The sequence below is a fragment of the Thunnus thynnus genome, chromosome 16 (assembly GCF_963924715.1).
Source record: "Thunnus thynnus chromosome 16, fThuThy2.1, whole genome shotgun sequence".
Classification (NCBI taxonomy): domain Eukaryota; kingdom Metazoa; phylum Chordata; class Actinopteri; order Scombriformes; family Scombridae; genus Thunnus; species Thunnus thynnus.
The window spans coordinates 15,647,745-15,719,833 of record NC_089532.1 but is presented as its reverse complement, the minus strand read 5'-3'; the positions used below and the strand labels follow the sequence as shown (position 1 = coordinate 15,719,833).

At 40.1% G+C, this 72,089-nt stretch overlaps 1 long non-coding RNA gene across 1 annotated transcript; it reads right to left on the bottom strand.

Annotated features, from left to right (window-relative positions):
• Positions 1-57,054: 57,054 nt before the first annotated feature.
• On the bottom strand, positions 57,055-59,169 carry LOC137200225 (uncharacterized). The gene is made up of 3 exons (XR_010931930.1): positions 58,973-59,169; positions 58,524-58,542; positions 57,055-58,259 (listed from the first exon to the last, which is right to left on the bottom strand). It is a non-coding gene; the product is annotated as an uncharacterized lncRNA (long non-coding RNA).
• Between the last annotated feature and the right edge of the window lie 12,920 nt (positions 59,170-72,089).

The window sequence follows — 72,089 nt, the reverse complement described above, 5'->3', positions numbered from 1 at the left end:
GGTTGTTAAGAGGGAAAACCCAGACTCACAACCTATTCCTTTTGACCGCAATTCATTGTATGTTTGTCAGCGGGTGCCCTTGTGGTCAGTATTGTTTAGATGCACAGCTGAAATGTGAATCCAGAGGAGAGGACACAACAGGACAAGACAAGGCATGTATTTCAACCTAACTCTCAGAAATCACCCAAACAGTCTCCTTGGTTTCTTTGGGAGCAAAACACCATCCAGTGGAACATAAACAGCTTTAATATAAACGGACAAAACTTTAGAGAGACTTTAACTTTAGAGCCTGCCATCAGTTATCTGCTAACCTCTGACACACATGCTGTTACTGTACCTACACACATGCACAATCACTATTTGAGGAGTAAAAAAGCACTCTGCCCAGCAACTGACAGAGTGGAGGTTCCAATCCAGGGAGCACCAATTGCTTCCTCAGGCAAGCTGTCCCTCATGCTTTTTCTGTTTGCGACAGAGGTGCTGAAAGGTGTCCGAAGGGGACCTTTGTCATGTGGCTTGAGCGCTGTGTCAAATTCTTGCATCATACAAGTATGACAAGCTCATTGTCTGGGCGGTCGACTGGCCTTGTCCTTGGTGGGTCTGCTTTAGACTACAGAAAACAGGTGACAAAACAAATCCCATGGAGAGACGTTCAGGACACTTGGTGGTGATAACGTCCTTAATCCTGAGGGGTTCCAAATAAATGACTGATACACAACCACATTTTATCACATTCATTAACATGGTATAAGTGTTTGTTTGTGGCAAGGTAACATGAGCGTTGTAGTAACACCATGAAATTGTGACAGTGTATACATTTAAGTCAGGTGAAAAAACGTCTACTTTTCTAATCCATTGAATTAACTTTTTGTCCTCTTAGATAGGGGTCTATTTGATGGATATGAAGCAACTGTAAGCTCAGTCTTGGTGAGGCCTGGGTGTTTCAATCCCATAATTTGTATTACCTACTTTTTTTGTTGTGGGACCCTCACACTAGCCTCCTGTTTTTCTTTTTGATTCATTAATTGATTTTTGTTTTCTTTCCCAGATAAACCTTGGTACGTAGTGTGAAATATTTCCTTCTGTAAAGTTTTTTAATTGAATAGAAGTGTTCATCTCTAGTTTCCCCCCACAGAACTTCATACATGCACACACACACACACACACACACACACACACACACACTCATGCAGTTTCAGGTTGGACATGGTAGATAGAGAAACAAATCTTCATGCTCCCAACTGTGTCTCTCAGGCAGCCGTCGAGTAGATTGCCTCCAAGTTGCACCACACGAGTAACCCTCCCCTCCACATGTGACAACTACCTTAGGTCTAAAGAGAAAGCTACTGAGACAGACAGATAGATTGACATAGAGAGAGCGTAAAAAATCAAGAAAAAAAAAATCCTTTTCATGTTTATAGTCTGGTGTTGCAAGTCTTTGGCTCACTTCTCATGGGAATGGCTTTTTGTTGTAGGTAGAATCAGTGTATCAATCAAAACAAGGTCTAAATGAGACACAGAGGGATGCAAACATAGCTGTGTTGCTAATTGATCGATGGCTTGTTCAAGGAATTAAAAAGAGGAGGCTTGCTTCATTAGCACAAATGTTCTAAATCTAACTCTAGCTCCTTTCAGAGAATATCGCCAAAGGGCACAATTCCGAAAAATAAAAAGAAAGAAAAAAAAAGAGAAAAGAGAAGAAACCTCATGATTGAAACAGTCAAGGATTTAAAGTGAATTTATATTGATTCTTACTGTCATCCCTTTAAAACTGTGCAGAACTAAAATGGATTTGGTTCCATACATTTCTGAGCTGATACTGTTGTTCAAAGAGGATTCCCTCTTTTTCCTCTTTCTTTACAACCAAGCACACTTTCTAACACTAAAACTAAGTCTAAAAGTGATCCCTGTAATACCCTCTATATCATACAATTGGGCCACATAAAAATAAGACTTAACAACAGCACATGTCATAGTCTCCTCAGAGGGTGGCCATTAGTAGAATAGAAACTGGACTGGGTTTAACTTGTCAGGCGGCTTCAAAGAAGACTGTGTGGGCCTCTCGGAAGCCTCCCTGGCTGATGGAGAATTATTGATTGTGTGTTCAGATATCTTGAGGCGCTCGTGTATAACACTGGGGTTTAAATTCAGCCCTAATGCTCAGCCCATGCATAATTTATGTAGTTCCCATCAAAAGGTAGTAGCAATGCAAACTAAAGAGGTCTCAAGAAGCTTTTTGTTGAAAGTTTTCACACATCAACAAGCTCAAAGCCCAGTATGATTTTACAGCAATAGGTCAGAATCCATGAGAGAAAGAAAAAAAAAAAATTACCAACTGAGTGTAGGAGCACTTGAAAATTGGCACAGTCTTTTGATTTAGCTGTGAAACATACAGCAGTATTTATCGTCTTTATACGATTTACGTTGAGGAATAACACCATCCGCAGAGTCTTATCAACTTATTAATGGAGCATTTTAAATGCATGGCCTATTGCTTTTGTGGTTAATTTCACATACATGTATAATGAAAGTGGAGCAAGTAACGTAAAGTAAATTTGAAGTAAAGTAATGTCCATTTTTATGTTCCTTTGCTTTCTCTCTTGCATGTAAAACCAACATGCATTAGTTGAATAATGAAAGGACCATTCATATATTGATCTGTCTGTCTTTATTGACCAATGCAGCTCCAGGCCATGCTTTTCCACATGGTAAAGACATTTATTTAGATAGAGGGGCACATTTACTTGCAATTACGGAACACAACTGAAAAATGAGCATTGCTTATAGGAATATTAGAATCATAAAACCCTCCAGAATTGTCAGTGCTGTCTTCTGTTGCAAAAGTGAGTGGCTGTCATTTAAGTAGATGCTGCTCCCTGTTAGAGATGGCTGAGGTGGAGGCAGAGGTGGAGGTGTGTAATAAGGTAAGTGCTGTTTCTTTGCAATCTGCTTTCCGAAAACTATCCTCACCAAACTTGTCAGTGCAAGAGTTATGCAAGATGCTGGAAAACAAGAATGTTAACTAAAATGAAAATCCAATTCAACAAAGGCTGTACAAGTGTACCAGTTTACTATCCAGACAAATTATTCAAATTTATTATATCAGAATAAACAAGCAGTCCCAAAACATAAACTCACAAGAACAAGGCAACATTCCTGTCAGAACATTTGTTGAAAACTTTGTTTCAATGCTGTCTTGAGGTCATTGGAATATATCTGCTGACCTGCTCGTGACCTCCTACCATAAGGACATGTGCACCTCAGTCTTGAGGCTGATATCTCAGTTGGATCCAAACTTTCTGACTGAAATTCTTTCTGTAAAGTTGCTTATTATATTGTTCACTGTCTTGGGCTTAAGTACCTATAGTCTGAATAGTCATAGTATGGTGGATAAGATAAAAGGAAGAAAACAAACAAGTTCTCATACATTACCAGAGCTTCAACAAATACAAATTGATCTGATGTTCAGCAGTGACTGTGATTGTGTATTGTGCAGTCTTTTAACATGGTTTCAATATTGTCTGATAATAATCTACTACTACTCAAAGACAGGAAATCACATAAAACGGCTTAATTTTTCATCTTATAAAGCATTTTATCCGGTTAGCATAGCCAAGTGTGAGCTAACAAGTTAATGAATGTACTAAATGGAGTAAACTTGACAGAGTCTCTTTCAGGACTGTGTTGAAAATAATGCCAGTGCCTTTATTAAACTCATTCACAGGTAAGTGAAAAATAAATCTAGTTGGCAGAATTCTCTTCCTCGGCTGAATGGAAATGTACAGTCTGCTTGAAACAAAGAGACCGTTTATTTCCATGATCTTAAATGATTGCTTGACTCTAGAATGAAATAAGATAGCCGAACCTTTTAACATGCTCAGAAACAAAGTGATGAGTGAATTTTAAAAGTTAAAGCAAACCTTTTAAATTGGGATTATTAGCAAAGCAAAACATAATGTAAAACTATAAGACTGTCAGACACATAGTATTTTTAAATTGAACCAGTTAATACTGGTTTTTACTCACATTCTCTCTTTAAGTCCAAAGCTGATACAATTATCAGTCCTCTTAAGAGCTACAGGGTGAAGACAAATCAGGAGCAGACACTCTTTCTTCACAAATAATCACTAATCTGTCCCCTAACCAAAGTTATTTATCTGTCCACAACCCAGGGAGATTTCTCACTGCGGGAGAATGCAGTTATTACTCCAATCCATGAATCAAGGAATAAAGACATCTCTGCACAACTCAGTCACTCTCACATCTTTTGGCTTTAGGGAGCACTAATCCTGTTTCTTTTTGGAAAATTTGGGACTTAGTTGTTGACTCTACACTCTGATGTCAGGATACTGAAAAAAAAGAGTACCACAGGGGTCCTTTTTGAGTCTACTGAGGTTTATGTATGATTCACAAGTAACATTTAATTTGGCTAATTTCAGATATTTTAAAAGTTGACTTAAAAGGCAGCAAAAGTGTTAAGGAATGCAATTATTCTAATTCATATTATGTTCTGTTTTGCTAACTGGACACCGAAGTAATACGGTTTAGTCTGGTCCTTTAAACTGGGGAGATTTGGTGAAGTATGCAGATGCACTTTGTTTTTTAAAAATACTAATATTATAATAATGGGAAGACAATAGTGCCAACATGATATTTAACAGTACCCTGATCTGTTTAAGTTAATATGAAATTTGAATGCTACATGCAATGTGTATTGTCAAGCCTCCTAACATGTGTTTCTCTATGTTTTATGTGCATGTAGTTTGTAATATTTAATCTTGTCTGCTGCTGTAAAGTTTTCCTTGTTACATGTGCTGTCATTGTATGTGCCCTTCAATATGCCTATTTTCTGTGAGCTGTTTATGCATTAGTGTTATTTTTCTGCCCTCTGTCCAGTCTCTCTCTTTCTATTTCTTTGACATTTAACATCAACCTGCTACAATTTTCATCAGCTAGTGCTGATGAAAATTTGCCATTTGGCTAAATCTGGAACATTAATATTACCTTATCATACGCTGGGGTATATAGGAGGAGGATGTAAGACGTCAGACAGCACAGCCACATGCAGAAAAGCTAAGCTCATACCATAACAGGTGTTGGAACAAGGCAAGATTTTTTTCTTTTTTCCTTTATTTATATGCACTGCTCATTATGCCCTCATGTGTGTCTGGCACAGCGGGATGCTGGGTTTTGACAGTGCCCGTCCTCATTACTGGCAGGCGAGCACCTGAGAGATGAGATGCATCCTGACACCCAGGGCTGATTCTCACCTCCATTAACACCAGCAGGGGGTCGCCATGATCTGATTACAGGAGGGAATGAATAAGGAACGGAAATGTAGGGAAACAAGAGGGGAGGGAAGGGAGGAGGAAGAGAATGAAGGAGGGAGGAGAGGTGGGGGAAAGAGGACACAGGAATGGACATTGGTGATGAAGCGAAGGAGAGGGGGAGAACAGGAAAGGTGGGAGAGAAAAGCAGTAAGATGATGAAAAGGGGGTGGTCGGATATGCTGGGAGGGCTGATGACAGCAACACTTGTCTGGAGTGCATAAGCCAGCAGCCGTGGGGCCTAATGATGGAGGTCATTGGCACACAGCTCAGTAAGGGCGACTGGCTGTGATCAATACCACCTGATGAGGTGTCTGAGTTCTCTCTGATGTGCATCAAAATGGAATATGTTTTTCCTCCCCATTTAATCGATGGGAAGAGTGTGAAACTAATTGGGCAAAATTGCAGGGGCATTTATTGATTAATCAAGCAGAAAAACGAGGGGAGCATATCAGGAGCCAGGGCCTCGACATGTGAGGGCAACGACATGGTTTTTTGATTGGTGAAATGAATCGATATCTTGGAATCATTGGCTGGCGCATAAAAGTTGGAAGGGGCATGAAATATTTAAAGGCACCGTGGCAACAGCACCTGCAGATCCACAGAAAGCTGAATAAAAACAGACTGGCATCAATTTTGAATGCCAGACAGTCACATACTGGAGAGCGCTCCTGTGGATGATGGGATTTTTTCCCCTTAGAATGTTATCTTCCTTTTCCCATTCTTCTCATATATACAACATATTCAATATATAGTCAATGTGGCGTGCTTTAGTACGGAGCATGCCTTATAGATTTCTGTATCTTTTCTCCACCATCACAAAAATCTCATGGTACTGGTCCTGTTTTGCATTGTGGGAATGTGTTTGAGAATGGTTTGTGCATGGTGGAATGTCACAGTGGGGTCCGCTGAAGGACAAGAATTGTGAGTCTATAATCTCTCGTCTCTGTAGTCTCGAACCCCCAGGGAGAGTTGGATCAGGCCACTTGATTCAGTCTTTTAGTTCCACTATGGTGCACTATACCATACGCCAGTACAAAAGCCATCTCCCTCGATGAGGGAGATGGAAATAACATTGGTGGGGGTGGAGGTGGAGGGGTGATGCTGAGTCTACCACTAGTCCACCAATGTGTTCCACATCAGGAAGCATTCATATTTCTCTGCCCTCGGAACACATTTGTAGTGTTATGTAAAAAAAAAAAAAATCTAAAGGGAGCCATCGCCAAACCTCACCTTCATGATTCACATAGAGGAAGCATATATAGAAGAACAACAAGATAAGGATAAGGTCATTAATATTAGGGGGAGAATACTAGAGAGGAAATAGAGGTAAAGAAATGGGTAGGTTCAGGTGCAGGTGCTTTTCCCCAAAAATGAGATGGAAACAATATATAAACCATGATGAAATGAATAGCAAGTACAATCAACCATAATCTGATGGCAAGAAAGGAGGCAGGGGGAGAACGAAGGCAATGGAAAGAGAGACAGTGTGACTTGAAGACGGGGGAAGAGAGAAAATCAGCCATGCCTACTGAGGTCACCGGAGTGTCAGGGTGGAAGAACACTAGTGACTTGCACACACAATTTACTTAAGGAGATGTTAACGGCCTGGAGGCTACTGGGAGGTGGTTGATAAGTGTCTGGATCATGTTTTGACCTCTCAGTGGCCTCACAATGCTGTTGATTGCCGGCTGGAGTCAGCGGGGAGGCTAGTGGTCTGGCTCTCACAGCTCTTGGTCTCTGAATGTCTGTCAGAGGAAAGACTCAAGGCCATATTATTCTGAGTAGAAGTCCATCGGGTCTCGTTGTTTTGACCCACCACAGTCCTGTTTACATACTAATGAGAGTTACTCTTCACACAGCACAGGAGCTGAATAGTATTAACGTTTCTGTTCACTTGCCCAGGAGTTAGTCTGCACATACAGTAATCCATAAAAACACAACAATTTGAACATGGGCTGCATATCGTGAATCTGAAATTATCAACACTAGAACATGTTTATGGATGCAACAGGGTGAAGTTGAGTCAAATCAATAGATTTTAGCTGCTTGTTAGGAGTTAAGCTGCTGAGCCAGAAGGAACTGTCATACAGTACTTATGTTCAAAATCAATTGTCCAAGCTCATTTTCACTCAACATCTGTGAACTTTACAAATTTTCATATAAAACACTATAAAACTTATGACTGTTTGTTCCTTTTTTTCCAGTGTATTGTCACCTTGACAAGTGCATAAAATGCCAGATACTAGCCTGAGATTTGAAGCCAAGTTTGTCTACATTTACTGAATTGGTAAGGTTTTCACTGCCTCTCTAAATCTAAGGTGGGCTGTATTATTTTGACCACCTCCCATTTGGAGTAAAGTCCAGTGCATACGATTAGACTGCATGATTTAAATTGCTCTTCAAAATAGTAAATTATACATTATCATAATATTTGACACAGTACAGGTTACAGAAGCACCCAGAAGTTAATGGTGAAATTACTGCAGCATAGTTAATTATATTCTTTCAGAAATTATTTAGCACCTGAAACATGAGCTACTGTAATTTTTACCTGCACTTGTCCCTCTACTTGTTGAATTTCCTTAATGGTGTAGTGTGGTTTGTACAGATCCCATCTGACTCTGATATAGCTTAGTATCCCAAGGAAAAATGTTCACATTAGATGATAATGCATGTCATGATTTATGACAAATGACAACATTCAGTGCCAAAGCAGAAAGTAATGTGCTCTTTATATAGCAAGGCAGAAAGTAAGGGTATGGATGTTGGGGGGATGGGCGGTCATGAAGCATATCTAATTTTTCATGCAGGAGACTGGAATTAGTGTCTTGTCACAGATATGCTATTAATATTAAGGTTGGTTAAGGTTAGGGTATGATTATTGTTATGCAATTACAACACTTTTTAAGGTTAGGGCAAGATCATGGTTACAGTTTGCCAAGGTATGGTTTGGGTTAATAATAATAATACTTTATAGTCATAGAGTGCTTTTCAGACACTTTACACAACAGGTTAAAAAAAGATACTGGAAAACTAAAGACACACTAAAAGTACAAGTTAGCACAGGGCATTAAGTCAAGCATTAAAAGCAATTCTATAAAGCTGAGATTTGCGCAACTTCTTGAACTTAGACAGACAGAGATGGCCCTGTCACCCCAGGTTTGGTGCTTGATCCTGGATGGTGGGGACAGGAGGTTGGCATCAGAGGAATGGAAGCTGCAGTATGGCGGTGGAGAAGGTGGGTGAGGTTGGATGGGTCGTATGGATGGCTCTGTGAGTGAAGAGAAAGACTTTGAAATGAATCCATTGTGGGACAAGGAGTCAGTGGAGGTTCTTTTGGACAGCAGTGATGTGGTCACATGAATGGGAATGAGTGAGCAGGCAAGCAGCAGAGTTCTGGATGCACTGGAGTTTATTAAAGGAAAATTCTGGTTAATTTCAACCTGACATATTTCCCTTAAATGTGGCCATTGTGACTCGATGGATCATCTTTGTGCTCACTAGCAAAGTTATAGAGATTTAGGGAAATGAAGACACAATATGACCAGTCAGTTCGAATGATTTCGACATGAGTCATTTCAAAGGCTGAAAGTAAACAGAAACTAGATGCCTGTAGCAGCCATTATGGCAAATTGCATAGGGATATACATCCAAGGACACTTGCTGGCTAATGTAACCACCCTGCATATCCGTCTGCACACACCAGTTTATTTACATGCATGAGGCTGACTTTCTCTATAGTTACAGTATACTGTATTCTAAGGAAACCTTAAAACGTGCAATGACTGATTGTTCTGTGGACTATTACGAGTCATCTCACTTTGATGGCCACTTGTACTTATTTGAACTGGAGTACATAGATGAGGAGCTAAATCAAATGGAAGAGGAAAGTTTGAAAATGAAGGTAGAGGTAGAAAGGCAACAGGACCATCCCAAAAGACAATGGACAGTAACTCTGCTGCTCTCCTGCTGAGTGAGGAGGAACACTTTTGCCACAAAGAGTGGGGCCTGTTGCAGCCCGTTCTCATTCCCAGGGCGTCAAATACCGATGCTTTGTCACACCCCTTGGTGTCTGATACTGACACATGAGGCACCCTTTAGCATCTGTATGAGATGCACCGGGCTTTCAACTAACTCCAATGAAAACCCATCTGCATCATTATTAGATGCTCAGAAAAACTGCTCCAGCCTTCCATTCATTTCAATATTAACTTAACGGCGGTGCTATAAGATGCTGTCAGTGTTGGTCAGTGAGTGGACTGGAGGAAATATTTCCTTACTGTCACCATATCAATGTTTTCTTTGATGATATCTTTAACATTTCTCAACACAAAAATAACTCAATAACTCAACAATATGATAGGTTAATGTTAGGGCCATCAGTTTGAATTATTTCTCCTTCAATTCTGAGAAAGTTTTTTTTGTCAGTAGTGGATAGTGGGAGGCTCTACACTACCCCTAATCATCAGCCACTGTTGCTATGGAGACAAAGACAGTCCGGGATGCGAATAGATCCAGAGAATCTTTTTTTGTTTTGTTTTGTTTTACAAAACCCTGCACTGTAATCACATAATCTATTCCAAAATGATTCAGTATCTGAAAGTGAACTAATTTAAAGTGCTGAAAACTTTGTTCTTGGATGTATTTTTAATATATTAATACATCCATGCCCCACTCGCGTCAATACTGGATGCTATGAGCGTCACATCCCTCAGGGTCTGATACCGACCACCCAATTTACTATGAATCCTCCATTCAATGGAAAGAAATTGCATAAAAATTGTACATTCTTATGGACTGAGTTGTAGAATCCTCTAACCCAGGTTGTAGAAGTAGCAAAACAAGCCCATACAGTGGAGCACATCTGCAGGCACTGTTATTCCACCTGATCTACTATGCACCTGAATTTGAAATCCAGAATTTGTTTTGTGATTGGCTGATCGGAGGACCCGCTCAGAAGTATTTTCCTGACTGCCACTGTGTTAAGGTTTCTAATGTTTTAAGGCGCCATTTGTCAACACAAAAACACGAAAGTGTTCTTGATAACTCAACAATATGGTAGGTTAATGTCAGGGGTGGGTAGTAACTTGTTACAAGTAACACAAATGAGTAAAAAAGTAGTTTTTTTTGGAATGGTAACTTTTCACATTCCTTTTTAAAACTGTACTTTTACTTTTTACATCAGTATTTTTTGGGGCCAGTAATCTACTTTTAATTTCACTACATTTGCCATTTATACCTTTGTTACAATAGGCTGTTATCCACTATGCATTTTACTACATTACCTGAAATGAGCTGTCATCCAAGCTGTGTGCGCGGTTACACAGGAGAGCTTTAACTGGTCTCTCTTGCGGTCTATCTTTTCAGTTTAAGGTTTGGTTGATCTACTAATGTAACTCAAATCCTGTAACTGCACACTATGCCATTGGTGGCCGCGTTGGAAAGCAGCCTGCATTGCCCTTTCACAAGCCAGCAGAAATGCTTTCACTTTCCATTAATGGTGTATTGAAATTGAATTTAGTCTATGCAGAACAAATATAAGCTACACACTGTATAAACATCTAAGTCAAGTGATCACTAGATTGATTCTGATATATTAACAGAATCCTCTTGTTGCTCAGAGCATGGCTTTCATTTTGATGGAAATAAGCTTATTTCTTTTCTCTGATTCACATTGGTTGCTGTTTGTCTTATAGAAATGCCCAATGGTGAATTCATTAAATAGAATGTCGCCGGTGAAACTGATCTTGGCTTTCACTCAGTAGGCTACCAGTTGTTATTTATTCAGGAAACAATCATTTTTGAGAAGCATATGGAGAGAGCAAATATGGGTGGATAAAACAGCCTGTTGGGCTTTATGCATGACACACAGGTCTCCTCTCTATATAGGCTTACCCTACTTCATTCAACAATGGACTGCTTCTGTGATATTGCCACACAAATTCTTTACGCTGTAAAAATTATGTTCATAGATGCTTTACTAATATGTTCACAGATGCTTTAGGAATAATCATATTGTATTTGGTACCTGTGCAATTGGAGAGGGAAAGTCATGTGCAGTGCCCTTCATATCAAAGTAAATGGTTTGATTGGCTACATGTCCATATCAACAAAACAACAGATAGGCTACAGGCACAGTAGGCTGGGCAGCTAGCAAATATGATATTTAAAAGTGATCTTATGGATACATTAATTTAGATTTAAAAAAAAAGTAAAATAATTGTATTAAACAGAAATAGCTAAATTAGAGATAATCAGCATGCAAAGCATTCCCTAGAAATAACCATGTTGATGCACAGCAGATGTAACAATTACTCCAAAAAGAGACTTGAGACTTGACTCAGACTCTCATTTGAAAGGTTTTAGGCCTGGAGAGTAACATATGTCAGTATGAAGATTCTACATGGCTCCTGCATTGAAATACTGACCTTTGAACCTTGACCTCGGTGCATGTTTGAAGGCTTATAATTCAGCAACAAAAGGGGCTACAGACATGGGAACAACTGTTATAGAGAGCTTTTGACCTCAGCTATCATATGTCATATTCAACAACTGGGGGTGCTGTCAAATTTTGGTAAAATATGATTAAAATTAATTTTCACCAATTTAACAATTAGATATTTAAAATTTGATTACACAAATGCGTTAACCGTCCCCTTAAACTCCTCAGTGTACTCTCAATTCATTATTTACAACTTCCAGTTCTAGGAAAAACACTAATATTTTTTAAAAACTACAATTCCCTAGAGTCATGACATGCAGCTTGATACAAATCAGCAACACAGTTGTAGTTCTTCCAGTAGGGTTGTAAATAGGGTCGTAAAAAGATATATCTGCGAATATATCAAATATCTAGTACAGCCAAACTAGCAATTACACTGCATCTTTATTATCTATGTTAAGAAAAAGTAAAGATAATGGTTTATTTAAGATATTTTAGCCAAAACAGGAGTTGAACGTGCCAAGTCCGCCCACAACACAATGCACTTCCCTAGCCTACTGCTATCAAAAACTGACAAAAAAACTTTATTTTTCAGAATCGAAGGAGAAATAATTAAAACTGATGGCCTTAACATTAACCTATCATATTGTTGAGTTATCAAGGACACTCTTGTGTTTTTGTGCTGAGAAATGGTAAAAATATCATTTAAAAAAAACCTTAACGCGGTGACAATGAGGAAAATACTTCTGGGTGGGTCCTCTGGTCAGCTATTCACAAAGCTTCAAATTCTGGATTTCAAATTTAGGTGCATAGTAGATTGGGTGGTGCCTGCAGATGTGCTTCATTGTATGGGCTTGTTTTGCAACTTCTACAACCTGGGTAAGAGGATTCTACAGCTCAATACATAAGATTCTACAATTTTTATGCAATTTCTTTCCATTGAATGGAGGATTCATAGTAGATGGGGTGGGAGTGGGGCATGGATGTATTAATATATTAATAATACATGTATGAAGAAACTAAGAAACCTAACAAAGCATTCAGCTTTTTAAATAACTTTCAGATACTGAACCAATTTGGAATAGATTATATGATTACAGTGCAGGTTTTTGTAGCACAAAACGCTACAAATGGATTTCTTTGCATCCTGGACTGACTTCATTTCCAAGCAACAGCTTCTGAGGATCATGGGTAGTGTAGAGCCTCCTGCTATCCAATACTGACAAAAATAAAAAAAAATGTATTTCTCAGAATCGAAGGAGAAATAATTCAAACTGATGGCCATACAATTAACCTAACTGAGGAAGTCACCAAAAGAGAATTAATGTATAAAAGCAAAGAATATGGTGGTTTGGGTGCTGTAGAGCTTGGTGACAGATTAAAAACTGCTTTTGTAAAAAAATGCCATCACCAGAAATGCTCTCTGGGCTGGATATCTTTCAAAGTGGAAAAAATAGAGGCAGGGCAAGACATGGCCCCTATTATGAATTATTATATGGGGATTTTATTACACAATACCAATATTTACAAATAGATAGGGTGGCCTACCCAGAAAAATGATTTATAATAAAGTAAATGATTTTAAATATGGGGGATTGTTTAATTATAAAAATTTAACTCATAATGAAAGCACATAAATGTGATAAAAAATCTAAAAAATAAGAATGTGTCAGAACATTAGGGATGTCTGATGTGGTGGCTGATATCTGTGGGAAAAATTCTTGTTAGAGCTGTTGTGTCTTGGAGTTGTTATGTCACAACAAAAGAATGTCCAATGATTTACTACAATGATGATGAGACACAGCAGCATCTTCTAATGGACTGTTACAGAGCTCAGGAAGTCTGGGATAAATTGAAAGCACTTGGTGTACATTTTGATTTATGTTATAAATCTGTGATGTATTGTATTATGGAAGATAAATTGCCATCGGAACATACGGAGCCGATACAGATAATTATTATTATTATTATTGCATGTTTAAAACTGTCGAAAACAAGATGTGCTATGATAATACAACAGACTAATCGGCAGCAACACCATAACCAAGATACTTGCTGACCTCCAGAGGAGGAGAATTCTGGATAAATCTCAACACCTCCCCTGGAACATACTGGACTTATGAACTGAGAGCACTTTATACAGTATCACCAAATTCTCTATGCACTTTATGGAGGTTTTGCACTTTGGCACTGGTTGCACTTTATGTCCTCCTTATGTATTTTTTAATCCATTCTGAAATTCAAGAAAGATCTTTTAATAAAAAAAATAGAAAAAAAAGAAAATACTTCCAAGCAGCCCATTGATGCTCACAGCATCTTATAGCGCCATGGTCAGGTTAATGTTGGAGTGAATGGATGGCTGGAGCAGTTGCTCTAAACGTCGAATTATTTTGGAGTTATTTGAAAGCCTGGTGTGTCTCATACAGACGCTAAAGGGTGCCTTGTGCGTCAGTATCAGATGCGAAGGGATGTGACAAAGCGCCTGTATTTGACACTCTGGGAATGACAATGGGTTTCCTGTTGATGGCAGACTTGGAAAAGATGATTCTAGATGTGTCCACGGATGAGAGTGATCCCATCTGTGTAACTACATCAAATGAATTTGCGGCTCTGATCAACATTCAGCCATACCATAAAGAATGCTATTGCAGTAGTCAAGTGTGGATGTGATGAAAGCATGGATCAAAGTTTCAGCAGCAGTAAAGGAGAATGATGATGATCATATCAGATTTATCACAGTTTAGTTTGAGAAAGTTGGCTTCCATACATGATTCAATTTTATCAGGGAGGAGTGAATTTCAGTGACGATGGATTTAATGGAGATGTAGAGCTGGACTTTCTTGGCGTAGCACTGTAAGTGGAGACAACAATGTCAGTCATTCCCAGAATTTCTTGGGAGACATCTGACAAATGATAAAAAAAACTTTCTCAGGTTTTTTAGCCATTATACACAGGATAAAGTGATGGAAATTCATGTCACTTAAGTTATGTGTGTTCACTTAACTTGACTGTGCATGATTAGTTGAAAGCACAGAGATTATGGTAGTGATAGTGTACATGAAAAATAAAAATCCAACAAAAATCCAGTTACCAATTTCATGCTTTGTGTATACTGCTCATGCATGTATTTTTAATAAAGAGCTGGTTGGGTGATACCAGGTATGAACATGGTGACTAGTCACGAGCCAAGGAAGAGCTTTGAACCTGAATGGTGTCTAACATTCTTGGACACTTTATTGGACAATCCCTGTGTTACAGTGACTAACCCTGCCTCATGTTTGACAGGTAAGCAGCCCTCAGAGCAGCCTCTAGCAAATCTCTGAACACTGGGAACTCAGGTTTTAGCAGGGCAATAGGGATGTAGACAGAGGGACTAGAAAGGCAGACCTGCATTTACAACCTGTTTGGGATTTGGCTATTGCACCGTGACTAACACCCCTGCTGTACCACATATGCTGCTGAATTTTAAGTCTGGCATACTGCAGGAGGTACAGGGTTAGTAAGGCCAGAGAACAAATGCCATCTGTTAAATAAACAAACACAAAATATCCCACCATCATTTTCCATGCAGGAGGAAAACTTTTCAATCCCTTAAATGAATGCACGCCATTACGCCTCAACTCCAGACGGCCAATTATGTTTTATTTTGGCACTTAAAGTTTGTGAAGGAGTGCAGGATATTGCCCATAATATATACACAAGCAGGCTGCCGCCACAGGACCACTGCTTAAACGGGCCCCTTGGGGGTCTTGAGGTGGGAAGGGAAGGTACCACGGAGCGGAGACAGCCACCTGCATATGTCTGCTCATACTGTATGTGTGCCAATTACTCACTGACAGACAGATAGAGGAGCCTGACAGGCCATCGCCGTTTGGCAGATGCCACGCACAAATGCTCCTCACCGGCTTGACGTCAACGGACTGGGCTAAGATGAGGCCTTGGTCTGACAGCTCAGTTGGACCAGGGCCAAGGAGGAAAATATAGGAGTCATGGCAGTGGTGAGAGGAGGGTGTTAGGGGAAGGCGGAGGAGGGGTAGTGGGAGGATTAATATTACATTCATCTGTCTAAAGAGTGTGACAGGAGTATGACAAGCAACATATGAAAATTGGGAAAAAGTTTGTAGGACTGTCTCAGTGTTTTCAATGTTAACTATTTATGAGTTAGACAGTATACGAAGGGGATTTAAGCATGTTTGCCCAAGGCTATGTGGTAGCTTAGTGTTTGAAATTTGGATTTTACGTAAAGCTGGCAGTTGTCATACAAGCTAAGAATAAATTGAGCAGCAAAATAATGAAGGACATCTTACCATCCCATCCCCCTACAGAAACTCTCTCTTTCTGTCCATCTGTTTTTTTTTCTCGCTCTGTTTTGACTACCCCCCTCTCTTTCCTTTTCTCTCCTCTGTATGTAGTATTGAATTCATGGTTAAAAACTGTCAGACATGGTCACAAATGCGCTCATTGAATCCTGCCATTGTTATGCAGATGAGGAGGAATTCTGAAGGCAGCGCTGAAATTTGAACTGTATCCTTTTAGTTACAGTATCACCCGCACTAAGAGACATGGTGCTGATAGTTTCATGGATGTAAAGACACTGAGGTTGTTTGATTCCAGCCAAAATATGGTTTCGATGGAACATTTTTTGTAGGAAAAATAACTAAAGGGATATTAAAGTTTACCTTAACTTTTTACTTTTTTCACAGCAACTCCAGGCCTATGGCTGTACTTTATATTCCTGTTATAAATTCATGCTCAGTAGTGGTAAGATTAAAGACAGTGATAGATGGGGGATTTGCTTTGTTCAAGGTTTAGTTATTAAGTATTGTCAGTGTCAGTCCCCAGATTCAAAAGAGTGACACAGACAGATTTTGTCTCTTGACCTCCAGAGTTAATCCAAAACACCATGTGCAGTAGTAAGACTGGCTGGAATAGAGGAGAGCGAATGGATAAAAAGGTACTTCTATATGCCAGTGTGCATGTGTGAACAGTGTTCGTCCCCTGTGACACTGGCCACCATTCATGTTTCATATATGACATGATTACAAACACACAAACAGGCGCACACCCACATGTAACAAAGAGCCTTGCCACTGCTTTGTGTGCATGTCAGTGGCGAATTCTCCCAGAAGCCTAGATGGGTTGCGTGACACTGTCACAGTATCCCAAGATCCCCACAGGCAGCCTTGGGACAAGAAGCTCATCCTCACTCCTCACACTCCCAGGTGAATGGCAGGGGGTCATGCAGTGATGAGGAGGAAGGGGTGGAGGAGAGGCAATAGACCCGAGGCCGATCGTGGAGATGGAGAAATATCCACATCTGCCACAGCGGCCACTCAGACAGGCAGAGTATAACACACACAAAAATGCATACACACGCACATGGCCGAGAAATCTACTCAGACAGGCAGCTCTGTCACCAGCGATTACCCTCCTGCCACTCTGACATGGAGAGATTGGGGCCATATGAACGCCTCTGTAGCCCTAAGCGATGTTTAGGGGCAGGAGTTAGAGAGATGCGCCAGTCGCTGCTTATGAGGGGTCATAATCAGATGTGAAAGCTGTCTTGTACGCTTACAGGCAGCATTGTGGCGAAAAGCACCGCTCGCTGTAATATTGATGCCGTTTTTCAGCGGGTTGCATTAAGAGGATGGGAGGAAATTGGAAACACATTAGCAACACCTGATAGCTTTGAATTTCAGGTTCAAGGATTCTGAACTCATCCCACTCATACAGAGGGGCTCAGAATGTTAATCATTCAGCAGGATTATCATCCCAGTGGGTGAATGATGGAAGAGAAGAATGGAAGAAACAAAATCATAGCAGTGATGACTGCATAAAGAGATTCAGTAAACATGTCCTGTGCTGTTGAACTGATAGTACGAAAGTAATACCCTTTAGTCTGCCTCCCTCCCCCCAACAAAACAAAATAAAAACAGATAAATAATAATAATAATTTTAAAAGAATCACGCAACATGGTATGCTCTCATCAGGTATGCAGCAAAAACTGTATTTTCTTTTTCCCTTGTGGTTTTGACATAAAAATCTAAATGCAGACTGTAGAACAGGATGAGATGTTTTGTTTTTCCTGCCTCTATCCCAGGAGTCATCACAGTGGAAACTATTTATTAACTAGATGCTGTGTTGGCTGGTCAGTTGGAGCTCTGTAATAGGTGGGGGGAAATGCTTGTGGAACCTTAGATTTATTTGATGCCACTCTCAGGTTTTCCAATCTAGTGCTTCTTGATGGTTCCAGCGCTCACATATAGAGGGGCTGAAAATAGCAGAGAGCACATCTCCGGATGAAAGGTGCCTCAAGGGTGGCTATCAGGACTGAGGAACACAAAGTAAGCACCTCACTCACATGCACACCCCAGCCCTTAGGGTCTTTGGGAGTGATGAGAACTGACAGTGGTTTGTATGCAATGACTAGCTACTTCTGTGTTTGTGATCCACAGCTACTAGGCAGCCTTCTTCTCAAACCTCCACCACTGACAACATGAGCCAAAAGATCTTTCTGAATCACAGAGCAAGTACTTTCTTTGTCTAAATCAAGACACAGGGGACAGTGTACTGTAAAAAACAAACACGCAAGTTTCCAAAACGTTGCATTGGCAAAGTGTCAGAGGTGTATGTAATGGAAAAGCAGTAATCAATCAATGATAGTAGCTAAAAATATGCTCTAAGAGATTTAAGGCTATAGCACGGTATGTACATCTTAACCAGCATGCATAATTAATATGTGCATTAGACACTAAACAATGGTTAATGATTTCAAAGTGCTGACCAGTAAAATTGCATGCATTTAAGGATGTCAGATAAGGGTCTATTTTGAATGGTTACACCCATGCACCTTCGCCACTCCTCCGTGAGTGTTTGAGATGCATTCATGTCAGAGTAATGGGTCACCATATACATAAATTATGAGATAGCTCTCCCTTTTACATGACATGCAAATCACTGTACAGTGTACAGTACAGTGTATGTGTAAGTTCTTAAAATGTTCACAATTTAAAACATTCTATGTTGCATGAATATAAAAATTATGTGAAACTTGCATGCAAATATTAGTTGACTGTTACATTGTTGAAATTTTCACCTCAACTCTTCATGTCTCATTAGGGCACACATGAGAATGTGGTTTGCACTGTAATGACTATGAAAAATCATATCAATTAATGACACATCACTGTCATTAATTCATATATGCAAATGCCACGTACAATACCCATCATTTCAAATAGCTTGAAATGATAAATTCATCCCTATAATTATGGTGATGATTCAAGTCAATGAGCAAACAAATTTCATTAATGGATTAAAAGCTAAAAATGGTCTGTTATCCAGCACTTAGAGGGAGGGGATTAGCGAGCAACCATATTAGACTTATCTTCATATGCAAATAAAAATGATTAGCAATCACTGGTTCCCCTGAAAGCAACAGCAGCAAATAAAGAAAGTTACTGAGGTCGAAACAATAATGTTAACTACTGGAGAGAAATTAGTTATGTTTTTAAACCTGCAGTGCGGAACTTTTACATATAAATGAACGTCCGTTACATTCAAGCCCTTGCCAAATGAGTTCACACAATGCTGATTAAGCCCATCACCACCAGGTAAATCTCTCTGCATACACAGAGTTTTTAAATCTGGTGTTGGTGACGACATTTCAGCGCTGCTCTATGGACAGACCATGCGCATCAGAGACTTCTGCCAGTCAAGCAGTTAGCTCTCTGCTAACTTGAACGGAGATGAGATAATTTCATTCTAAGGCTTTTCTAGACTTTCCAAATGTTATCGGACTGAATTGATCAAATTCTGATAGTGAAATGAGTCATTTTGCGGGAGTTGTGTGACCCTTAAAACAATTTATATTTATTATTTTACAAATGCAACAGTAGCAATGGAGTCGGCTACTGCGGAGCCTATGACGTAAGCACATATCAATAGTGTTTTTGTAATTACTCAAACTGCCAGAAGGGGGAAGCCAAAAGTCCTGCACTCCAGCTTTCACTACGAGGTACAGTCAATCATCTGTTAGGTGAATCGGAACAAAAGAAACACAGAACAAAACAGCTTAGCACAACACAGAACAACACAGCTGAAAAAATCACTTACTGTGAGTCCAACAGAAATAACTAAAGAGTGATAAACTATCTCTACAACAGGGACCCAGAGACAATGGGTATTTTTTTGGCACAGATGACTGCATCAGCGCCATGCATCTCTGGACCATTTTCTATTGGCATTCCACTTATATTGGCTCCAGAATGGCCTTTGATGCCTGCCTGAGCTCGTATTTAGGTCTCTCTGCTTGTCGGCAGCGGCTGCTGCTGCTCTTAGCATCAAAATGCAGCACTTCCTCTCAGTGGAGCCAGGCAGCTGATAGCCCTTATCTCATCTCCAGCAGCACAAGCTGTTGGACTGGGGGCACACTGTACCTTCCTGGTCCCTGCAGCTCTCTAACAACGCTTTCTCTCTGGGTGAATGGTCTCTGAGGGCTCAATTTAGACTGTGGATGGTCACCCCTGCCTCAGATTAATGTTGGAGCGCTGGGCCAATTCACAGGGATTTGCTCTGGCATGTTCAGTAGGCTGTGTTAAAGGTCTTGGAGAAACAAACTCTGACACGCATGTAATGGTTATACAACTGGATTCACTTGCATGAACAGCCTAGTGGTCACTTGCTTGACTGATACTTTCTCCCTCCCCCTCCCCCTCTGTCCTTCTGATAACACTTCAATATTGGACTCCAAGATACCCTCAGATGTATTTGGCCAGTTCAAAATCTCTCCTCCCTCAAATTGGTTGTGCAGACAGACCCTGTTGTTAATCTTGAATTCATGAAGGAAAGCTTGAACGAAACCCTAATCCCTTGCCTCGTTATAAAAACATCATGGCACGAATTATCTACAGTATTAGGGCATGGTGGAAGTTCTTTTTATCTCCAGGGGTCCAAAAAGTGCTATGACTGACTGAGCCTGAGTAGAAAAACACACACCCTGGGAGGACTCACATTGACTACTTGTCAAAGTTTCTTAGTGCAGCCAGCTCTAGTCCGGCTGATCTGATGCAAGCACCTCTGCAGTACCTTATCATCCACCTTCTGCTGTGAAGAACCAATACAGCATGGAGAAAACCTTTTCCTTCCACAGATGACTGAAAAGGATCAAGCAAAATGGGAAAAAGTCACATCAGAAATATAAAATCAAACAATTTTGACTCATCACTGTATGAAGGACTAATGGATATTCTCTGATTTGGTGGACTTGAATTTCCTCCCTTGGCATTATCAAGATTTTCACATGTGGATGCAATTTATTCTCTTTTTGTGGGATTTTTTTTTTTTTTTTTAACTTTTCCATAAGTAAGGCATACTAGGTTTCAGTCAATTAATGTGTAGAGAGATAATTATTCATTTAATGAAATGGAAGGAAATGGTGACTTGGGATGAACTTGATTGACACTACTTATAAGAATACAAACCCTTGTAGTCACTACCCATGTATTTACAGAATTTATGTACATCAAAGCTTGGGAAAGGGAGATATTAGTTAATCCAAACATGGTGTGTCTACATCTGATCTACTTTGTGAAACCGCCTTATGAAACCAAAACTCAAAAACCTCTGTGGATCTAAAATTCTTTTGTAGCGCTTTCACTGTTTAAAAAAGACATATCAGTATTTAAGTCAGAGTAAAAGTCATGAAACCACTTAAACATTACACATTAAATTTTTTCTTTCAACCATAACTAAGTGTAACATGCTCCAAAGCAGTGTTTGACAGATGAAACTAAAATTACTGATGCTCTCACATTCTAAAATCCTATTACTATGAAAGCCTCTTATAATTGAGTTAGAAATTTCACAGTCTATTACTAATCATGCACTGCGAACATGTTCAAAGTCAGTTTCCATGTCAGACACTGTCTAATCCCCCCTTTTAATGTATCCGATCCAACGGTCCCCTTCATTAGGGTGCCTATAGGTTCCTCTTCCTCTCTGTGCTATAATGAAAGGAGAGTGTATGAAATAGGGATGGAGAGAGTGTTTGCTCTGGAGAGAAACAGCAAAGTTTTTTCACTCTTTAGACTGTGTCCTTATTAGGGCTTTGCTTCCCAAAGCAAGGTCAGAGCGTCTACCTACTTTCAGCTTTATTAGCCTTGGGCTTGTCCTCAGGCACTAAGTGGCTCTCATGCAACACCATAGAATGCAACCTCTGATTGTGCCTTATGTCTCACTCTCTTTCTTTTCATGTTATACATTAGAGTTTTCTCACTCTCTACCTCATCCTCCTCTCTGTTGCTTTTTGTATTGAAGTTTTCCCGCAGCTTGCTTTTTGCCTCCACCCAAACAGCAGCAGCTTCTTTCTCCTCCAATCCTCCTCATTAGATTCTCCCTGGATAACCTGAGAAAAAGAGCTCCACTGTCTTCTTCTCCTCTCCATCATAGCCTCTGCCACCCCAACCACAGGATTCATCTGCTGGCGACGAGTGGCCTTTGACACCGGCGCCTCGCAGGCAGGATTACCATTGAGTCCAGCTCACGCTTTGTTCCTGGTAGCCGAGGGAGCAGAGAGGGTCTTTAATGAAATTCAAACTTTGGGCATGAGGAGCCATAGACATCTGAAGACCTTACTTCCCCTCACCTCAGTCGCGATGTGTGGAGATCAAAAAACCTTGAGCCAAGCTGCATAGAGGAATATTGCTCCACTCTGTGAATGTACAATGATGATGAGAAACAATGGGAGGTTTAGGTGAGAACCAAGGGTTTTTGAAGGACTCAAATATTCTTGCAAGTGCTGTCAATTACCGTTCCATTTTCTCTTTCTAAAGCCAGCCAGTAAGCTGAAAACTATGAACAGTTATTGCACGTAATATAAGTTAACATCTCTCATTTTCATTTAGTGTTTTGGAAAATGTACCAAACTGGCGGGGCCACTGGGTTTATCAGTCTGTCAGGCACATCTGTGAAGCCATCCATCTTCTCACTTGAGGTGCAGAGCCATAATAACTGTGGATTCCATATGTTTCCTCGCCTTTCCAGATTGTGTCAAGGAAGTTTAAGTGTTTTCATTTCCACACAGTTCATCTCTGTGTAACACTGCAGGTGCAGGCTTAACTCACACAAGGCACACGCAATAAGCAGCATAGTGTGTAGTGTAAAAGAAAATCATTCACCAAACTGGTGCAATTACCCCAATCAGATGTTAATATACACATATACTGTACATAGCCTGCAAATGTTTTTTTTTTTTTTTTTTTTTTTAGTATAATTGACAAGTAGAGATGCATAAAAAAACACCTGGCTTAGAAAAGTAAATCACATACAGAGTTAAGACACTCATTTTTATTACAGCAAATATATTTACGTCACAAGGTTAAGAGAGGCATGTGCTGTTAGTCACTGACATACAGCAATATATCAGCGAATGATTGCTTTTGATTGTAACATTTAATCATATTAAATTCATATTTCATCAGCATCAACAAGTAGGGTATACATTCAATCCCTACAGCTGGCCCAGGCTTGAACTGTAAGACCTGTGTGAAATGTGTGATAATATTTTTCTATTGGAATTGTGGTTGGAAACGGTACAGAAAAAAAAAACCTTGCCATGGTGACAGCTGTTGGGATTATGGTGTCTGCTGCACTGAGATCTGTCAAGGGTTCTCAGAGAGCTGGGCATCAGTAGACGTGAAATTCTGAAAAATTAGGGAGCTACGAATGTAAATCATCACATAACAGTCTTCCTCACATGATTACTGTACAAACTCTTACAAACATGCAACTACGCTCATTCCCTGATAAAATTAAAATGATAATATTAATAGTCACACTAATCATTGGACTAACCCAGAATGTTTCTGTCTCTATTGCAGGCATACTGTATAAGGGATTATTTTCCTGGAAACAAATACTGTAAATCCCTTTTTCAATCTTTCCAGTGCACCTGTCAGAAAGCAGTCTATTTAAAAGAGGACAAAAAAGCAAAGCTCTAAAAAGGATCTCCTATACAGTATATTGAGATGGGACTCCAAATTCTTAAATAAAGAAAGAAAAGAAAGGAAAAGAAACACAAAATCCTAGAGGCCTCATCCATCATCAGGGCGGGGGCTCCATAGCTTGAAGCCCTGCTCTGGTTTTGTCATTGACGAAAAATGGCTTTCCATAGAAAAATGAGCAAGATCACACGCACGCACACACCCCGGTCCTGTATTGATTTTTATGGCGGATGGTGGAGCTGGTGGGTAGTGGAGGCAATGCTCTCAGAGCAGATGTCTAATGGTGTTTAGAGACTCTCCACTTTATCAAGCCAGGCCAGCACTGACAGTTAGATGCTGGAGGGCAATTAAAATTAAAGCCTGCCTGATTAGAATATCATATTCATCTGGATGGTAATTACTATGTCTGGCTCCGTATAAATAATTAATTATGCAAAACCCATGCAGCTGCCACTGGCTAGAGTTAACTGACTTTCTGTCAACGTCTCACAGTTCTAGAAAGGATAAAGAGATTTGGGAAATAAGCTCTTTAGCTGCTATCTGGAAGCCCGCTGGGGTGTGCATGCAGCGCCCATTGAAACAGTGGCAGCCTGCCCTCTGTGTGCAGGTGGCTTCACCAAGACATTGTGGGGTTTCCTTTTGAAGATGTATAAGAAAACACTCTCTTTAAGGACATCCTCTTTCTTGTCCCTTCTGACTTCTGGGCTCACACTCTAGTCTTGTCTCATTTTGTGACTTGGTCTGTCTCTTTATTATTTATCTATTTAACAAATGAGTGCACATGTACTCTGCCAGACATGATTCTCTTTTCTTTTTTACTGTTACCACAACAGTAAGTGAAGACTCAGTAATTAGTCTGCATTTCCTGCCTCTTGTGAAAATTGTTTGATTGCATCATCTCTTTCTATGTTCACTGACATTTTTTCAGCTTGTTAAATTAACTTGGTTAATTGTACTTTGTTAGTATAGCAGCATCAGCATGCATGCAGAAACACTGAAAAAACTCTGTCATTAGCCTTGTGTGAATTTTAGAGGAGAGAATTTGTTAGCATTTTGGTTATAAAGAGGGCAAATATTGAATAAATATCTTCAACACATTGGAATTACAGTATAGAAACTCCTCGTTCTGGTCATGAAATTAAGTATCAACTGTGTTTGACTAATATGTGACATTTGACTAGGTGTCAACTATGACCATTTGTCTCTGAGAAATAGCTCTGAATTACATTCAGTTGCCATTTTATTAGGAAAATCGCCAAAACGAGCTGTCATGAAAGTTATAACGTTTAGTATTTGTTCAAGTTGTTTTAAAGGGTTGATACAACTTTATCTATCCTGACAAATGTCCATGTTCTGTAAAAAGCCAACTAAAAATAATAGATTTGTGCTGATTTTCCAAGATTACCTCAGCATAGATGTCTCGTGTTCAGGCCGTTAGCCAGACGATTAGCAGACAGCCACTGCAGAAAATATGGCTCTACCATCCAACCATCTCCTAAATATAACAAGGTGAAATTGCTAGAGTATCTTGTGTCAGAGGAGATAATTAGAAACACCAGTGGGAGGAAGAGGGGTGGGGTGGTCCACGGGAAGAAGAGACAACAGTCACAGGTAACCGCACATAATGTCCAGAGCATTCTTTTCTTATTAAAATTTCTAATCACGCAAATATAAACAATTAGCAAATGTTTAATAAGTGAAGCTGAAATCATGTTTCTGGTGTACACTTCATTACTGTGACCTTCTCCAAAGACATCCATAGCTCACAAATTAGCTTCATGCTGTTAAGGACGTTAATATGGTAATCAAATTCAGAAGGTTATATAAGCAGTGAAGGTTACACTATTTCATGTGGGAGAATGTGGAAAAGGAAATTGAAAACAGAGCAAAAAGACCTCAAGATCACTTAGTGTTTTTATCAACTCTTACATGTCTCCTCAGTTACTCTTTCACATTCAGCAGCATTTAACCAAAGCTAATTGTAACATTATGCAAAAGGGGCAATGCTGACTAGCTAGAAAAGTTAGAGATGGAGAAGCCTAAGCTGCATAAATCATGTTATAAACAGTGAGCACTTATGAACTCTATGCTCCAAACATTTCTCAAACCAAATTTTATTGGGTGGGAGTCTGTGCAGCATTACTTCTGAAACCACAATTGCAGCTTGGGGACCAAGTTTGCCTCCCTATCTGGAGAAAATCTCCTCAAATAAAGAAGCTGTGGATCCACATTACCAGTATCTGCAGCTTTCTTTTACAGCAACAATAACTTTTTTATATAATTTAAGAGATGATGCTAGAATCAAATAAAGTCTCACAAAACAAACCATAGTTCCATAAGCATGTCTTGAGACACTGCTGCTGTGTGTTGTCTGTTGTTTTACTAATGTTGCTATTGATTTTAAGGTTCCAGTGACCACTGGGATAAGGTAGCTAATTGTGTTCAGCAATGTTTTACTTGATGTATGCATGTTTTCCCTCTTAGCCTCGAGGACTCTGTGGTGAGAGATGACTTGCTACATGTGTTCTTTGATAATCTTTTCACAGTGGGAGGTTTGGTGATTATGGAGATCTCAAGGCTGAAGCTGTGGGATATAAGCTCCAAATGAGCATCATTCTGCCACTGTAGAATCGGCTTCCAGACAATGCCCCAGTGGCTTGTAAAAAAAAGTTCTGAATTTGATTTCTATGATGATGTCAAGTTTTTCATTTAATATTTTGGTTTGAAATTTGTAAAAGTTGATGTCAACTGGACAATAAAACAACAACACAAACTATAGGATGGATAATTGAATCAAAAATGGATTGGTGGAGGATGGATACACATAAAATGGCAGGAAGAATAACAGGAAGGAAATAAATCTGCTTTTGACATTTGAATATCAAAACAGAATGTCTAATATGCACACTTTATTATTTGAGCCAAAAGTATGTGCCAGAGGTATTATTGAGTCAACAGACGTCTACAGAAAATCTGCAAATCACTGAACCACCAACCAGAAAATCAGTCAATATTGTCTTTCCTGTGCTCTCAATTCTAATGTAAAACAACCCCAGGATGGCAGCCCACAGCTCCATCCTGGCCTCCACAAACACTTCTGGAGGGGCACCTGGCGTTGCTGGCACACTGGACCTCACCATGGGGAAGGAGGGTGAGGTTTTGGCACCGACTCTGAGCTTCTGTTTGCAAGGTCACAGCTGCCTCACTGGTGACTCCCATTGCCTCGTCTGGCACTGATGCAGTGTGTGTGTCCTCCGCTGCCATCCTGCAGGATGCAACGCATCCCCAATTCCTTGTGATGGCAGTTTAAGACAGCGTGTTAGCACATGTCATCAACCCAGCACACAGTCATACTGAGCGGGCTATTCTGTGCCAGTAGGGGGAAAGAATTACAAGCAAAGGTGAAGAATTGGACTTGCAGTATAGAGATGTATCCTACACATCAGCTAGACAGACACAGACACACAGGCACTGAGACCTTCAAACACTGTTTATTCAGTCAGTGTTTTTAATAGATTTTGAGACGACTACACCACTTTTAGATCTTTCAGACGTCCGCAGAAAAGAGAAATAGCTATCCACAAACACAGACACAACAGCTGCTGATAATAAGGTGCACTATCCAGCTTTGCCCAGAATAAGACGAATGACAGTTATGTGAGCAGAGTATAAATGAAGTTCCCAATACTTTTGCTTTTTCAATATCACTGCTATCTTTGGGCTTGGCTCGGCACCTGCTGTGGGCAGATATCGACTGGAGGAAAAGTAAAAGGGTAGGTTGGTGGTGGTGGTGGTGGGTTGGGGGTGTGGGGGGTGTGGTGTTAGGTGCTGGAGGACCGTGGCAACCGTCCACAGAGCACTTCCCCATTCCTTTGACTGAATGTTGAAAGGCGTGATTCCAGCCAGGAGGGGGTGTGTGTTGGGGGGGGGGGAAGTGCGTTGGGAGGTTGTTTGAAGACTTAGGAAGAAAAGCTCAGGGAAAATAAATCAAGACTGTTTCATGTAAGATATGAGATTTGCATTGAGGCTTTTCAAATGAGCCCCTTTATGTTTGAAAATGACTGACAGTCATAATAGCTTGTCGACTCACAGAAAGAGGAGAATGGAAACCGGCAGGGAGCCAAATCTAGTTTCCTCATGAAAAAACACAGCCTCCAAAATAAAGCAAAGAGCACCAGGCCAGCTGATTTCAGTTTAGCTCAGCTCATAATATGGAAAAAACTGGGAGCTCTTCCTGTCCATAATTGCTACATATCCAGAGTAAAAGAAAAAATGAAATATGTTTTGGTTGCCCTAAGTGAAATAGTTTGAAGTGCAGAACCCTCCTTACTAACAAGCCCGTAAATTAGCTACAAGGACAAGGAGATTGAGAGAGGGAGAGGGAGGGAGAATAACTAGTTCTTGTTGGAGGGAAGAAAAATAGTGGTGGACTAACACTGGGTACATGAAAAAACTGCTGCTGAATATCTAAGACTAATGCACATTTCTTTTATATGGCTACATTTTTAAAATTGTAGCTAAATTTTTCCTTGTGGTGTTAAATTTGGTTGCTAATGAATTAATGAACATGTATAGAAAAGCTATAGATGTTCTTATTAGTGTGTGTGTTTGTGTCTTTGTGTGTACACATACTGTATCTCACAAGCACATAATCAGTCCACAACAGAAACTTGGATGCACATCATATAGATTCACCAGACTGTGACCTTTTACCAAGGCAGAGCCCTAGTCGATATGGTGTTTAATTCACATGGTGCTGATTCCAATTACACCAGCACCAACATGTTTGAGATACACAGAAGAATCATGCATTTGCAACCAGCCTGTGTTGTAATTTGATGCCTCTGGAGTGGATGTGTTGTTGGTAACATCATCCTGTTGTAGTGTCAGATCTGTTTGAGGCAAAAGGAGCATTCAATTTCCAGCTGCAGAACAGGCAACATATAACCGCCACAATACATTGTGTTTCATCACCAAACTCTGTGAGGTGTTGCAGGAAAAATGAAACAGGAACAGGCTTGCTAATTGAAATGGTCATGCTTCCTGGTTTCCATTAGGGTAATTGGCATATCTATTTAGGACATACATATTTTGCAGAAACGTGCAACTGAGCCGTAAATGACGTATGAAAGCAATATAACGTGCCATAGTCAACAGTTACTAAGCTAAGCTCAAGAAATGCCTTTTTCAACATGCTGCCTGACTTATTTAACTGATTCAGCTGCAGCCTGACCAGGATTTAAGATAAAACTGAGGATATGGAGATGATCATGAATTTGGGTATTTTAGAAAACTTCAGTAAAAATATACACATGGTGCTTGGTCATGTGCACAAGAACAATTATTTTTAAAAAAGCTTGGCACAAAAAACCTTTTGAGTTAATAATGTAATGGGGTAGAATGTAATAACAAGTACTTGTCACTGTAATATCACTGTAGATTCTATGCAATTACAGAATAATACTGGGGATAATTATAAGTCAGGTTCAAATTTTGATGAAAACTGTGGTAATATTAGGTTTATGTCTGTAAAGATTCTTAGTCATCCAGGTCATGGTTATCCAAGGAGGGTTAAAGGGCAGCTGGACTTGGTTGTAGATACTTGAAGACGTTTTGCGTCTCATCCAAGGTGCTTTTTCAGTTCTAACTGACTGAAGCCACAGCTATAGCCCTGAGTGAACACGTACGTGGACAACTGTGGACACCACAGATGCGTAGTTGTCCTGTTTATATTACTTTCTGCAGTCTGCTTGGAGGATGCGTTCAACACATGCGCAGTAGATCGGCATCTACAGGAAGACAGCGTTGTGACCATGCAAACTGACACGGACAAGTCTGCGTGGTCACAACAAATTGCAGGTACATGGATGTTCACACAGAGCTTACACATACACCCTCTGATGATGAAATTTATGTCACGTGGACCTGAGTGGACCCTTGCAGACCCTTGCATACTCCAGGACGAGGAAGGTATCATTTCAGCTTGACAGGGAATCCCAGGTATGTTTTCCCAATGTTTACAGGGCAACACCGTTTTGTAATACGTTACCCAATGCAATTTTAACTTGTCCAACACAGGTGTAACTAATGACACTGGTTATGGCTGCATTACATTTAGGAATACCTGTGCCAGGGTCCTGCTATTGTGCATGCTGACTTGAACACCAGTGGAATGACGCCATCATTAATGTTATTACTTACACCTGTGCCTCTCCTGGTAGGACACATCCAAATATCCGCAGTGAAAAAGGTCTTTGCTGCCAAAATTCTACTTCATAAGCTATGATTTCTTACCTGTAATCACATGTGGTAGATTAGATATAAATCCATGAAACAGGTCTGAAAATTGCAAAACCACATGTTTCGTCTTAATCTTTATGGTTAGGCAGTAGACTAAGACTATGTTTCCTCTGTAGGACATTTTATCTGTCAAATTCGTCATCTCAAACTTGATATTTTACCCAATTATTTTTTTCAAATCTATACTATATTCCTGTTCTTTCCGATGTTGCTCAAGCTACTTTCTGAACACCTTTGCTGCCAGTTTCAGAGCGCTGGCACATACTGCAGTGTCTTGGCTCATTCTTGCATTCCTTGAGCCCTTGGTGGAGATTTCCCATCAGCAGCCACCTGATGTTGGTGGTCTAATAGTTGGGATGACCCTGTGGAAACGGGCGTGGTGCCACCCTGGATCTTTCCCATCTGCTGTGTACAGGGTGTAGAGCATTATCTAGTGATGCCCTTGAACAGAAATGGCATCAAACAAACTCTGTGACCAGGGATAGGGATAAACAAAGAGATTAAAAACCAATGAGCCAAGGACAACACATTTGAAAAGGTGGATGCAAGGTTTTAAATGAACATGGTTTATTAACGCTGAAATAAGCTAGTTTTGACCTATAGGGGTCAGAAACTCTAAAACAAACTCACAACAACAAGCCTTATCTGCTTATTAAGTTCATATGGCTAATGGTTTAGCAAATAGTTGTCCACTTAATCATCCAGCAGGAGCATTTCGTCTAGAACACTCTTTCATTAGGATTTCTAGGTGTGTGCTATTTGTCTGTTTTTAGATTTTGACTTAAACATTTTTAAATGAGATTTATGATTCATGATTTATGATGTACAATCAAGTCTGGTGTGCTTAAGTGCCGGCATTGTTGACTGCATTTTTATATTGGAGGATAGATGATAGCTGTTGGACCAAAACACACATTTGAAAGCATTCTGAAAAGCTACATCGAGCTGTTGTTTAGATTCACAACTAAAGATTCAAATACTCAATAGTACCAGGAACTACAGGGAGTCCTTTCATTCAGAGTCCTTTCATTTAAAAATCTATTGCTTAGGTGAACTTAAAAAGCAGCATTTAAACATATTTTTCACAAGCTGGGTGAAGAAAAGGTGAAAAGATAAAGATCAATGAATGGCCTTGGTTTGAACATCACTGTTGGTAATCCAATCGCCCCACACACTAAGTGCTGTAAACCTATGTCCTTTAATTTTCAGGATGACAGTTTCTTTTGAGAACTAAGCAGTCAGAAAAGGAAAAAAAAAGGAATATAGGACTTTGTGTTATAGTAGAAACCATTTATAGTAAATGCAATGTAGGTTAGAGGTGATCTGCATGAAATGACAGCTTGGTAGGCTACATGAACCAGTCAATCAAAAATAACATCACCCACACACAAAATATTCAAAATCAGGCCTTGTGCTTTAATTGTTTACATAATTTGGCAGAGTTCAGCCTTTTCTTTAAGCAACTGCACCATCACTGCCTAAGACTCTCATTGTGTTGGTCGGTATACTATTCTTTTCTTTTCCTTCCTCACATGTGGAGGCAGCTATCTGAAGCGTCCACGCCGCTGGATTATCCCACTAACCACCAATCCTTTCGCAACAGTTGAGAGGATGAGAGCGCCTGTTGGATCACCTCCAGGGCCTGCTGGTGCCTCTTCTTCTACTCCCCTTCCAGAGCAGCTCCAGGCTGGGGCCCGAATCCCCCATCTCATCATCCACTCTGTGCCATCTCTCGGTCCAGGCCACACCCCAGCAGCAACTGGCACAGGCAGTGTTCTGAAGCCTTCTGAAGGCTGAAGGGGACCAACTGCAGACCCAGATGGTTCTCCTTTATATTGGTCTGTTCTTCTGTCCGTCTGTCATCCGCCAAGCCTAACATCTATGCATCTGTTTTGTACTCTGAACATTAGCTTGCACCTGTCAGGACACTACAGGTGGGAGTAAAACCAGCTTTTACATACAGAGAGAAGCATGTATGCATGCCACAAGCAGTTAAGACACAGATGCACGACCACTACCACCACCATAACTGCATGTGCATATATGCAAATACAAACATATATGCATTTTAACCATAAAAAAACACCTGCTGCCAAGACATAGCAAAACACTCCCACACACATCTTGTAGATACACTGTACACACTTATTCTATCTGGTTTCTAACACACTCCCACCCACACAGCTATCCCCAACACTCACATCTGAGCTCTGTGAGACCCATCTCAATTCACTCGATTAGAAGTGGGCCCCGGAACGTTCCACACACATGCTAATGCCTAAAGACAACAAAGCCAATGATGAGGAGATGGTGCTCTCTTGAAGCCAGAATGCATCTGCAATCAGCCCTCGGGACTTTAGTTTAAACAATGCCTAATCAGCCAAAATAACCGAGAAGGACACAGGGAGAGATGAAGGGAGAGAAATGGATGGATTGGTGGATGGGGAGTGAACAGTTGCATGGAAGCCAAATGTAGAGCCCGCACTCGCAGGCAGCCAGTCTCAAAAGTCCACTTTTCACTGGCTGTCTTAACATAATGAGGTTAATAAGTGGACATGGGAGGCATCTCTGTGGATAAACTGCGTACAATCACACTTTTAAAAACTCAGTACTGTGTTAGTGCTGGCATAACACTATTAAGACAACCGGCTGTTAAATCAATTCTAGGAAATAAGCTTGCACATAGAGGACAGAAACAGGAAGAGAATAAAGAGAAAGGTTTGAATAGTTTAGTAAAATGTAATTTTAGGCAGGTTTACAAGATATTGCTGGTATATATTTTCTAAAACAAACTCATTTAAAGCTGATTTATATGCAGTTTTTTAGCCGAGACCTTAATGCCTCCACCAGTCACAGTGGGAATGGACAGATTGGCTTCTAATGGTTATCCGATACTATGCAGCAGTATACCTATGTGTTGTTTAATAAGGTGAACTGACCTTTCATCATGGTTATAAATCAATGACATTCTCCCACATTAAAGCACTGCATGCAAATGCATAATATTATCTTCCCACATTTGCACAACCACACACACACACCAACATCAACATGTTCACAGGAAGTCAAATCTAAAGATTAATACATTTCAAGGCCCCATGTCTGTACATGTGCACCTCGCCTTTCATACACACACAGTCTCACAAACAACCCAGTGTTCAGTGATGAAATAAAATAAATGTATCTCCTGTTGCTACTGTACAGTTTTGGATAAAAAGGCCTCTGAAATTACCTTGGTAAGTGGAGAGGTGAAGCAGAAATAGATGAAGTAAGATTGTGTTTGATTGCAGGTAAATGGTAGATGTTTGTGTTCAGGGCCTTTGATGTCGCTTTTGAAAGGACCTGCTGGCCTTTCATTCTGTGATTACTATCCTTCTGCCAAGGCATAATGGCTGAGATACAGCTCTGTAATGAAGGCATTACCAAAAGCAGAATAGAGTAACAACTGTAATGTCCAGATTCCACTCATTTACCTCCCAAATAATACTTCACCTCACCCTGCAGCAGCGGCAATAACGGCAAAATCACAGCTAATGCCATCTTGTCTGTCAGAGAAAACAATATAAAAACAATGTATTTTTTTATTACTCTGTCTCGTTTTCCCCAGCTCTCCTTCTCTCTTCTTGATCACTATAAGTACAACCCTAAAGCAAAACAGAGTGCTTCCATTGCTGACATAAAGTGCTGGGGCTTCTTCTCCTGCTGCTGTTCATTCTCCAAATGGCAATTTATTTTTGCATCATCAACACAAAAGAAAAAGCGATAAACACTCACTGTGTGCCTAGACATACTTTCTCCTCATGGGCCCTGCCACAGGCCCACATAGAAACCTAGGTCCATGCACCGCTGTGTCTTTCTGTGAGTGTGTGTGTGTGTGTGTGTGTATGTGTGGTGGGGGGTGGGGGGGGATATTTGGGATATGTTCCCTGCCTCTCTAATAAGCCACCGGCTTGATGCCACTGCTCTCCTGCATGGGAGGAGATAAGAACTGGCAGAGCAGTGGTGTGGGCTCCCATTGAAACCCAGTGTGCCGCTAAGCCCCCTCACAGCCCCCAGCAGAACCTCAAAATGAACACACACCACCACACGCGTGCACCTACACGCGCACCTACACACACAGGCTACAAAGGCAGCCCCCAATGAGGTAACGTTGTGATTACAGATGCAAGAGCACAGACAGCGCGTTGGGAATATGAGGTGGAAGGAGAGAGCGAGAGAGAAAGGAGAGGGAGAAAATAACAAGTATTAAGTCCACTGAGACAGCATTAAAAAAGCACAATGCTCCGCTTGTTGTTCAAAAAGAGTGAGACTACTGAACTGAGGAATCTCGCCATCTTTTTTTCTAGTTCAGCCTTTAAAAAATTACCACACCAGCAAGACTCATTCCACCCTCATTTACTATCGTTCTATATATATATATATATATATATATATATATATATATACAATATATATATATATATATATTTTCTTTTTTACATGCTTCAGTAACAATAACAATTTCCTTGTTGAAGAGGAGAAACATTTTGAATTTGTGGGGGCTATGGGGATGTCATTTGCATATCAAACCTTATTTGTCAGGTCACAGGGGAATTGAGTTCTCTTTTTTAACTGGTTGAGATTAACCCCATGCAAATGGAGCAGATGCCAAACTCCAATAAATCAGCACTTAAGAGAGCTTACATCTGTGGAAGACATTGTTATGAAGACCAATCCGTACTTTCCACACCCGGTTGTCAGTAATTGCGAAACTGTTGCTTATCCATCTGTGGAGTGTTTTGTGTCGAAAAGAGAGGAGTCAGCTATTGTACTGTAGGAACGTTTAAGTGCTATTTTGCTTTTGTAGAAAATTCTATCACCTCGTTAGCACATTTACAAGCAAGTGACCATCAGCTGTCAGCCATAAAAATCAGCTGCCCCAGGGATCTTGTGTCATTCTACTGTCTTTTTGTTTCAGTGTCTGTATTGATTTGCAAATATTTTGGTGATAGACTGACAATTGTGCTTATTAAATATCTGACAATGGTGACTGTGGATCCTCTTGTCAGCCAAAATCTGCAGTTGCTTGTTTATAGAGCAGGTGTTGTGAGAAACTGTTCTACCCGAGCAGAGACAGTCAAATTTCACTCTGAATACACCAGACAATTTAAAGTAGTCTTTTATATGCCTTTATTCCAAATTGAAGTAATTTTTTTCTGAATTGTCCCACAATTCTATGTACTGTGCACAGAATTGTTTTAAGAGTAGTGGTTAAATAATAAATATGATTTATTTCATCAGTTTTCACAAGGTGCGATGACATAAGTAAGATGTGATGCAGCAGAATGATAAATATCAGATGTGACTGAGAATGGCAGCATGGATTTTGTTGATGAAGACAAATCTTCAGCTATTTCAGAATTTGAGGGTAAATGCAGCAGGGACATGTACATGGATGCTTTCACTCCTCTTGCTGTTTGATCTAACAGCTACAGTACAGTGGCTTAATTTATAGTGACAAAATTGGCATGGTGAGACAAGTGAACACTTGTTGCTGTGTCTCTATCAGTTGCAGTCATGATATGTACAATATTATGCCAGACAGCCTTTTTTCTTCTGAAGTGGGCAGATTGTAACGATTACAGAGGAATTCAAAAACATATTGACTGAGGGGTAATTTATAAACCAGAGTTACATTTATAGCAAATTCATAGCAAATTAAATGTTATACCAAACTGAAAGGCTTAATGGTTTGTGTTTTGACTGATCCAATACTGTGACTTGGTTTTCTGCATAGGGTTATAGGTTAATAACCTCAGACGGGTGTTTTTATTCTTGGATTGTGTGCTGTGTGACAGTAATACTTCTTCGATGTTTCCATGACTGTTTTTCTCAGAGAGAAGTTAGCTAGATTTATACGATAACAAGACTACACAGCCACATTAGCTGCTCTGTGAGGCTGCACTTAGGCACAGTGGTGCTTTGGGCTAAATGCAAACATCAGCATGCTAACATGCTGAGGCACAATGTCATGTTAACATATGCTAATTCACATAATAGAGGCTGATGGGACTATCATCAGTTTTTCAGGTATTTTGTCATGTACCAAATTATTGGACAAATTAAGATTTTGACCTGATAATAGCGCTAAATGAAAAGTCAGGAGATCACCAAAGTTATTATAATTCATTCCGACAGACTGAATGACAAAAAATTTGATTCTCTGATAGAGGTTTTAACATAAAAGAGTAATTTCTTTATTAATATAATTCTAAATTCTATTTATTTTCTTCACCTGCGCTGCTGTGCTGGCTGTTATTGTCATTCAATTTATCCAGTTTTGCAGTTTAAACTTAACAGACCATTGTTTTTCTGCCAGAACTGAAAGATAAATCTCTCCTGATGCAGTGGAGTGCCTACCAAATATGATATGTTTAGAATAACAAATCAGTAAAAGCTCATTATCCTATGTCAATTGACCATAGTGAGCAGCAAAATAGACATTTACTTACATGTAATTTTCATTCTGGGAGTGTTTTTACTTGGAAGAGTGGGGGCAACAAGTAAAGACATAAACATATGTCTCAGGCTGATAGATGGAGCCTAAAGATGAAAATAAAAATCTACTGGTTCAAGAATGTATAGTCAGATCAAAAGAAACAAGGCTGTTTGAACCAGTGTATTTACTGTATAGTTCTTATACTGTGTAACATGTGTTAGCCTGTGTACTCTATTCTAAGTGTCTTTGGCAGTAGACAGTTTTAAGGGCCATACTGACAGTCTAAGGCAGGGAAAATCCCCCTCAGGAATTCCCCTAATACCAGAATCTCTGAGAGGGCTGGAAGAGGGGGAGAACAAAACTGAATGATTCTAAGGAGAGTAAAAACAGTGGGATTGAGGAAGAAAGAGAGCTGCCCAGAGGAAACCATACGGGGAAATGTATATGGGCAGGAAGAAGCAGGAAGAAAACAAGACAGATTTTGAGGGTTTAGTAACTCAACCTTGCTGTCAATATTACCAGGTCCCAAAACCAACTTGAGCACGAGTCTGTGGACAGAGCTGTCTGTCAGCTGCAAAGTAAGAGCTGAAACCAACTTATGTAGGGATACACAGGTAGATGGAAACTTGGCAGTATCCATTTCTTTAGATGAAGATGTATCCCTGTATGGTAGACAAGGGTACATTTTTACACCATCATCTTTAAACTTAAGCATCACAGGGTCTGTGATGTCTGTGAAGATTCTCAGTTATCCAGGTCATGGTTAACCAAGGGGGGTTGAATCAAGTGCAAATGGACTTGGTTGAAGATTTTTGAAGACGTTTCGCCTCTCATCCAAGGGGCTTCTTCAGTTCCAACTGACTGGTGAGGAGTGCCAGGTATTTAACCTCTGTGATGTCAACCAGCTGACTCATTGAGTAAAAAAAGGAGAAAGTGAGTGTGGTAAGAATTGAATGAAAATGATTAGAAGGTAGGGAAAATGGTGCTCAAATGTCAAAAAGACCTTAATGATTAAAGAATGTCATTGCATATGGCTTTTTAATTGAATGTCATTACATCCAGAAACCATGTCTCATAACATCATAGCATATGGGGCCATCAACTAAACCATATGAATTATGGCTTTGGAATGATTAAACCTTTTTAAGTTTTATTTTAGCTCTTGAAAGCTGCTTTCACAAGCATCACTACTATTCAGACAGTACATTTTAATTACACTGAACATTAGCCTAACACAGGTTCAATCACACTTGTGGAACATCTTATGACAAGGTCAACATGTATTGTCTCAATGTTAAGGTGCAAGTATACTCCATCAGAAATGCTTGTCAGATGGTTGAACAGCTTCCTAGACCCCCTCCCTCCACACCTTTCCGATGTTGAATCCCCTTATGTTGTGATTTACCAGCCATGCAGGGTTTGAACTTCTCTCATAGCTCTCTTTTTGAATTTGTTAAACAACTATTCCTGGTACTTTTCATGTGTACAGCTAAGCACAACAATGTGTCTCCCAGGAGAGACGGCCTGAAAATGTGAGCTGTTATCTCCATATTTAAATGATATTGCGTCTCTCCCCTCTCTATGAAGGTTGTCTTTTGACTCCACCTTCGCTGTTTGGAACAGCTATAGACACTTTTTGCCTTCCAACATACAAACAGTTCTTTTCACCCGCCCAGTGCTGTATGGCATTGATTACTCTTTTGTTGTCAAATGGATTTGTTCAGTCTGTTCACTTTTGTCTTTTGGTGCTAATGCAAAAAGATGTTTTTTTTTTCCATTTTTTAGTCGATTCTGTATTCACCCAGAAATGTTGACAGTGAAATCTTAACAGCCTTGTCTGCCTATATGAAATTTAAATCTTGACAGTCTGCTTTCTATTCTGTGTGTATGTGTGTTTGTGTGTGTGTGTGTCCTGTTTCTGTGCCCATGTTTGTCTGTTTCTGTGTATGTTTGGGGTGTGAGGATGAGTTCCCATTGCTGGTGCCCCCTCTGTCGTGTGTGGCAGAGCTCAGTCGAGCCAGCCTCAATCCTGGCACAGGCCACTGCCAGAGAGAATAGCAGGATTGAGCCAGATCCCTCTGCAGCTGTCAGGATCTCTGAAAAGTGGTCCCAGAAACCTTCAGAGAGGCCCGAAACACTTGTGGGATGTGTGACGGCAGGCTTGTGGCCACCATCACACAAACCCAGACAAATACAAATGCATTGTAATCAAGGTGCAGACAGAATAAAATTCATGTGGGCAGATTTGTCCCCATGCATAATGTGCTTAGGGCAGACTGCAGTTGATCATCCCATTCATCAACTTTTTCATGGCCTACTCTTCAATATGTTCAATGGATGTTACAAATAATTACCAAACCTGCAAACCAAGATGTTATATGCTATAGCATTAATTCCTCATTATCAAATACTATGCACATAAATAAGTTTAAACATTTTTATTAAAAGCCATTGCAATTTTGCAGCTTTTTCTTCTTTTTTTAAAAAAAATTCTTTTGATCTGTCTGGGTGGGTTTCCCAGAAGTCAGCTATACATTAGTCCCTACTGACACAGAATGCAAACACAGCTTTTTGTGCTTTATGGAAATCACTTACAACATACATATCATTTTCTCTACTTGATTTATGCTCATGTTGTAGTATTGTATATGTAAAAATTATTATATTAATTATATATATATGATATTATTATATTATATTATATATATAATTATATATATAATATATTTTATTTATTTATATAAACAAGTCAATAGGTTCACAGGGCTGTATATTGTGTACTGTGTAGATGTACAGTAATCTTGATATGACACACGTTGCAAGTATTATAATATGAGGTGAGATGTATTCTATCAACAGCATTAAGGGAATTTCCATCAACTTAACAACTCAGAAATGTAAGTAATGTTTAAATTACAGAATGACATTATGCACCAAAATGTCATATAAAATATAGCCCATGCAAAATATAAAACATAATTTTAAAAATACCTCACAAACCCACCTTTTTTGTGAACTTATAGCATACAGTACATTTTGCATCACTGCATGCTGTGTTTCATTCATCACTGGTGATGATAAGCTGCTGCTTCGACGGCATGAAAGTATGACGTATGAAAACTTACCTCTATAAACACATTTCTCACTGTAAACAAGCATACAGAAGAGAGAGAGGTTTCCAGGAAAAACAGTATTCAGTCCCTCCTTACCCTGCTTGAGATGACAAAAACTTTTCTGCCGCACTTATCAGCCAGCACAGGGAAAGTGTAAAGTTGTTGACTCATCATTTTTGGTGAGACACAACGCGCGCAGGGGGCAAGCAGCTCGTAGACACCCTAGGGGCCCGTCTTGTGTCAAGGCACCCGTCACCTCGCCAGCTATTTCCTGTTGCAGTGTACACACACTTAATGCCCCAACTCCCGTCCCTCCAATCCTCCCTGCATCCCTCCTTCATGGGGCCCCTTGGCTGTCATGCATATCAATGCTTTATGAGAGATGGAGGGGAGGGAACGAGGGATTGGGAGGAGAAGTACAGAGGCAGAGAAAGTATAGAGGGAGGATTGGGCAGTGCAGTGAGGCCTAGGCAACAGTCGGAATCAATCAAGTCTGTAGGATTACTGCTCCACTGAGTTGTGATCAATAGATCCTGAACACTATCCCCTGCTAGGAGGCCTGACAGGGTAAATGAGGGTCCTAGAGCTGCGCCCCACCCACCTCCCTCATCTCTACCCAATTCTTTCTACCCATTGCTCTCTCCCTCCTCTCAGTCACCGCCCTTCCTTTGGTTAGTCTCGATTGAGGAAAAGCAAAGAGGCAAAGATGCTGTTTTTGTTGGTAGTGAAGAGGGCAAAGACTCATTCTTGCTCCAGTGGTTTTTAACAATGCCGGAGGAGTGTTGCATATTCAGCTGAGAGGAACATCTAGCCTCTGCCTCAAGGCTTTTGTACCTCTTGGTGCACTGCTGTCTTGTTTTATAATGGTGGAGAAACCTTTCTTTGGAGTAATGATGAAAAAAAGGACAGGCATGATTGGTCTTTCAGATCAGATCCGTTGACTGTATTTCACAACCCAGATGTGCTCACAATACCAAACATACCAGCATTTGAAGACAGATTTAAAAAATGTTGAACGACAGACAGCAGATAGACAGAGATATAAATACAGGTGATTTCTCTCAGTCAGTTCTGTAAGTGGAGAAAACTTAAGTTACTTTGAGCCTTGTGATATTCAAATTATACTGGCATCTGATCTGACGAACAAAGTGTTTGACTGATTGACAGGAAGGTTTCAGTGCCTGACACCAATCTCCTCAGATGTCAACAATGATGACTTTAAATTTTGTTAAGTGTGACCCCCCCACCCCCCTTCTCCCACTCCCTCCTCTCTGCTTTCTGCATAACATACAATCCCCTGCATGACCAGCAGATGGCAGTCCTGTTATCCTGATCCAGCGGTGTGAGCCTGCGCGCCTGCAGGCTGAGTTTTGGACTGTTCAGGGTTTAACTATGTGTAAAAGTACCCCAGTTCTCAAATGCCTGGCGGTTGAGGAAGAGAGAGAAAGAGAGAGAGAGAGAGAGAGGGAGAAAAAGAGCGGCAGCCCAAATAACAGGTTCCCTGGCCCTGAGCCAACAAACTCACAAATGCTCACACATGCTGCAACATAACAATAAAGCACACCATTCTTCTGTTAATAGGCAATCTGTGTTGCCATGAACATTTAGTCTAATAACTGTTACTGCTGTGTAAATGATGTCATAGGCCTGTCATTGTCTGTAAATTATGTAGCTGTCTTTGATGAGCCTTGTTGTCAATGATCCACCTTTTTACAATGTGACCTAGACATCCGCCTTCCACAGTCATAAATAAGTAAAATACTTTGCTATAGCAAAGTGTTCTGGCATAACAAAGTGTTTTACATTTCACATCAAATATACAAAGTGCACCATTTGTTAAGGACCACTTTTATTACTTTATTTGAGCAAGGAAGAAAAGAGAGATAGTTAATTGTGCCCCAAATGTGGATAATATAATATATTATAATGACTTAAATCATGTATGACAGCAAAAGCTTGCGTACTAAAAGCTATTAGAAGCAGAGACACTTCACAGAACAACCCAGCAAACTGCAGCTCCAGACAAGCAGGACATGAGATAGAGGAGAAGAGAAAAAAAAAGGAAAGCATAACTTCATTACTGTAGTAATGAGTGCAGAGAAAGACTTGTGCGCAGGCAATGACCCTGGCAGCATAGCTTACCTGCAAACTTGTAGCAGTAATACCTCTGGTCAGGTAATTAGTTATCCATTAATATGCAGAGATGATCTGATCTCCCCAATTAGGGGATGGCAGTGCTATGATTCACAGGGACTCAGTTGTCTATATACCGCTAACTGAACCAACCCAGTCAAACTGATCTTACAGTATATGCTCAAACATCCTAGTTCAGACATGTTTGCTGCACTGTTGTACGTACCACAAATAGGAAGCAAGTGGACCAACAAGAGCAAACAAACTAATGAAAAAAAAATCATATTTGATAATATTGGCATCATCAATTTCACACTGCTGAGTCAAACCAAACCAAATCAAATGCATGTGTGGTCATCTTTTCACTAGAAATGGTCCTCTCTGTAAAAAGCAATTACCTAGCCCATGCCAGTGCACCTCACAGGTCAGCACTGGAGTGTGAAAATGACCATACGGCTCTCCCCAATGTAAGCCATGCAATATAGGATAGTAACAAACAGGACTGCACTTGATAGGAGAATCAGAATCAATAAAAATATGGCAAAGAGTTAAGATGAGTTTTTTTATTTTCTTTTTCAAACAAGCCACCATTGTTTCTCTACAGGTGTTGCCTTAACCCTACTCCCCTATGCCCAGAACACATTCTACACAATCAGCAGTTTACTAAAGTGTAGGCGTAGTGCAGATGATGTATGGAGAGTTACCTAATTTGTGTATGAGAAATACAGGTTTGCCAAATATGATCCACATTTTCATTCACTGAGCTTTAGGATACACTGAGCATACATAAAGAAAGAGTGTATGAGGCCAGTTACGAATTTGTGTATTTCGTGTGTATGCATCAGAAGGGTGTGGGGCTCTTTCAGCAGTGGAGTAGAGGCTGGATTTGTCTCGTCAATGACATGTACACTTAAGGGCTTATGGGCCAAAGCTTGAAACTTAGCCAGAAATAGCTAATGAGTGCCTGTGTGCCATTAGCTCAGCCATGACTGAAATACATGCATTATTCACTCACAAAAACACCACAACTTTAGCAGTAAACTACTTTATATCCCAGGCCTATCCTTATCAACAGCAGTGCCTGACTCAAGCTGTGTAGTAGGTTTAATACACAGGATGAAAGTCTCTAAAGAAGGTGTGCAATTACACAGCATGTTACCTTCAATAAAGACAGAGATGTAATGGCAATATGCTAATCAAATTGTTCATGAGTCTGTTCTTTCACTGTGTTCCCTCACGTCTGGCTGATTTGCAAACATGGTCATGCCATACAGTCACTGCAGTACAGTAGATAGGTATGATCTAAGGCGGCTTGATTGGAACATAGTGTACTGTACCCATGGGACTCTGCAGGAAGCATCTATAATGTGCAACAGCAAGGGCAATGGGCATGTGTTCCTGGCTACATATTCACTGCTACAGCGCAGAAATGCATGGACCAGCTTGGCAGGAACACACAACACATTGGCAACCCCTTATTCATTGATGCTCGCACATACACACACACGCGCACCAGCTCACAAACACACAAAGGCTCACACATGCACACAAGTCCTCCCTGAGACCACACAGCCTCCATACCGAGATCCCTTTCATCTCTCGCTATTGACTACTGTTATATCCTGTGGCTTGATTGGACCACACCAGACAACATCTCACATCGTCTGTATTCCTTCCTTGCTCACACGCACCCTCCCTCACTCACTCAAATACCCTTTCCCTCCTTCCCTCTCTCCTTCCATACCTCCTCCCATGCACCACCAACACCCTTCTTGTGTTTGCCTTTCATTAGCTTTCATCTCTCCAGCTTATTGAACTCCACCACTGGCATCAGAGTGTGATGCTTTGATGGTGCGGCCGCTCCTCGACATAAATCCATATTTACCCCCTTTACATATTTTCATGCTAACAAATGATTTGCAATGTCTGCCATTCTTGGGGCATAATAGAACATACAGTCAGAGCACATTGTGCAGATCCATTCATGGGGCCCCGTTCTATGAGGTATGTAGCAGGCACCTGAAGTGCCCTCACTTAAGTTCACTTTTCCGTTATGTACCTGCCTAAAAATGTGTTTAGAAATGTGTTTATATATCTGTCGCTCTCCCTCTCTTTGATATACACCAGGCGAAAGAGAGAGGAATGTATAGGGCAGTGGGGAGGTATTTTAAGGAAAGCTCAATGGGGAAACTCCACATATATTGATACACATAAATAGCATTTCTCATTCTGTTTGCTTTGAAGTACTCCTTCCATCTCTTCTCCCTCATCAAGGTACACCACCTTCCCCACACCCTTTCTGTACACACACACACACACACACACACACACACCTCTCTGGGGTACAGAGCATTTCATACTGTAGTTGTGTGCTGCTGTTGGTCTTGTGGATTTAGTTTTCCTATGGGGATGTGTGTTAGCAGGTGCTGCACTGTCCCTTCATAATGGAGGATAAAGCCTTCAGCAGTGTCTCTCTCTACGATATAAAGTGTTCAATGTATTTACACTTGGGTACTGGTGTTCGTATAAGGCTGTGTTCAAAATTGTTCGCTTATTCACTATTCACTGCTAATTATATAGGTAATTCTATGCGGATATATAGTATGTCAGATGGGGAAAATAACACAAAAAAAGCTTCATACATCACTCAGGTCTTCATTTTATCTGGCATTTTAGCTTGTCCTTTTTTTTTGCACACACTACAAGATGGTAAGATGTTAGTTATACCATGTTCAGGTCATGTGGGATGGAAGTGAGTGACAAGAAAGATTCTCATGTTTAGGAGTTGAAGGATTTATGTAATTGGACACCTCAAGACAGGTGTATTATTGCAGAGGTGGTCATGTGAGAATTAAAAAATACTTGTATGGTCAGTATACAGTATATGCATTATATTACCTGAAACCACAGACTTTGGCTGATGTGAAGCATGCATGATTGGTGGCTTTTTCAGGCACTGTTGTATTACTTAGTGCCAAGTTGGATATATCAAAAATTTCAGAAAAAAAGGAAAAGAGTTTCCCCCTGATGATTACAACTAGGATGTTGACTTGTTCGATGCTGGTATTTACAAGTCAAAAAGCTCCTATATTTTTTGATGGCATTTCTGCCTTTATGTGACAGCTGAAAATTTGGAGAGACAGGAAACAGGGGTGGAGAGAAGAGCATGACATGCAGCAAAAGGTCCACAGCTGTAATTGAACCACAGACATTGCAGTTATGTGGTATGCATCTTAACCAGTTGGCTACTAGGGTGCCTGTGTACACTACTTGTACATTCTATTGGGGGATCATATGACTCCACTATATGTATAATGATTCACACTGAGCATCGAGACAACATTATAAAATTATATGTATATGGTGGACTATATAGTAAACAGTAAATAATCTCACAAACAAAATTGTACGTTGAATCTGCTGTCAAATTTGTCTCACTACCCTATTTCACCACTATGCATTCTACTGCTCAATTTAAGTACACACATCAGCAATATATGGACAAGGTATTTTCAGCCCACATTGTTGTGCTGAATGAACACTGTGTACAATTATTTAGGAAATATTGGCTCAGTGTTACATCACATCATGAAACATGGCAAGGCATTGCACATCTACAGCAAGATTTTACCATTAGCATCTTGTCGGAAACTTTGGGGAAAAGTGAATAAAAATAGACTTTTCTAAGCACTCTGTGGTGTTAATTGTTTTGGTTTGTGTGTCAAACCAGCCAACAACAGAAGACCCCCGGAAAATCAGTGTTTTTTAAACATGATTAAATTTTTTTTGCCACTAAGTCAGAACAAAAGTCTAATGTTAAAATGAATAACTTGCAATGCAAATGAAGTAAAGTGATGGGGGCCTTTTATTTGAAGTTGAACCTTTTGTTGTCAGCTCCAACTGTACTCTCTGTTTTTAAACCCAGCAAGGGACCTTTTACACATTTCAATGGGGAATTCGGCTTTGAATAATTCAACAGACTAATCCGCCATCGCTAGTGCTTTGGTCTGTGTGGGCCTGCTGTTCGGAGCTACAGCCAGTTCATAGTCAATATACAAAGATTGAGAGAGATGGAAAAAGAAAGACACAGGGATACAGACACAGACAGACAGAGGCAGGGGTTTAGAAAAAAAAGGTGAGGACATGGGGGCTACTTAATGTTAATTACAGTGTGCTTAATCCTGGAAGCCAACAATGATGTCATGTGGCACTGTAGCTGATTCTGTAAACAAGCACCTGATATTACAGAATAATAGTACTTTCCTTGTCTATTAAATGGCAAAACAGGTTGCATCAAAATATTATAATTGACATTTACTATAAAATACATTGCTGAAAAGATTAGGACATCTTCTTCACTTTAAATATAAGGGACCATATATAAATATATGTGTAAGCACAAAACCAAGCATACACAATCCCACATGCTAACAAGTATTTTTAACACACTGACATTTACACATATTTATACAAACCAAAAGTGTGGTAAGAATGTGGATATACTTAGATATACACAGAAAACCATGCATGTTTTTCTAGCTAGTAATCAAGTAATTGAAGACATTAATTGAAATAAAAATGACAAATGAGCCTTTAATTGGCTTTTATGATCCTTTTTATGTTGTCTGCTGTATTGTTTTCAATTGTTTGATCATCTTATTTCCATGTGTTTATGTTCTTGTCATTGTGAAGCACTTTGTAGCTCTGTTTTGATATGGGTGCTATAAACTAAATCATTACTGATTACATCTCTGTAGGTTGATGTGGCTGCTGGTGATGGTTTACAGATGTATCTGTAATGAATTAATGTAGTAAAGACAGTATAGACTCTATAAAAAGCTGCTGCTCTGTGTAGTGGTCGTGCGTAACGATTGCTGCTCAGGCGTTGTTAGAGGATTTTGTCAATGTGACACAGACAGACACTGAAACTGCACTTCTTTGCTGTCTTTTCACTGCTAGGTCTACAGATGGAACAGAGATATTTACATGCAAACACTTGATTAAGGATATGTCGATGTCAATTTATGGTCCAGCTTCTGCACATGTGCACAATAGTCATTTTTTTACACATTGAACTTGCACAGAGTTTTATGCATCTGGCCTCAGAGAGAGAGAGAGAGAGAGAGACAGAGAGAGAGAGAGAGAGAGAGAGAGAGACAGACAGACAGACAGACAGAGAGAGATGTGGACTGGGATGAACTGTCTGTGCAGTTATGGTAGCCAAGCTCTGATGAAGAGTGTTTCATGATGCGAGGAGCTGTGACCCATGCCTGCCGGGGCCTGGACTAGGGATGATGGAGCTCTGCAGGGTCTGAGCTGGGACCCCCAAGAAAACAAATAGACACACACACATGCACACACATTCACACACACACACACACACACACACACACAGACACAGACACAGACACAGACACAGACACACTGTCCTCAACACATTTAAATACACAAAACACAAGAAAAAACTGTCCTCAAAAACGGATCAAAACAACTTCCCACTCAAGCCACTCAAGTATGCAAATATGACCATTTATGTACATGCAGAGTCAGTGCTTCAGTCCATCATTGTGCATCATACATGAGCACACTGCATCTAACATCTGCAACAACTGAACAGTGAAACATTCCCCTGTTTAATGTACGAAAGAGCGAGACAGAGCAGGAGCAAGGAGGGAGGAAGGATATGGCAGCTCAAGTGTTTCTCGTTATAGTTGAAATTATGCAAAAGCACACTGAGTAGCATGAAAGATCAAAGATAAAGGCCATAGGGTATGCACATTAAGAGTTATAACGAGAGCCCTTAGCTGTACACTGTTTAATTATTGAAACAAGAAACATCTTAGATATTTTAAAGAGCCTCTAATAATGTACTTTGAAAAGAAACACCCAGCTGAAGACAAAAAAACTGGAAAGAAGACAAGAAACCACCTTTTAATTTGCTGAGTAGTGTAAGATAGTTTGTTCAGAAGATGAGTGTGTTGGTCTTTTTACAGTGTGGAGCAGTTGTCATTTTTGCCCCAAAGTAAGCAAGAACTTTCTACAAATGAGACCAAATGAGCCAAATTTATTGAATGAAAAAAAAACCCTTTCACTATGGACCTGAGAGTACAGTGCAATTATCTCAAGTATTTATAATTACTGAGCGTGATTAGCACTCACACTCTCAGCCCAACTGTCACTGTCATCACTGGTTTAAGGCTGTATGATTATGATGCTGATGCATCAAACATTTAATCATACTCTCACATTGTGATACACCCATTGCAATAGATTGTGTGTTGTGGGCAGGAATATATCAGTTGACTCTGGTTGCATGTGCAATTTGTGTTTTTACTATAAATTGCTGCACACTATAAAGTACAGTTTATGTTCATCACATTAATCACTATTCCCTTTGTGGGTTTTTTTTTAAAATGGAGGATTGTTTTTTCTCTCTTGTTTATGTTTTTTTTGTTTCAATTGTTTCAAATGCTCTTGAAAAAAATTATTAAGCATTTCAAGTGTTCCTAATTGGAGTAGAAAACATTTCAAAGTGCGCACTGGGTGGTACAAAACTCTGTTGAAATTCTTGTAAATGCCTCAGGGGAACATGTCCAGGGCACTGATCTAAATATATGAAAACATCCTTAAGTTCCATGATCCCCTTTCAGTACCAGGAGGGTCACTTCTTGGTCCCTGGCATTCAAAGCTGATAAGAATTTCATGCATTTTGGCCATTAAGGGGGAGCCAGTTTGAGGGGCCAAACATTTCAGTGACCGAACACAGAGGGAGGAAAAGGGGCTAAGGGCCACATTAATCCATGTCAGCACAGGCCAAATTATTTATCACCTTGTGCAAACAAACGGTGTCCTGGACAGCCTGTCGGAGGGGGAGGAGGGTGGTGTGTGAGGTCCGTGAGGGCTGCCCGCGACGCTGCAGCCTGACCCCCATCACTCTTCCTCTTATCTCTCTTCCTCGGCATTCTCCTCATTACTCCTCAGACACAGGCACTAGGCCCCAGTGACTATACACAGAGCTGCACATGGAAGTAAGAGAATGAGATAGCTGTTGAAGAGGTCCCATGCCTTCCTTTCAGACTTCTATGACATTTTTTTTCCCCAAGATTTTACTTTTTTTTTTCTTTTCCATTTAAAGCTCTCATCTGCTCCACTGATCAATCCTGGTGCAGATGATCTCAGTGGAATGAACACATTTATGTATGTACTTGTTCCTTTGTGTGCCTATGCTTCGTGTTTGTGTGTTTATGAGTAGCATGTGGAGAAGAGGGAGGGGGACTGTGGTTGCATCTGGACTCTGGGAAGCAGGCTGATCAGCCTCTCTCACCCACAGCCTAGCCCAGGCGGCCTAGGAGTTTCAATCAATAACCAGTCCCTGTAGCTGCCCCGAGCAAGCTGTTTGAAAAGTCAGAGTAGCATGAAATGGCCATTATTAAATTACTGGGACGGACACATTTAGAAGGCCATTGCATTAAGAGAGCAAGCTCTCCCAATTAGTGGATCAGCACATTAATAGCCCTGGATGAGAACACCATCTGATCAGAGATTAGACGCACACAAAATCTATTGACCTATTTTACTGGGGCACTGAAAGCTACATATAGCATTTGTAAAGCACAATACTAACTCATGTCCTCTAACCAGAATGAATGGTTGAGGTATATTTTCCGCCTTTATGCATGATTCATATTTGGTCTTACCAAAGCTCCATTATCTTACTGCAATTGTTCTCTGAACATTTTGCTGATTCAAACCCTATCCATTTGCGAGTAGTAAAGCTGTATTATACACAAAGAAGGATTGTTGGGAGATCAACATTTTCCCTCTGTCTATTACTCCCAGTATGTTCTTCAGAGGGAAAATAAGAGCTACTTTATTTTCTTGGGTGCATTGCAAAGCCCATGGCATCTGTTTAAAATGAGATTGAAAAGGCATGCTGCTGTAAAAAAAAAAAAAAAAAAAAAGAAGCAAATTTTAGTGTGACTCATTGAGTAATAGAGTCACTCCAAGCTCAGTGACCCGCTTTAGTTAAGAATATATCAAGAGTATATCCAATTTGAAATGATAAAAAAAGAATACAACATGGGGAAATTCAACTCTATTACTATGTGCACTTATTTCTAGAACAGGAGGATTGGTTTTAGCTGCAGGAGGATCATTTTTTTTCATGATCTACTTATAACAACACACCTCCAAGTGAGAGGACTCAGTGTTCCTCCTTCACAACGTGTGCATTTTATACAAGCCTTCCTCAGCTTGGCACATCATTGGGTCTTCAGAGCCTTGGGCATATTTTTAGTGCTTTTGTGAGTGATGTTTTTAATATGAATTATTCACCCCAGAGAGACACGGCTTTGGATGCTAGCCCTTGTTTTTAAAGAGCACCTTGTTTGCTCCTAATTTTACAGCCGGTCAGGCAGAAGTACAGCGGCTAACCTGCAGGTCAGGCTGACAGCTGGGAATTGCTATTTCCCCCTGCACTTTCAGTGCAGTTGCAACGCCTGTGAACACACACACAGAGGCTGACTACATGTAGGCAGAGGTTATGGTGTACCTGAACTGCGAGGATGCCAGGATCATTATTTCGCTCTCATTTCAGGGTTGTATCCACCTCCAGCCCCTTCTTTCTCAACACCACCATCACTATCACACATCACTATAGACCACACAACCCCTTCCCACCTTTATACTGTGTAGTTTTGCTTTCTTACTCACCCTAAGGCAGGAATGTTTCCAACAGGCCATGGTAACTGCGTCTGTGTATTGATTACACACTCCTATATTCACCCACACAGACACAGGCACAGCATCCAGTTTCACTTGTTAACCCCTGACCTTTTGGAATATAGACTACTCAGTATATCAGAGTTGCAGTATACTGAGATAGCAGGCAATATACTGTAGGTTCTTAGAGTTTTGTTGTTAAGTAGGAGGTTGAATTTGCTTAATGGATGTTTTACATGATGTATGGTATTCAATACTTTTGCTGGTGGATGTGAACATAATATGTTTTGACAGTTAATACATCCTGCAAATCTTTTTATGCTGCATAATTTATTTGTTAATATTTTTTTTTTTAACGCTGTATCTGAATCCAAGCAGGCTGCACAAGTTAAAAACATCTCTGTAAAGCATCACAGGCCCCAAGAGGCTCCCAGTGTTTCGACTGAAAGAATGTTACCCTCAAAACTCTGAATGCTTGAGTTTCCAGTCAGCAAAATTGGCCAAGCCAGGCAGAAATGTATCTGCAAACTAATGAAATATAGAGTTTGTTTTGATTATGAACTCACCCTTACCTCTCGTACCTCCTGTGACTTGGCTGAGATATTGATGAGGTGAGATTCTTTTATTTGCATTTTGCTTGTCTGCCTTATTTCTGGTTTTCAGCGAAGAAATTGAACATTTGGAAAAAAGCTTTTCTGTCGCTTGTCAGTTGGCCTAAACTCACCCCACAATTTTCTCTATCTCAGCTTGTTTGCAGTGGAGAGAAGGGGATAGTTACTGCACTTTTCTAACCTGTGTGGGTAGTATATATGAAGAGAAAACCCTGACTGGCTAAAAGAGCCATGTTAAAATATTTTAGTATCATGGCCTGACAGAATTGTAGAGCATGCACACTCCAACTGTGCTTGCATGTGTCCTGTATGTCGTATCCTACTGATTCAATCCCCAGAAATCTGATTGGCAAACATCACCTTTAGGCCACATAGGCTCTGCTGGTATCTCTGATACCGGCATGTTTCTCCCTTCTATTTCCTCCCCAACATCCTCCTCTGCTCATCGACTGCACACTCGCAAGAACAAACAACAGATTAGATACCAGCAAAAAAGCTGCCTGCTGCTGGCCCACATGGAAGTGGCCCAGATCTGGTGGTGAAGGGAGGGAGCTGTGGAAGCCTGCTGCCGGGCCGAGGGCCAAAGTTTGATCCCCAGTCGACTGGCGTCCTTCCAGCCCAGAGGAATGAGTGTTCTGCTGCAGAGCAAAGCGTGGGGCTCGCACCCCCCCCCCCAACCACCATCCCCCCGAGGATGATAGATGCTCTGTCTGCTCCCTACAGCAGGGAGAAAGCATTAGACATCTGTATAATTGACTGAGGATGAGAGAAAAGAAGGGAAAAAAGGATGGAAAGAGAGAGAGAAGCAGGGAGACAGATTGTGTGGGTGTGTGTTTGCACTTGAGTGAGACATCGGGCATAGAGTGTGTGTTTTAATTGCTTCGTCTGTATGTTAAAACGAAATGGGAGATATTACAGAGACAGAAAGACACAAGAGAGAGAAAGTGAGACAAAGAGGAACAGAGTGGCAGAAACAGAAAAAGAAAGGGGGGGGGGTGGGGGGGGGGGGGGGGGGGTAGCAGGGCTGAGGGAGAGGTAGGGAACTGGCACAGATGAGGCTGGCTCTCACTCAACAGGACATCCTTTCACACACATTACACATGTCCTCTCCAATCCTCTCACCAAACCAGCTCTGAAGCTACTCTGTTGAAAACAGGCCTCTACCTCTCACTGATGAAACTACCGGTATTTCATGGTGGTGCATTCTGGCAAAAGTCTACTAATGTGCTCCAGTGTCTCTCAGCATCAGAATTATTCCAAGGGTTTAACATTAGGGCTTACTGCTCACAATAGGGCAAGGGTTGGCATATGATCGAAGGGAGTAATCTTGTTGGGAAGAAAAGACCAGAATTTCAAAACAGCAACAAGAAAGAATTTTCTATCCTTTTGTGTGCAATATAAGCACATTCAGATGGATGAGTAAAACAGGCCAACATGCTAGCGACAAACAAAACCAAATTTGTTCAAGCAAAGTGTGTTAGTTTGTACAATCACTGCGCTAAACACCAACAAGAGCAACTTGATGAATCCCCATCATGTCTGAAGGTTACACCAAATGGCCCCATTTAAAGAACATGCTCCTAAGTGCTGCCCAGTGTCCACATATCAAAGCCACCCAACAAAGGGAGATTGAAAGCTGGTGCACACAACTTTCCAGGGAAAATAACACAATTATAAGAGTACACAGACTTGTTCATTATTAATGGAGTTGCTTTTCAACTGCCTCACTGAAAAGACCTCTCAATAATTTATCACCATGGAGACGCACGTCAAGTCGGTGTGCTTGGACACTTCATGAATATCAAATAAATATGCAAAACAAAAGGGGTATACATCATTAAGCACAGTTTAAAACTGCTTTACTGAAGTTTGTTACAAATCGGGGATCCTTGATTGTTCTCTGCACCACGACATCAATCACAATCTTCTGACTTGATCTTGCTTCGCATGAAAATTCTTGATGAAACACTTTGGAAGCCACTGTACCACAATGACTGTGCCACTTGGCATATAATGATCAGTTTGAGGAGAATGGGTGGAGAGGGAGTAACGTAGCTGTTAGATTATGCTTTAATGACGATCCTCGATCAGTTATTAACAAGACAACGTTCCTCATTAGTTAATTGAATAACTTACAAAATGTAGTCCCACGCTCCTCATGACTTTGGATTTATTCAAAGCATTAGAAGATGATGAACTCCAGATGAGAGGGCTGAGTGATACTCTGTCTTTATCACTGCTAACTGCCTGAAGAGACATATAGGCAGCAAAGGGAATTGGACTGGGAGGCTCCTGGAATGACAGTGGCAGTCATTAACATGGGAGCAACGGTTATATGTGAATGCATGTATGGTGAATTATTCATTATTTAATAGTATCGCTACAGTTGCACAGGTCTCACAAAGCTAAGACTGAAAATATGATTTTTTAGACGTAGCAGTATCATAATGGTTCATGTAGGTGGTTGCATGAGCTCAAAGTGACAATACTCACATAAAAAAGGTTATTTTTTAAAAAGAATTCAAATTCCTGGCCCTCAGTTTTGTAGTTAGTTCATACCATTGGGAAATACTTATACTTATACTTATATCAGTTTTAATGCTATAAGCAAGAATGACCATTACAGTATGTGTTCCCTACTGCCAGTGTTGTTCAACTAATGTTGAAGATGATATTGCTTTGCAGAAGACAAACACTTACTTATTATGTTGTTTATTTAATAGTTAACTTTCTTCAGTGGCACAGATCAATATGTTTATGTAATCGATGAAACAAAAGACAGATAACTGTGTAATTTGAAAAAGATGTTGTACATATATACAAATCCAATTATCACCCGACTTTACAGTTCCCCACAACTCTATGGAGTGTTTTAGTGCCTTGCAGGTGATTGTTTAGGTTTTATGGCCCACAACTTCACTTCACTGTTTTGAATCAGTCTCACTGCTCTCATTAGAGTCATTTCCAGATACACCAGGCAGCTGTTTTAAGCCAAAAAAGTTTTGATAAACCACCAAATGGCAGAAAGTGTTAGCAACTAGGTGAACATAGTGGAGCAGCTAAAGAGCTGGATATTTACCCCAAGAATTGATGGAGGCCAGAACACAGCCAAAAGGAGAGTGAATATTGGACTTACATTCACCAGGTGGCCAGAAACATGACTCCAAATGTTAATATTGCTCTGTGTTGGCTGGATGTGTAAAAAGGCCACTGTTTGCTAACACTTTAGCTTTATTGTGCGCTTGTTGTGCTGCTCCCAGGTGGCCAAAAAATCTATTAATCCAGTGCATCACTCACTGTGCATTATAGAACCTAGTATCTTGGTTTCTGATAGATGCATTATCACCATTTCATAAAAACAATAAGTCATTCTATGCCACACTTTGTAATGAGTTCAGAAAGGCACGAGTAGCTCTGTACCAATGATAAGACCGTATTATAAATTCCACAACAAAAGTTTGAATGGTGTTAATAAGCAGATTTTATGCAGGTTCGGTAGTCTGACAGCATGTTGTGGAGTGGTTAGCTGTCATGTTGCCTCTCCACTAAATGCCATGCAAATGACTGGCTCTCCCTAAAGGCCGCTACCACTCATTTGCTTTGCTGCTTGATTTGGTTCTTACAGTTGTGCATAATATGCCACACATAACTGTCTCATCTTCTGTCATTCTTTGTCTCTTCCTTCTTCTCACTCATACACACACAAACACAGACTCGTGACATCACCACTCTGTTATGACAATGGCGATAAGTTGTAGATAGAGATGCTGCCCTGACTTTCATTAATGTTCCAATTTTTACCAAAGGAACTAAAGCTCTCCAGTTGCAAAACAAATTTATTTTCATTTCCTTTCCATTTGGGTAAAAAACACTTCATCTGTGGCTTGAATGCCATGATTGAAAGGATAGCATTTGAGCGTAACATGCAAAGCTACACCCTGCATTGTGCATGCATATCCATGTATCTGTTTATTCTCTGCAGATGGAACTCATGTTTATAGATGCACAACACATCCTGTTAGCTTAGTCGGGTCAGAGTTGAGGGTTACTGTATGTGTGTGTGTGTGTGTGTGTGAGATTACTTGTGTGTGTGAGTGTGTGTGTGCATGTTTATCAGGGAATTGGAGATGTGGGCCTATTTGGGGGGTCTCAAAGCAAGCAGGTGAGAGTCATGCTGGGTGTTCTCTCGGTTCAGTGCTAATGGAGTTCAATCCGCATCTCTCCTTGCCTCGTAGTTCCCAGTGCCCAATCATTATGGGCTTGCTAATTTCGGCTTTGCACTCTATGTGTGCGTTTGTCAGAGAGAGAGGGGGAGAGATATGGAGAGAGAAAGCAGACGCTATAAAATATAAATACATAGGTCTTTTCCCTTTGTCTCTGAGAAATGTGCTCCAGGTCAGTCAATTAGGTCTAAAGACCAGATTGGGAAATGCACAGAGTGACTTCCATCAACATTTTAGCCTTCTTACATTCTTTTTTAAGTCACTACTATAGTTATATTGTTTTATATCAATGAACAAGATAAATACAAAAAATCTACATACACTCAATATGGAATCACAAGTTATTTGAAAAACTTCCAAATAACAGCATATCTACATAGCAAAAGTATGATTTCATTTGGTTAAAAAAAAAAGTGTGAAACATACTGGCCAACATCAGCGCACCCTCACAAAAAGTGAGAGCACTGATGTAGAAAACGTTTGCCTTCTTTATTATGAATGAGGATGTGAAAAGGACCTCGTCAGTGATCCCACATCAGCACTTCCCCTGTGACACTCAATACTCTGCTTGATAAATGTCTGTCATTGTCTTTTCATGTAAGTGTGCTTCATACGTTCACCTGCAGTGAGCAGTGGGTCGGCTGATTCTTTTCACCATGTTTGAGATTAAGCGTCAGCACCTAAAAAAAAAAAGCCTGCTCAGCACAAACAGGGTGGAACAGGAGAACCCTGTCACCAAAAAGTGTCAAAAAAGGGATTTGCATAATCTGTGATGTCTTTTACCCAGCATATGTTGAAGCTGTAGGTAGAGGTTAGAGCATAGACAGCACTGTACATGTAGTGTGAAAAATGCACCATATGGGCTGGTGTGACCACTGTGCTGGCTGAAAATAAACACCACGCTTTGTTCATGCAGCGCTATAGGACCACTCTTTCAATTTCTTCCCCTCCCTTGCTTACTGTTCTTTCCACTTCTCTCTCTTTGTTCTTCTCTTCTCTTACTGTTCACCTATAAACAGAGCAGCCACTTCATACATCATCTGCCACTGTGGAACCCAGAGGTGCATGGCTCCTTGTGTTGAAGCTAAGAGATCCTGCCTCCTCTTGAATGCGCAGAAATGGATCATTATATTAATGTCCTGTCTTTAAGACTGACCTTATGATCTAGGGTCTTTCTCTCTGACATCTCTTCAACATGCAGAGAAACACGGTGCACCAGGCAGTGTAGAAGAAGAATTTACAGTGCTATGGTCTTATCATTTCTCACTTTCTCTCTCACTTACTCTGTCAGTAGGCCCATGGTGAAGTGGGGTGTATTGATCTATTTACCTTCTCTTTCTCCCTTTCCCTCTCTTTCTTTCTGTCTTCACTCACTCCATCGCGTCCTCTCTCTCTCTCTCTCTCTCTCTCATACACACACACACACACACACACACACACACACACACACACCCGACACACACACATCCTATTTCCCATAACAGATGTACCATTTCATCAGATGAAGACCAAGGCCAAGCTTTGAGCTTTCAGTGCTACATGGGATCCATTTAATTTGCAGCAACATGAAGGGAAATGAGGCCAGATCTGCCAGGCTCAACTCACTCCACCATCCAGGTCATAATGAGCAGCAGCTAATCAACCTCATCCATTTACTCAAAGATGAGAAAAGCATCACATGTACAGCAAAATGTCTCTACAGTGCCCTCCACTATTATATACTCAGCAGCATTCACTTGTCTATGCCCGGTTTTTCAAATTGCATCCAATGGTAAATATGTAAGTGGCTGCCATATACATGTTTACGTGTGTGACTAAAGAGTGTGTTAAAGCATGGTGGCCCCTGATGAAATTAATGTAACTCAGATGGATAATGCAGTGCAACCTCATTTTAACTCGCAGAGAATAAGCTACATCTTCTTTATCCTGCGATAATCTATCACCTTACAATTACTGTATGTATGTCCTGGTTCTAATAATATTTCAGCATGTAAATGCATTTCCAGGAACTGAAGCAGAACAAATGCATGAAAGCACAAATTGTTTTTTTCCTAGTTAATGGGTATATATTTCCTATTAGACATACTGTAGTAATAAGGCTCTATACTTTATATTACACTGAACAAAAGCCATTCTCAGATGTGCTGATTGTGTTCGTCACCATCTGTGGTAAACATTATAAAATGCACCTCGTTGGTACACAACTATAGCCTAGTTCTTTCAAAGGGGAAGGAAAGTGCAAACCAAACTTTTTGCCATACACGGCCCAATTGCTATTCTTGACATGAAATAGAGTTGGCCTCTCTGAGGGATTGGGGGTCTGGTTTTGCTGATTCCACTCTGGTGGTGAGGGAGTGCAAGGTGGGCTGGAGGGGTGGGCTGGCATTACCACGGGAGTTAGAGAGAGCCAGAGGTCCGGGGTGTGTCGAGCCGACAGTCTCTGTTGGATGTTAATGTACTGAATAACAATCTAAACCGATGTGTCATTAACATCTGTAACCAGCACGCTGTGCTGAATGACTAACAAGTTGAACACATAAATTGGATGAGAAAGCCAAACAACCCATGGAAACTTACAGTGATCATGAATAACAAAGCGTGTGCTTTTAAGTTCCCTGGGAATTCAGATGGCGGGCACAGATACAGTATAAGCACGCTGTGGCAAGCTCCAGTGTCTTGGTTTTCTCCAGAGAATCAAAGACTTTGGAATTAAAAAATGCCTCACATTCGCTGGAAACACTCTATGAAAGGTTTATGAGATACAATCCCTAAAGGGCCTTAAACAATGACAAACTCATCCTAACTACTGGATATTCTTTAGTTTGCAGTTGGGAGAAAAAGTAACAGCACCACAGTCAACCAACAACATATTTTCTCCCTCTTTTTCTCTCTCTCTCTGCGCCCACTACAAAAAAAAAAAAGAAAGAAAAAGCATTATTCGAATCCACACCAACTGAACAGAGATTACACGTACTACAGCTTGAAGTGACTGATAAAAAAAGTGATAAATTGATTCACAGACATGGCTGAATGAGTGAAGTGACACCACTTTCCTCCAGAGCTTTGTGTGTTTGTATGTGTGTGTGCTTGTGTTTAATTCCATCTCTAGCATGGCAGCACAATCCTGCTTTTTTTTTTCTTTTTGTCTCATGTTGGGCAGCAGCCTTACCTCCCGAGACACCGTCCCTCTGGAAGTCCATCAACACAACATGGTCAGCAGAGCAGAATGTGTGCGTGTGAGAGAGAGAGAGAGAGAGTGAGTGTGCGTGCTTGTGTGTGCTGAACAAGCACGCTGATACACATAGCTCTGCTCTACACCTCTCCATTCACTATTGCACTGCGGTTTCATCACCCATAGTGCAGGTTTGATAGGCAGTTCTTCTTATTAGAAAACCTGGAGGGGGCGAGCCAGTGTTAAAATGAAACCCTCTTTATCAAATTGTGATGAAGTGCCTGAAGTGAACACAAGGTTAACTAAATTGCATATCCCTTCTATTGAACTCTTTATACTCCACCATCACCTCAGCGCACAGAATTTTAAGACACAGAGGTTTTGTAAGTACAAACGAGATGAGAGAGGTGTTTCTCTACCTTAAATCACTGTGAAATGTGTCTCACTTGTTAGAATTGCAGCTTGGTTTTAGCCGGGAGCTGAGATGAGGCATCTGAGGTATTTCTGGGTCTCCAGCATCACACCAGAGCTGCTGTGTGCTCTCTCTACCACACCTTGACAGTGACTTTGTGTGACAGCAGATATAATGTGATTTCTCCTGTCCCCGGGGTCTGAAGCTGATGATGGAGACTTCTGGGCTCTGCTTTGCTCGCTGGCGACAGCCATGACAGAAAGAAAAAATGCTTGAGCATGATGATCAGTGGCATTTTTCACACGGCTTGGAGATCCCTCAGTCTGTGCCCTGTTGCCCATGCTTCACTGACAGAGAAATTAGGTTCCTATGTTCAGCCTGAAATTTCCTGGGCCCAGTTTGCCTCAGTTTAAGCACAATCACATCTTCACTGATACACTGTCAGATGACTTTAGCACCTTCTATTTTAACCTAAACAAATACTGTATAGCATTCAGTGCATTTATGTTTGTTTTACAATATTGTCAAGAGTTAAGAGCAACTGAATGACCGGGATAAGTAGGACGTCACCTCTAAGTGACACACAGTAAGTGTGTCACATCAGGTGAAGCTGTAGTGTCTCATACCTGCAGGCTGTACAGGCCTTGGCTGTCTCTACAGCTTATGGGCAAAAACAAAACTAACTGCTCTTGTCATGTGTGTTTTGTTTGGGTTTTCAATACATAAAGTCTGATTCTGTCTGAGTTTTAGATGTAGAGCCAAGAAAGTGTAGTTGCAGCCAGTGCTGAAACGACTAATCGATTAGTCAATGATGATTAAAAATAGCAAAAATGCTAAACATCGGCCGGTTCTAGCTTCATAAACATGAGGGTTTTGGATTTAGTTGATATTTGGAGATTTAAAAATCCAAATTTGATTAGATACACTTGGAGAAGGCAAAACCAGGCGAGTAGAATTGATTTCTTTGTCATTTCTTTTTTTCTTATATCCAAAGTAATTGGTGTATCAATAGAGGATAAATTACAGTCTGACCGTAACTCTATTGGAATAAATCTTTCAGTATTGGAAAATGTACATGGACCAGGATATTGTAAGTTTAATCAGAGTCTTCTCCAAGATGAGGAATTAGTTGGCAAGACTAAGAGATTCATTAATGATTTTTTTGTATTGGTACAGCAAATCCTTTAGTCTAGGAAGATTTCAAATGTAGTTTTAAAAGACAGGCAATTGCTTACTCTTCTTGGAAAAAACCCCCCAAATAAAACAAATGAAATTGAAAGAACAAACTTTAGCAGCAGGAGTTGAGAAGCTGATTCTAAATATTGATAATTTGGCTGATGCATCTAGAGATCAAGTAAATGATTTGAAAAACAAACAAATTAATCAAATGATTTAGTGGAAAATTGCCTGCTAAGAAGTTACGATTATAAAAGGGCAGAGTGGATGGAGAAAGAGGAGGAATGTTATAAACTTTCTTGAGCCTTCAACATAGAATTCATTCTAAGAAAATATTTCCAAATTTATTTTGAATAATGGAGAAGTATTGTTTACACAGAAAGATATTTTAAATGAGATTTGGTTGCCATAGATCAGGGAAGTCTTCTGCAGTCAGTGAGGGTTAGTCTGGTACAAATTTCTAAAATATTGTTAAACATTCAGGCTTTAGTTTATCTTGGTAAAGTTAACGATCACTTAGCAAGCATTTTAGTCTAAGTAAAGTGTAAGCTAATGATACAGACACAAATATTAGCATACTAACTTAACATTAAGCTAGTTAGCTTTGCTGAATAACAAGTTGCTAATAAAATAAACATGGACAAGGGTAACGTTAGCGGCAAGGATAAAGTTACCATTATGTTAACATATTGAAGAACTTACCATATATATATATATATATATATATATATATATATATTTTTTTTTTTTTTCTTTGATTCAGATCCATTCAAACAACAAGGGACACTGCTGAAAAGACGAGAGCCTGGGACCGGCCATTTCCAGCTGGGACCCGGAAATGGTTGATTTTTCACGACTTAAAGACCGGATTCTATAAGGATATATCACAAACACAAATGATGATATTAGAAAAAACATTTAGAAGGGTGGGAAAGGTTTATTGAAGTGGATGGCTGGTAGAAAGTTTGTATTTAACTAAAAAAAAAAACATTTAGTGTAGAATTTGAAATATTTGTTCTTTTTATCCTTTAATGTTTTGTTGCTTATACAGGTTGTTAGGCCTGCTGATATATGTTGTGATGATATATGGTATGTGTTTGTGTTGGGTTGTTTTACTGTGATTTATGTCGTGTTTTTGTTAAATTAATTTTAAAAAAGGGAAAAATACATGAGGATTTCTTGCTTTTTTCTATTTATATGATGGTCAATTGAATACCTTAGGGTTTTGGATTGTTGATCAGACAAAGCGAGCAATATGACGACATCATATTCAGTTCTTTGAAATTGCGATGGGAATTTTTTCACTGTCTGACATTTTATGGACTAACAGGTTAATCAGTCGATCAGAAAAATAACTGACAGACTGATCGATAGTGAAGTTGTAGCTCTAGTGCAACTGTTGAGAGTCCAAATACACAAATAAATCAAATTGATACTGCATTTCCCAGTTGTTCTGTAAAACTTTAGTTTATTGTTTTTCATCAGCATATTTTGTGCATGAGGTTTCATTTTCAAAAAACCAGCATGTCAGAAATGGAACCAGATGATGCTGCTTTGTCTGTCACCTCTCCCACTTTTTCCTCTCCACCCCTTACCCACAATCACACACAGACACAGTCATATTTCCATCATTCAGAGGATATTACATTGACTTACATTAATTTCCTGGAGACTTATCCTAGTCTTAACCATGACCACCTCATGCCTAACCCTTACTGTTACTCTAACCTTAACATAACCCTAAACTTACCTTAACTTTAAACCAAGTCTTCACCTTAAAATGACTGATTTATGTTAAGGGGACTTGCTTTTTTCCCCATAATGAAGGCGAGTCCCCACAACATGACTGTTTAAACAGATTTACGTCCCCACAACATGAGGAATACTTGGACCACACACACACATACACACACACATACTAAGAGCAACAAAAATAAATAACCTGGATGTCTTTCATAACCCCCAAGGTAGTGTACGAATACAGCTACAGCCATTGTTATGGGCTCCAGTCAACATTTAGACAATCACACTCCCTGGTTTATGAAACACTGAATCCCAGCTTTCTTTCTGCCTTCCTTCCGGCATTTTATTCCATCTAAATAATGCAGCCACAAGGAGTCATTGGGGGATCCATTATAGAGAGACTGATATAGAATGCTGGGATGCATGATCAGACACTCTTATCACTTTCACAGAGCATGTTATAGTGCAGCAGGGAGAACTTTGTATTGTCATGTCTCTCCTAAGTGCTTAACCCTTTGGTTGATGTGATAGCGATACGCAATCTGAACAGTTCAGGATATATTATAAAAGTTCCCCATCTACATTAGATCCAGATGATGTATGATGCTTGGGTATGTGCTCATGGAGTATGGTTTAAAGGACATTTCAGGGCCTGGGTGAAATTAACTTTGTGCTGCAACAGCTACTGTGAAGTGAGTGACTACAGTCGTCATGGTTAGTGAAAGAGGATGAGAAAAAAATCTATCCACCAGCTACACACAACTACCCCCCCCCCCACCCATATCCATCCACAGTGGCTTCTGAGGCAGTGAGGCCATTGGTGAAAAATGTCATAATAAGATTGGAAGCAGTGAAGAAGTCAACCTTGCCAGATGATTTATTTGATGTCTATTCATTTTATTCTCAGCAGCTTCTCTGAGAGGATACTGTTAATTACATATAGTCTATTGAAGAGCAAATGAGCTTGACAGTGTTCCATCATGTTGTCACAGGAGGGAGAGAAAGAGTGTGTGTTTGCGTGGGCATGCACATGTTCACAGGTGGAGTCTGTTATGCTCTTTCTCCTTTCCACTAATCTGCCTGTCAGTAATGAAGTCTGAGGCTTAAGTGTGGGAGAGAGCAGGCGTCATCCATTAGTCTCATCCATTTCCATTAATGTTCACGGATTACTTATTATTCCCTGATTAATAAACACTCGGCGTGTCCTCATAGCAGCCTCAATAAGGACAGCTTCATTAATGATTAGTATTAAAGCTATTAATATCCCAGTTACTGGCATTCACAGCCAGCAGTAGCTCGACCTACATTATTACTGTGAGTGTTTTGTGAAAGCATCTCGTGTTTGTGAAAGATGAATAAATATAGGTGCATTAGTCACTGACATTAGCCTCTACTTTCAAGGTAATAATTTCATAAACAATTCACATTACCTTGGTATTTGGACATCCTCGAGCAAAAACAAGTAATCCAATTAGTAAACTGAGTGAGGCGCTATTGATTTCAGGAAAACATTACCCAATCAATTTCGGAGGGGTAATGAAATTCCTTTACTTTGTGCTCCAAAACAGTACGAAAGAGTGTGTGTGTGTGTGTGCGTGTGTGTGTGCACATGTATGTATGTGTTTGTGCTACTCAAAAGCTAAGAGCATAATTTTATGTTAGGCATGCCTCTCAGATCACACCCTAATGGGGTGCAAAGGTCTCCCACCACAAAAAATAAATACAACACACACACATACACACACATTATCTCATTTATTTAGTCTGAATTTATTTTCAACATCTTTTCTCATAGTTTTTGCAAAACACAAATGAACTCAACATAATACTTGCTCCACTGTTTCCATTCAAACCTCTGCATCCTTAACGGCAGTCAGTTAAACAGTGGCAAATACAAATTGTCACACTTGTCCTCAACACCGCACCCCTTAAATATTCATGTTACACAGGACTTGAACCCCTGCCACTGTAACTCTTAGTTGGATTATATATTGGACACAATTAGATTCTAGTGGAGTGGTATAAATAGCCTTGGGATGTTTGCATGAATTACACCATGCCGGAAACTATTGTAATGCATTGTGTTGCAGTGTTCACATTTTGCCTGTGCAAATCTCCCTGGTCTCATGACACTAATCCCTAGCATGGTAAATTCTATGTTGTCTCATTTTACACCATGCCCGAGGTTGTTTTCTTTTCAATAATCTCGTAGGCAAGTATAACTTGATTAGACTCCAAAAAAATTTCAAGGGTGAAACTATTGATTGTATGCAAATGGAATTAATCTACGACACAATTGTGTTGGCCATCTTTCTTAATATTTATTGCTCTTGGTCCTTTAAATCAGCAGCTTTCACACATACACACTTAGACACAAACTCCAATCCAATTATATAGATAAATAGGCTAATCATGCCACAAAATTTTAATATGAGGTCTACGGGCAGGTCGATAAGCATAATCATTCACAGTGCCAAATTTACAGCACAATTTTAGATAAGAGAGATGGGGAGAAAGAGAGAGAGAGTGCAAAATTGAACAGATAAATAGTTCCGTAGTAGACATTAACATATGGATCATAAGGGATCCAGATAAGAGGGGAGACATTTCATTAACGGAAAGAAACATTTGATTAGAGGACTTTTCTATTCACGTCACTTCCCATAATTCATGGGAATGTGCTCAGCGCCACTGTCCAAATATTGTAGCAGCCCTTTGTGCAGGGCGACAAATGTGACTTGTATCTTTGAAAAGCTTCTTTTTGCATTCAAGAATATGCAGATGGTTTGGAATTTCATGTTAAACACAATAACAATAGGTTACAAGAAGCGTGCTGTGAACTTATGATAAAAGTAATGTTAATTAATCATATTCTCAAATTGAGTGATGTTTTATTTACCATAGTTTAGCAACAGGACATATTGCTTTTAAGCGATGGATATAATTATTAATACACAATTTCAATCTAGCAGCCTCCATTGATGAGGTTGGAGACGTAAAGCACTAATATCATTGTTTTTCTTTGCAATCTCCATTCTCTCTTTCCATCACAGATAAGCGAAGCAGGTGTGTATATGCTGTGTGTTTTATGCACATGGGAAGGGTCGATTGTTATGTTTTCATATCTGTATGCTGACAGTCTCATCAAAACAAGGACCTATTGGCTCCTAGATAAGTCAAACATCCTGCCTAACTAAAGAAAATGATTCTAATAAATGCTGTGTTTGGCCTATTTCCACCCTACTGGGATGTATTTCTTTCTTTGATTTTTTTTTTTATAATCAGTGATATGTTTCCCTTTGAGGAAGCTAACTGTGAAATCTGTGACCGCACACATCTGTTTAGCTGATGGCAAGACAGACAGTACAGAGTATGTGAAGCATGTGTGTGTGTGTGTGTGTGTGTGTGTGTGGGCGGTTGTGTGACTGTATGAAGGTATGATGAGTGGATGTGGGTCTATGGAAATGTTCTGTTAGACCTCCATGCAGCACAGAGGCCTGTTGTGCAGTTTAGGGCTTCACTTTACTTAAGATGAAAGTTTAGTTCACTGAGTTAAGGCACCTCATGTGCATGCACGCACAACCTCACAAAGACACATGGTAATGTAAAGTATACTCACTGTTCCCTGCTTGAATACAGAAATCCTCAAGCAACTCCACATGGATGTCTGCATAGACTAAACACAGCACAGCATGACTGTCTTCACAGACATCAACCAGTAAGAAACAAATGCTTCCACAGTGAAGCCTCAACTAACCTCTATGCATGTGCAATATTCCATCTATGTCTGCGTCATTTCCAGCATGAATAAAGCCAGTATGGTTAAAACTGTTCCATCTGAGATGCTTGAACTCATTACACGCAGACAAGCTCCGGTTTTATGTGCAACATTACTGCAACTGATTTCTGATTACACAATTATGATAATTATTATCATGTGCAGTAAAAAAGGTCCATTTTATAGTCATGTTTAGTGGCTATTTTAGAATGGAATGAAATGTGTCATTTTGAAATATGCCACTCTTCAACAAGCTGTATATCCTACACAATAGAGTGATCCCAATCACATAGACCACAATGATGTCTCAACCATTAAAGAGCTTATTTCATTTTACTTCCCAGTGACAGTTTTAGTGTCAAAGTCACCTCTATTGATGGCACTTTCCCTCGTGAAACTGACTAATGATCAATAACAAAGCAGTGTCTCCAGAATAGCAAAATACTGTAATAAAACAGGGTGAACACAAAGTATATGTTAAATGTAAAACACCACAAAAGTAACACAGGCTTAATTAACAATCCACTAACACAACCATCAAAGGGTTCAATCAAATATCTTCAAGAGCACTTAGACCGCGTTTTAATCGGTGTGTAATGATGCTGATCGATTGGGGATGTGTATTTGAAGGACAAACATGTGTTTTTACTCCACTTTACTTAATGAGTGTCTTTGTCCAATCACAGATTGTGATTAAGGGTGACAGAAGCGTCGCCCGAAGCATCCTGTACCGTAAGCTCTGTCAGTCAGAACTTCTTTGGTTACAGAGTATCTGAGGAAAAAATTTTCTTGCTTCTGATGGCAAGTTCTAGAGGGTCAATAAACTCTAATTGACATAGTATCTTCTTAAGGCAAATCTCAAGCCCTGATACCCTAATTCTCATTGTAGGGGTTACCGGGAAGTATTATTTTCTTTCATTTTCACAATGAGCTATTACATTCTCACGTTGTATTCTAAAGGAAGAAAACAATGACTTGCTCTCATGCACTATTTAATTTAGAAAATGAGTTGAGACTTGTTAGTTTATTATACAAGTCTACTCCATGTAGCACCTCTTGCGCTTATGGTCAGCTAATCACTTGAATGATCTGATTGCCGCTAAGTGTCTCTACACTTGATCTGATGGTGGTGTCTCAATCATGATTACTGAGCAGCATTGCTAGGTTCCTTTGAATAAGAGTAGGTAAATGTGAAATGTACAATTTTTCCTTTGTCTTGATTTTATTATTGTTGTTGTTGTTGTTGTGGTTGTGTGAAGCACTTTGTACCTTGGTTTTGTAAAAGTGCTCCGCAAAAAGAGATTATTATACTTATATGCACCACTACTCTAGTTGAGACCTCTCCAGTTGTTAAATATTTTATTTGGCTACATCACATTTCAGACTATTGTGGCTACTGTTGGTGGAGAAAAGGGTCTACATGCTTCAATTCTCCCTAAAAGATTTTTGAACATCAGTGCAAAAATATTGAGTAAATATGATTATTAATTCACCATGTTTGTCTGACACAAAAACCTTTGTGGTCGTCATTTTTCCCTTTTAAACTATATTGTATCTGCACTGTAACTATCTCAACATGAGGTTTTGACATGAGGTCATGTTTTGCCAGTTATTCTCAGGAGAGACTGTCCTCCCAAGCAAAACAATAAAATCAGTTGTTTCAGCAAGTGCCCTAAACAACATATATTTATGTTCAAGTGACAAAGCTCTTTAGAAGCTGTGGTAATCATGACAGGAGCAAAGGAGAACATCAGGTGACATTATTATAGAGAAAAAAGCCTGCATGGGGAGGAGGTCAGGATGGATTGTGGGCATGTTAAGAAAGCTGGATAAAGTCTCTCCACTCAGCCTTGCTGCCAGTTTGCATCAGTGGCCACTCGCAATACTGCAACAAAAAAATCCACTGCAGCCCAAAAAGCATTTTCCCCACAGATCAGTATTGTAAGAGACGTCTGTAAATAAAGGACAGCTCCAGCTGTAAACAAGGTAAATTATTACTCTTTACTCATTACTTTATATGAAGTTCTAATCAATAAGGTTTCATATTTGTTAAACTTTCCCAGAGCCTGGAAAAGTGATTTAAAGAGTGTGATGTCATCCCGATGTAAAATCTATTGGCCGAGCGGGAACACACGAGGGAGAAACACTGATGCGTGTGTGCAATGGGCTGCACAATGCAGAAGCAAACCTGGAAGCTGTTTTGGCAAGCAAATTTCATTCAAATGAATGGGCGCCATCTTTGAGTCTGGTATCCAATGCCTATAATACCTCCATGGAGTGGATGGATCAGTAGAAAATCAGACTTTGAGATGGGAGGTCTCTGTTTGTTTCAAGTTTCCAAGCACAAGTCAATATTGTTTTACAACTGTGAACTCAATCACCCCCTTACCATAACCACGAGGTTGTTATTGTAACCATGACAATGAAGGTCCCCTGACCAAACCATTTTTGTGCCTACACCTAACTAAACATTAACCATTGCTTTGCCACATCATAAAATGTATGTATTTATTTTTCAACAACAAGGCACAGACAAATGATATCATCCTGCTTATATTGAACAGCTGATAAGGGCGTCAGATCAGAAACACAGGTATGTATTGTTCTGAAGTGCATGAACCAATGACATATTTTGTCAGTTTTGGAGTACTTGTTGTCTCAGCATTAAGGAAATTATACCATAAGGAAATGAAATTTATCCATAAATGTAAAGCATATCACCAATAATTTGAAGTGTTTTTTTATTGAAGATGTTTCCTCCAAATACACAACATAGAACAAAATGTACAACTCAGTAACATAAACCATGAATCATATCTGCACTCCAAAGAAATATAATCAATACAAGTAATGTTAGGATAGCAAAACACAGTTGAATCTATGCAGATTTGAGGAACATTTCCACTGCTTGTGGGCTGAATACAGTACATGACCTGGAATGAATGTGCTCTCAATCAGCCAATCAATTGGTAATGCTGGGGGTGATAGTGAGTAAACTAATCCCTTGGGTGGCTCGAGGGAAATCTGGATTATATTGCATTCCCACTCAGCAATGACTGTTTCTGCTGGAAGCCAGAGCAGACTAATCAAACAACATTACTGTAGGAGATCAATAGACAGACAAATTGATGTATTGTTCCACATTCTAGCCTATTTTCAAAAATTTGATTAAAAGATCATTCCCACATTCACAAAATTGTTTTTTGTTTGTACCCAAACTTTTAAATTAAGTTATCGGATATGTGAGATAGTGTATGTTTACCCTAATGTCCATAAGACTGTGTCTTTCTTGTGCTTCCATTAGTGTTGCAGAAAATGTTACCATCCACAATGTTGAAGTATTCTATATGCTGTATGCATTACAGAAATGCTACAGCTGTGCTGAATACCGTATCAGAGCAGCTTGCTGTATCGTATCTGAGCAAAGCAAGACACAGTCTGAAATACTGATATGGAATCAGTCCCACAAAGGTTCAAAGTTGTTTTTTTTTCAGTGCTGATTCATAGCTGAGTCTATACTCTTTGATACAGACAGTCAGTATCCATAACCAAAATGGGTTTCTGAAAAAGTGAAAACATGAGTGTGATATTCGTTCAAAACAGACAGTTTATTGAAGATAATAATGTGCATTGACATAGTATCTGTATTGAAATGAAGTAAGTCGATATCTGCACACTGCGGGTTAATGTATGTGTGTGTGTGTGTGTGTGAAGGGTTTGTGGGGGGGGGGTATAATGCATATAACCTGGCTATGTAGTCTAGTGCCCACTATCAGTTGAGAGGAGCTGCATACATTTCTTTCACAAATAATCTAATCTTTTTAATTTGAGAGATAAGGCTGAATTGACTGTAATTATGTGCAGCTGGGTCTGTGAGGAATTCATAAAAAAAAATGAGGCTAAGCCCATCTGCTGACTGGGAACTGGGGGAGGCAGCGGCATTGGAGGGAGAGAGGGAGAGAATAAAATGAAAGGAAGAGACTCTAAAATCATTAAATCAGCCACTATCTCCTCTCCTCTGTCACTCAGAGAGAAAAAAGAGGCACTAATGAAATATTAATGCCTTCCTTATTTTGAGATTTACATTAATCTTTCCTCTCTCTTTCTGTCTGTCTCTCCCACTTTCTCTCTCCTCCATGTCTCTGTATGTGAAATTTGAAAGCTGTGCTCGGAATGACTTGAATATATATTTCTAATGAGATGCCTGCACTACAGAATGTCTCATTTTTCGACCTGTTTTGCAATCCAAAGTTGCATATATTGCACAGCGAATGGTAGTGTGCTTAAGAGAGGAGAGAATGAGACAAGGGGGGAGGGAGTGGGAGAGGGTGGGGGGCGGGTTGCTTGATCTGAAAGTGAAAAGACAGAGAGAATGAGAATGAAAGCGAGAACAAGTGAGTGAATGAGAGAGAAAGAGGTTCTGACTCCGGCTTCAGTAGCAGTAGCAAGGAGGCAGGCGTTCAGGCAAGAATGTGGCAGTTTCCTCTGGCCTCGTCCCATTTGGCAGAGGTTCAAATGAGAAAGCAAAACAACAACAAAAAAAATAGCCTGGGTGTGGATGCTCCCAGGAGGTGGGGAGGAATTAGGAGTGTGTCAGGTAAACCAGCTGCAGTTTTCTCAATGTCCGCCCCCACTGAGACCTGAAGCAAAAGCAAACTTGACACCACCAACGCTACCAGCTCTCCCTCACTCACACACACACACACACATGCAGGGCTTAGAGTATGAGGGTGTTAGAATTACCTCAGTTGTGCTTACACACACACACACACACACACACACACACACACACACACACACACACACACACACACAAACACACTGGCACACATACAAGGCTAAATATGAAACCTGATGTCAGCCCCTGCAAAACTGCTATGTATGCTTTTGACTTTGGAATGGGTTCAGAAATCGGAAAGCGTAAGGCCCCTTGATACCGATCAAAACTGTTTTACCTTGACGACTTTGGTATGAACCTTCCACTTACATACAGTATACGAGAAATAGTGAAAACACTGAAACAGCTACAATTTTACCACTGCACTGTGAAACAACCTAAGTGCAGATAAGTATGGGTGGTATGGAACATTGATTCTGGAAGTGAGCATTTCTCTGCAGCATGCTGCCTACTGCTATCCCATCAGTGCTTCATCATTCCCAGAGCGAGCCTTTCCTGGCAGAACTGAGCATTCCCATGCTGTCCTACACAATGCAGTAATTTCCCTCTAGTGTTCCCATTGCAACTACATACATTTACCACACAGACATGTGAGTTTCCCCCTCTAGCGCTCAGAGCAGCAGCGTGGCACACTCTGTGTACTGGTGTGGCAGTCATACGCCATGCACACCACAGCAAATGGCAAACTGCAAGCTGATGCCGTTGCTGCTACACTGTCTGATGCTGTCTGTGCCTGTGGGGTGTATGTAGAAATGAGTGTGTATGTGTGTCTGAGTGGTGCAATGGAGGTGATGGTTGGGGGGGGAGGGCATGTAGAAGTCTAGTGTGTATATGTGTTCAGGAGAAAAAAGGTGATACTATGCAGTGCCAATCACCATGATAGACACTCCTCATCTTCCATAGAGACTGAGGACAACAAAGAGCTGAGTTAATAGGCAGATATGGCTCAGAGGGCACTAAAGACTGCATTCTAACGCTGACATCCAGAAGTACACACACACACACACACACACACACATTATCAGGACAAGATAATTGGCTCATTTTACTCATATTACTCACGATTGAAGGGGCACACATATAACTAGGTAAGTGACATCATATGTACTTAAAAAATAAATGTATGAAAACAGTGATAACATTAAGCTTTTAATGAATGTGATATATATAAAAATCAAATAAGAATTGCTTAATAGGAATATGCCAATTGAGGTTGTAAGTGGAAGTATATGATTGATACAGTAATGAAAAACAGGTTGTGCAAAAAACAAACAATAAATAACAGAGGGCCAATCATGCAGAGACAAATAAAAATCTGAACGTGTAACTAATGTACGTACAAAACTGCAGTGAGCCACAGTGAAAAAATGAGCAGAGCAGAGGTCATCTTTATTTGTTCCAGTGTCCCATGGGCATATTCAACAACTAATGAAGACAATAAGATCATATAGACTATAAAAGCTAAGCACAAAAAAAAAAAAAAAAATCTAACCAAGTTGATACATCAAAACGCAAAAACAACAACTTCATATTCATACAAAATTAACTGAACAAAACAAATCAAAATAAAATAATCTAAAACCCTACTCACAGCCTCCAGGAACCATTTTGTTCCTTATACCCAAGTGCACTGTTGTCACCACTATTAATAGCATGTTCATCATCTTCATCATCATCAACAAAGACAAGACACACATGAAATATCACTTATTAATATTACTACAGTATTACAGTTTATTTACCAATAAGCCCAATGACACACAATGGAAAATCATC